A 68,397-nucleotide genomic window follows, 5' to 3' on the forward strand; every position below is an offset into this window, starting at 1 on the left:
AAAGTCAGGCCTCAGCCAAGAGGGCCCCGAGGCAGCTCCCTCTGTCCCCAGAGGCCGGCTCTGGTTTCAGCTATATAAACAGAGGAGGACATGCTGGCTTGGAGACAGCTCCATGTCCTAAGTCCGTTCAGCTGGTACATAGCCTTGGCCAGACAGGCTGGGCTGACCAGGCAGTCCCGTCTCTTCCCGCAGGGCTCCCTGAGGCTGCCAGGAAGAGCCCCTGACCAACCCCAGGATTCTCGCCTGGTGCAGTTGTCCAGGATTTCTGAGAGTCTAAGCAGATCGTGAGGAAATAGCTGGTGAGTCTTAGAGATGGGGAAACTGAGGCATGGGAGCTGGGCTGTTTGGATCTTTCTCCATTGTGACCATCTGTGTTGTGGTTTCTTTGGCCTTGAGAGGAGGGGGAGCAGAGGAGGAAACAAGGGTGGCTGACCTTCCCGAGGAGTGAGAGTAAAGCTTGACCTGAGTTGGGTGTGTGGGAGTCACACTTGGGAGTCACAGGCTGTGATCAAGTGCTGGGCGACGTGGGAAGAGACAGGTGCTGCCATCTTTCTTCTTCCTCAGAGATTTCCATCATGCTCTCGGTCCTCCTTTCCTGTCGACCTGGCCTCAATGAGGCACTGGTCTGCTTGGGCTGGGGAGGGACACTGGAGTGAGCTGGGTGGCCAACCGGGGACTCCTGCACTGGTCCCCGAATAGGGTCCCTGAGCCTCCCAGCTGATGGGGACCAGGGACTTGGCTTTCCTAAGCCCTCAGCCCCTGCCCTGCTCTTCTTGCCTGGCTCCCCAGCCGGTCTTGGTGCCTGCAAAGCAAGGCTGGAGCGAGGTCTGGCAAGTCCACCAACCATCTTGCCACAAACACAATCCCCGGGCCCTGGGCCAGGGGCTGCAGCCCGGCACGAAGTAAGTGGCAGCTCCTTATGTGGGAGGCTCTTGTGCTCTCCTTCTTGGTTCTCAAAAAAAATTTTTTTTCCCCTTTCTGAACGTGAGTCTCTAAATGAATCCAGAGCCTGTGACTAAAAATACTTTAACAATAGGAAAATGCATCAGTCTTTCCGGCTGGGGCTCGTTATCAGAGGGTTTTTATTTTGGAATTTGAAATTTTGCCCAAGGAGGCTGGGTGGAGACCTTGGGCAGGGGCAGGAGAATTTGGTGGGTGGTGATGTTCTGCAAGGTAGTGGGAGGCCCTCCAAGGGTGGAGGAGAGGAGCTGGCCAGGAGCTGAGCAGACTGGGGGGCACGGAAGGAGGTTTGAGGAGGGTGCAAACAAGGCAGAGGCTGACCTTTCCCAGAGGCACTCCATGATCTTGTCTGCGTTTTTCCAGCGCCGTCTGGCTCTTCTTCCCTGAAGTCTGATCTTACTGTTTTGTGCTGTATGTTAATTCCCCCTAGCCGGAGAGGGAAGTGAGGGTCAAGAAATCCCTGGACTAAAGACAGCCTCTGTGGAGAGAGGCCTGGCCTCCTTAACTTGCAAGCTTTCTCCAGAGTATTAATTGAGCACTTGCTGCATACAGAGTATGGAATTTTCCCAGTGCTGGGTCTGGGCACACTCTCATTTCCTTCCTCAGCCGTGGAGGGGGAAGAGGTGTGGATGGGGTTACTATTCTCCATTCTTGAAGAAGGGAGTGCTGGCTCCCTAGTCTAGCTAAAGACCCAGGTATCTCCTTTCCATGCCTGCCCTCCCTGCTCCGGGATCCTGCTGCAGGTCCATAGAGTTCAGCCTCCCAGGCAGAGCTCTGTTTCACTGGTAAGCCACCCCCTTCCCTGAACTGATGGAATTCTCACAGCCCCCAGGAATGTGATGTTGTCTATATTGGGCAAATGGGGAACGGTCTTGGAGAGGGCAGGGGACTGGCCCCAGGTCACACATCAGGCTTGCGGGCTTCTGGCTAGTGATGGCTCTGTGAGCCCCTCCCTCTTTTGTCCCTGCTGGGCCTTGGGTGAGTGGTGGGGGTCAGTGGCTTCCCTGCCCACGTCCTTGGCAGTCTTTTGTCAGGGAGGTGACAACCTGTGTGGTCATGCCAGGGCCTGGGCAAGGGCCAGGAGATCAGCGCCAGAGACCTGGGCCTGACCCTACGTCCCTAATTGCCAGACCTGTCCATGGCAAGCCCCTGGGGTTGTAGGCACTGCTTCCTTGCCCATAGCACAAATCCCCCTACCCACTGCTGAGGCAGGAAGAGGAAGTGGCCAGGTCAGGGCTGGTGCTAAGTCCTGGGGCTGAGGAGGGGAAGCTCCCGTGGCCACTTCTCAGCGGGAGGAGGCAAAGCTCACTTCTTCTGCCCACCACGAGGGAAGGGTGTGGAGGCCTGTGGGTGGGGATGGTCTTGGTGAAAGTAGGGCAGGTTCCTGCCCTCTGCTGGGGGATGTAGGGGGGTGGGTGGCAGCCCGAGTGGGGGGGCAGTGTGGGAAAGGGGTTGTGCCTTTCCACTTCCTCCATCCCCCATTTACCCAAATCCACACCCACCCTCTTGGCTGGTGAACAACGGTGGACATTGGCTGCCCATTTGGGGCCTGCCCTAGGCTAGTTACTATTGAAGATGCATGAAGGCCCCCCCTGCTGAGATCGGGGAGACAGGGCCTTGCCCTCGTGTTCACACACAGCTGGAGGAGGGATGAGTCAGCACTAAGTCCCCAGGCCCCATGAGAGGGCCCCATGAGATCTGCCTTGGAGGGACAAGGGCCTAGTGAGTGCTTCAGAAAACACCCAGTGTTGACAGAGAACATCCTGTGTGAAGACCCCTGTCTAATGGGAGATCAGCTCCTAGCTGTAGCTGTGCTCTGTGTGTGTTGGGAGAACAAGTCCCTAATGGGAAACAGGCACCATTCTCTGATTTCAGCAACACACACTTGAATGAATCTGTGCTCGATGATTTCCAGCAGCATCTGTGTCCCTGTGAATAAATAAGTCTCTCCCGTTGAGGCATGGCTATTTTTCAAAATAAACTTTTGTTTTTGAGAAAATACCCATAAGGAAAAGTGTACAAATCATAGGTATTAAATCTTAAGCATATAGTGTGATGGCTTTTCCAGGGTGAACACACCTGGCTGATCGCTGTCCAGGTTGGAAACTGGAATGCTTCCAGTCCCACCAGAGAGCCCTTCATGGGCACTGCTGTTTTCAGTTTACAGGCTGCATGTGCGTGTGTGTGTGTGTGCGTGTGCGTGCGTTCACCTATGCACACCTGGTTCTAAGGTACACTTAGAAGAAGCCAGGCACAGCGGGCTAGAAGCCACAGTCTGCAGCCCACAGAGAGGGCCATGGCTCCAGCACAAACCTGGGAGTTAGAGGACCTAGCCCTGAGCCTCCATCTCCTCATTTTAAAATTTGGGTCAGTTCTAAATCTGGAAGGTTGAGGGGAGAGTTTAGTGGAAGAATGCATGTGAAGTACTGTGGACTGAGGTCTGACCCTTGGTGGTTATTCCCCATACCTCCCCTCACGGGTGAGAAGGGGCTTGTTACTAAGAGTTAAGCTGAGGGAGGGTATGGCCCCAAGTCTTGGAGGATGGGCAGGATTAGAGCAGAAGGAAGATGGGTCACTCTGCCCAATGAGTGGTGGGAAGTTTTGCCCAAGGTCCTTTTATGGGAGCAGCCATTGGCTCCAGGGTGATGAGGGCAGATTGATGCACTGGGCCAGGCTGTGCTGTGGGAGCCTGGTGAAGACTGTCGTCTCATCTCCAGCACGACATCTTCTCTCCCTGTGCTTCTTGTGTTATGGCCCTGCCTTACCTTCTGGTCCTCGCCTCTAGTTTTGGATATCTCTCCCATTATTACCTCCTTCATCATTACCTATCCCCTGCCACCCCACACCTCCCCCCACAAGGGGCTGTTCACTCTGACCTTGCTCTTGAGAGCTAGACTTGGAGATCTCTTGGGAGCCTGGGACCAGCTTATGCTCCAGGCTTCCCAGGGTCTGCATTAATGGTGCCTTTCCCCAGAGTTCCACCTTAGCCAGATTCCACTCGCCTCAGAGCCCCAGGACACCCTGGAGGGCCTCTGGCCAGCAGGGATGAGACCAAGGATCCCAAAGCCCTCATCTCTCTCTCCCCTCTGCCTTAAGGTAGGTGCCCCATGTGGGTGCCTGAAAGGGTGGCCCTGGTTGTGCTCCCACAGACAGACTCTGCCTTTTTCTCCTTATTTACTTCTTTTCAAACCCTGCAGCATCCCTGCCTCCACAGACATGGCCAAGTGGCAGCTGTGGTTGTCTTCCCCTCCCTCTGCCTTTGGGGCAGTGAGAAGGTAGCCTCCAAAGCTGCAGTATCCTGGCAATGAAGGGGAGGCTGGGGGGCGGGTCGCTGGGCTGCAGGCTCACATCTGGAGGCTAATGCTGAGATTTGCAGATTTAGACTAGGGCCTTGGGCAGCTGCTCACCACACATAGTTCCCTGGGGCTCCTGGGCGGGCTGGCCCTGTGGGAAGGTAGGGAAGGTCTGTGTTGCTTTTTACAAATGGAAAGTGGTAGGGAAAATGGTGGGCACCAGGGTCCAAGGCTGACTCAGCTCGCAAAGAACTGGTAAAGCTGGGCTTGAGCACAGATTGATCAAACTACATGTTTTGCTGACATTAAATTAATTGATTAATTAATTATTTTTTGGAGGAAGGCCCTGCTGGGGTGGAGGAAGGTCTAGCTTCACCAGCCCAAACTTGCTGTGTACTTCTGAGCAACGTGCAGGTGCTCTGGGAACCCTTGGGTCCTAATCTGCAAAATGGGAGGATGTGAATGATCTTAGCAGGTTTATCTTTTTTATTATTTTACTTTTCTTTAAATGTTTATCTTTTTAAAGATTTTATTTATATATTTGACAGACAGAGATCACAAGTAGGCAGAGAAAGGCAGAGAGAGCGGAGGAAACAGGCTCCCTGCTGAGCAGAGAGCCCGATGCGGGGCTCGATCCCAGGACCCTGAGATCATGACCTGAGCCGAAGGCAGAGGCTTTAACTCACTGAGCCACCCAGTAAATAAATGCTTATTTTTTTAAAAAAGAATTATTTATTTTAGAGAGAGGGAGAGAGGGAACACAAGTGGGGGGAGGGGCAGTGGAGAGGGGGAGAAAGAGAAGCAGACTCCCCACTGAGTGAGGAGCCTGCCACAGGGCTTGATCTCATGACCCTGAGATCATGACCTGAGCTGAAATCAGGAGTCAGATGCTTAACCGACTGAGCCACACAGGAGCCCCGTATTAGCAATTTTAAAGTCTTTTTGTTGTTGTTGTTGTTGTTGGTGTGTGTGTGTGTGTGTGTGTGTGTGTGTGTGTGTGTGTGTGTGTGTCTGTGTGTGGCATCTCTTTTCCAAGCAGAATCTACGCAAAAGCCCAACGCAAAGAAAAACAAAACTGGTGTGAAGTGGAGTGGGGATCTCGGATGAGTCGCCTTGCATTATTCTGCCCATATTTCTTCACCTTCACCTGGGTGGACTTGAAGGGTCTTTGGAAGATGGTTTGGGGAAAAACGGAGCTGTCTGAAGATTGGTCCACATTGAGATCGTATGCCGAAGTGGGGGAGCTATGGCGGGTTCTGACCAGGTTCAGAGGTGGGTTCTGAATGAGACTGGTGTTGCATGAAGACTACTCCACTGGCAGGCAGGGGGATTCGGAAAGAGGAGACAAGCTGGTAAAGGGGCAGTGGCCTAACCGGGTGTGGGCAAGGAGAAGTGGAGGTCACCGGCCTCAACTCAGCTGGTCGGCTGTCTTGATGCACCAGTGAGGCGTGGGCTGTGGTTGGCAGTAGGAAGGGGATCCAAGAGATGTTCCAAAATAGAATTGTAAGAGGAAAATGAGAAGTTGCTGGTGGGGTATCAGGAGCAGAGATGGGGTGGTGGGCAGAGAGTACAGCGATGACAAGCTCTGTCAGCAATGGGTGAAGTTTGAGTTGCTGGCAGGACCTTTGAGTAGGCAGAAGTGGGGGCTGGAGACAGGGGTGTGGGAGACCTGAGATGGGAGGTTAAGAGTGGAAGTGAGGAACAGGAAGTGCCTTGGGTAGGGGGAAGTGCTGTCGGGTGACCAAATGAGGTGAGAGTGGGGCCACCAGCGCAGGGGCAGTGGAAGCAGAAATACTTCAAGCTGAGTTACTGGGGAAAAGGGGGCTGGGTGGGATCCCAGGGTCCCAGGGGGTGGGGGGGGTTTTCTTCTCCTTGTAAAAGTTAGCTTCACTTCCCTTCTCTCTTACTTAGCAAGTGCGGGCTCCCCAGGTTTGGGGTAGAATGGGGGTGGAGGGGTGACAGCCAGATCAGGGAAGGCTCTAGGTGGTCTGCAGCTGCTCTCCCCACAGGTGCTGGAGGTGACGTAGGAGTCATGGGCAGGGGAGGGCGTGAGAAGATCCCCTACAGATGCAGCCAGAGGTCCCAGGTTCCAGCCCAGTGTGCCACCACCACACTGTGTGACCTTGAGCAAGTGCCATTATTTCTGAGCTTGTTTATTTATAAAATGGGGAAGAGTCGGCACAAATTTGACAAGATTTCTCAGACTCCACCCGGTTCTGAAATTCGGTAATTTCCCAACTATAGTGCACCCACCCTCTAAGGGCCTGGGAAGAAATCAAGTTCAGCGTGTGGAACAGAGCTCATTGGCTCATCTTGGGCCTGGCAAACCCCTGTCCTGGGAAGGTACTTCGCACTGGGAGAGTAGGGGACGGAAACATGCCAGGGTGGGGGGTGGGTGAGGAGACACGACTCTGACGTTCCTGGGCCAGTTTCTCAGCCAGTGACCCCGCTGGAGAAGACGGGTCAAGTGCACTAGCTACGCCCCAGGCTGAAGTGGGGGTGCACGTTGTCCGGGCTCTGTCCCTGAGTTGCCCACCCCGGCCCGAGGCCTGCCCTGGCAGCCCAGCGGCGGCAAAGGGCGAGCCCCCAGGGCTGCAGGAAGGAGAGGGAGGGTGCAAAGGCGGAGCCGGGAGCCGAGGGAGCCCGAGGGAGCGGGAGGGAGCGGGCGCGGTCGTGGCTCCCCGAAGCAGCCGGAGGCTGAAGAGAGATCCAAGTCCGGGGAAGCCCCGCGGCCGCGGCTCTAGAGCGTCCCCTTCGTAGACTCTGGCCCTCCAGGCCGGTTATTTCGGACCCGGGGGCCCCGTGCCGGGTCCTGGGTCCCGCGGGGGGAGCCTCGGGAGTCCGCGAGCTGCTATTTTTAGCCGGTGCGGCGAGCGCGAGGGGACTATTTATAGATCAAACAATCCGCGCTCCCTGCGTCAATGGAACCCCGCGTGCGTCACGCGCGCAGACATTCCAGGCCCCCTCTCGCCCCGCCCCCTCGGGCTCCCCGTCCCGCGCCTCCCCCTGGCCGCCTCCCGCCGGAACCGCGCCGCCCCCCGCGCCCTTGTATGGCCAAAGCTCGCCGGGCCGCGTGCGTCAGTGGCGCCCCCGCCCCTCCCCGTGCGTCACGGAGCGCTTAAGAGGAGGGTCGGGCTGGGCTGGGGAGCCCCAGTGGCAGAGGCTGCGGAACTTGGGGGAGTGTGCAGTATCCGGGGGAGCGCACGAGGGACCAGACTGCGACTCGGGGTGCCGGTCCCGGGCAGGGGGAGCAGGAGTCGGCCAGGTAGGCGCCCCCGGGGGGGGGCGGGGAGGAGGAGCGTGCATCTCAGCGGCGCGCTCTGCTCTGGTTTTCAGGGGTGTTGCATGAAGGAGATGGGCGTACGCGCGGGCAGAAAGGATGTTGTAGGGTCAGCGTGCACGAGAGCGGGTGTATGGTGCAGTCTTGGCGTCGGAGGAGAGCGATTGGAGCGGGATGTGGACCCGGATTGGACTTCAGTCTACCGGGCGCGGTGGTGGGGTGGGGGGAGTGTCAGTGCAAGGTGGAAGCCTCAGGGGGTTAGAGTTGGCACCAGGAGTGGGGACTTGTTCAGTTAGAGACTGGTTGTAGTTCTGTTTCTGAGGGTACCCGAATGGCACAGGGCGCCCCGGACTGAGGTGCCGATGGGGGCTCAGTACAGTGAGGGGAAGATACACAGAACTTTAACTGCTGGGATCCATCGGACTCCTGCCAGGATTGGATTTCCAAAAGGGTCTTCTTCCTCGCCGCAGGTCTGCCTCTTCCCCCATTCCCTTAATTGTTTTCTTAACGCTTTAGAGCCTGTGGTTAGTTTGCAGGGATCCCCGAAGTTGCTGCCCGAACTCTATCAGGAGACTTCTGAATTGCTAAAGGAAATGGCCAGCATTGATAGCTGGACTGTGGAGGGGTCCTGCTTGTGTTCCGCCAAATGAGTCTTCTTAGGGGCGGGGTCTCTGGAAGCGCAGGGAACGTTGTTTTAGTTGTTGCTTGGATCCTGTGTGTGTGTGTGTGTGTGTGTGTGGAAGAGAGAGGTGTGGAAATCTTGATCCTTGGGGATCCGAGGTGGGAGTTGCTAATGTTGGAGTCTCCGTGTGGTACCTGAAGGATACCCCCCCGCCCCCCCCCTCCCGCCCCGTTCCAACCCCACATGCTGATCACATCTGTGCCCCCCTCCCCCAGTCCCTGTTGGCTCATACAGGTAGGGTGCAGCTTGAAGCTTGTTGGGCATAACAGGTGCAAACCACATTGTTGCCAGGACCTGCCTGAAGCCGGATTCTCCCTGCTCCCTCCTTCAACCCCGCCTCCTCTTCCTCCTCCCTGTAGGATTGCTTCTCCCCCACCCCCCTTAACGCTAGATGTAGGTCCGTATCTGGTGTAGTTAAGTACCTGGGCAAAGGGGGGGGGTAGGCTGGTGGGGGTTGATCCGGATGTGGGACGTCCAAGTGGAGAAACAGGATTTGAATAAGGCTGGAACACCCAGCCTTATTCTAGGTGGCTGCCATCTCTTCTCCACCCCAAACCCATCCCCGCCTAGGCTGTCTTAGGGCAGGGAGACGTGGCCGGTCTTATCTCTCGCAGGTGTGCTCTCTACCTGTGGACAGGCACTCCTGGGTGGGCGGTGCCAGCGCTTCAAGGGGCTCCATCGCCTGGGTTGGTTGTGGGAGTGTCAGGCCAGGGGTGGAGCTGCCCTGTCCAGGGCCCATGGAGGTGGGAGAAAGGCTAGAACCAGAGGACTCCCCGGGCTTTTGGCCAGGAGGTGGTGCCAGCCTTTGCCCCCTCTCTCTGTTCCCTGGATTATGGCACTCTCTGTTCCAGCTTGCTTTCTTACCCAGCCTCCCTCCCCGACTGGAAGGGCCGGAGCCATACCGACCGACCCCAGGTGTGGATGTGGGATGGGGAAGTGTCTCAGAGCCTCCTCTGTGTTAGTTTTTGACAAGTCTGCAAACTTAAGGATTGCCCTCCAATGGTGCTGTCTCTGCTCCTTGAGGCTTCTCATGATTGAGGGTGTAACCAGCCCTCCTTGCCTGAGCTCCTGGGCTCTTCAGGACATAGATACCCCTTAGTGGAGGAACCCAGGCAAGGACACCTTCTCCTCCCCATGTAGGCACCTCAAGTCTGCTGGGCTCTGAGAGTTCTCTTGTACAAATAGCAAGGAGCAGTGCTTTGGGGGTAGCAGAGAAATTCTTCTTAGGGACTGTCCATTCTCCTGGACATCCGGGGGGCTGTTCTCTCCTTCTTCCGGCCCCTGTTCAGCCTCCCTCCAGCATTCAGCCTTTAAAGGTCTGGAGCCCAGTTACTTGATCCCCTGGGGAGCTGGGAACTGCTGAAGAGGCCCGGGCTCCCTTCCTTTTTGCTTTTGGGAGCAAGTCAGGCAGCGCCGAGTGGGTGCCCGTCCCCAGATGGCAGGACTGGGGTGCGCGTGGGAGCTGCAGCCTTTGTTCAGTGTGTAGGGTGGGGGCAGGGAGGGGGGGGCAGGCTCATGGCTGCTTAGGCTTCTGATTTAGGCAGCTGGGCCCTTCGCTCTGGCTCCTCTTGCATTGTCCCAGGCACTGGGGAGGGGGAGGAGGAGAGGGGGTTTTGCAAAGGCTGGGCCATGCCTGGGAATATTCCCAGAAGGGCCAGGTTGGAGAAACAACGTATCTGCACCCAGAGAGTGGGCTGAGTAGGACTTTGCCAGGTTGCATCTCCCACCCACCCTTCTTCCAGCCCCCACCCACGCCTTACCCAGTGTGGGGGAACACAGCTTCCCCCTGTTCCAGAAGAGAAATGCTGGCTGGATGCCTTCCCTAGGGTTCCCAAGCTGACTGGGGTGTGGCTGGCCTTCCAACTGAGCCCACTCTTGCTGGGCCACTGCCCAGGGGCTTTGTGACATGGGGGTGGAGATGGTGTTCCGGCTGGGGACCGAGCTTTCTGGGTTCTGTGGTGGGCCATGGTGCTCAGGCCTCAGTGGCCTGTGTCTGGCTGGGATTCTTGCCACCTGGCTGCTCAGGGACCTAGACTTCAAGGCCAGGCTTCAGGCTTCTTTCACCTTGACTCTCACTCCCCCAATCTTGGTCTCCTCCCTCTTCAGAGATGCCCTGTATCCAAGCCCAATATGGGACACCAGCACCGAGCCCAGGACCCCGCGACCACCTGGCAAGCGACCCCCTGACCCCCGAGCTCAGTAAGCCCACCATGGACCTGGCCAGCCCTGAGGCAGCCCCCACGGCCCCCACCGCCCTGCCCAGCTTCAGCACCTTCATGGATGGCTACACAGGGGAGTTTGACACCTTCCTCTACCAGCTGCCAGGAACAGCCCAGCCATGCTCCTCGGCCTCCTCTTCGGCCTCCTCCACATCCTCATCCTCGGCCACCTCCCCCTCCTCTGCCTCCTTCAAGTTTGAGGACTTCCAGGTGTACGGATGCTACCCTGGCCCCCTGAGCGCCCCCCTGGATGAGACCCTGTCCTCCAGCGGCTCCGATTACTACGGCAGCCCCTGCTCAGCGCCATCACCGTCCACGCCCAGCTTCCAGCCATCCCAGCTCTCTCCCTGGGATGGCTCATTCGGCCCCTTCTCACCCAGCCAGACGTACGAAGGCCTGCGGGCATGGACAGAGCAACTGCCCAAGGCTTCCGGGCATACCCAGCCGCCAGCCTTCTTTTCCTTCAGCCCCCCTACTGGCCCCAGCCCCAGCCTTGCCCAAAGCCCCTTGAAGCTGTTCCCTTCACAGGCCACCTGCCAGCTGGGGGAGAGGGAGAGTTATTCCATATCAACGGCTTTCCCAGGCCTGGCGCCCACTTCTCCACACCTGGACGGCCCAGGGATGCTGGACACACCCGTGCCGTCAGCCAAGGCCCGGAGTGGGGCTCCAGGTGGAAGCGAGGGCCGCTGTGCTGTGTGTGGGGACAACGCCTCATGCCAGCATTATGGAGTCCGCACCTGCGAGGGCTGTAAGGGCTTCTTCAAGGTATTGGGCTGCCCTGGTTTCAGCTCTTTATGGGAAGTGGGCAAGTCTGGTCTCTGTGGTAGCCTCCCTGGGGTTCTCTTCCCACCTTGTCCTGCCCTTCTGGGAGGGGTCACAACTGCAGGTGGGCCGCCCTTCTGGGGACCCATAGATGGCAGGGGGCTGCCCACAGAGTGATAGTGAGGTACAGGCAAGGGTGGGGACCGCAGGCATGTCCCCCAGAGGGCACATGCTAATGGCCAGCCTCTGGTTTTCTTCTGCCTGTCCTCCCCCAGTTCAAGGTCCTGGTGGGAAGGGGGCCCCAGGCACTCATGTTCCTGGCATGAGATAAAAGGATCTGAGAAGAGGGCTTGGTGCTCGAGGGCTGGGGGCGGACTGGGGAACAGGCTGTATGTTTGTCCCAGCTCTGGGTGCCTGCTCAGCTTCCCGTCTCCACCCCCCAGCCCTCCTCTGCCCTCCCTTGCCAGCCCCAGAGAAGGCACATTGAGAAGTCCAGGTGTCTGGGCTGCTATGGAGCCCCGAACCCCTGGGCCCTAATCTTGTGTCCTGGGGGGGTCTCCCTTCTTGGGCGTAAACCTCCCCCAGTGTCCCCAAGACTTTCTTCTTCCTCCCCCCACCCCACCCCCTCGCCATCTCTCCCTCCCCTGCCATCCAAATGTTAGAAAAATAGCTGTGAACAGAGAGTGCTTTTGTCTATGATGGCAGCAGGATCTGGACGGTCCCCTCCCCTGCCCCCCCCCGCCCGACTCTGACAGCCTGTTCCGTGTGGCCCCCCCATCCAGCGTACAGTGCAGAAAAACGCCAAGTACATCTGCCTGGCTAACAAGGACTGCCCTGTGGACAAGAGGCGGCGAAACCGCTGCCAGTTCTGCCGCTTCCAGAAGTGCCTGGCCGTCGGCATGGTGAAGGAAGGTGGGCGGCCAGGATGGGCTGGCGGGACAGAGGCAGGCCTGAGTGGGGTGGGGCAGACAGAGGCCCCCCAGACCTCTGTCCTGGTGGGCCACAGTGGCTGGCACGAGCAGGCCTTATGGGCACTCGCACTCTGGTCCTCCTATCTGGCGCATGGGCCGGCGGGGGGTGGGGTGTGCTCTCTGTAGGGTCTCGGGCTCTAGGTCCTTAGACTCCGAGGTCCTTCCCAGCATTGATGTACACAGCTTGGGCTGAGAGTCCCTTCCCTGGACCCCTGCCTCCCTTCCTTAGCCCTGCCTGTTTCTCTGCAGTTGTCCGGACAGACAGCCTGAAGGGCCGGCGGGGGCGGCTCCCTTCAAAGCCCAAGCAGCCCCCGGATGCCTCCCCTGCCAACCTCCTCACCTCCCTGGTCAGGGCGCACCTGGACTCTGGGCCCAGCACCGCCAAACTGGACTACTCCAAGGTGAGGCCCCGCCTGCCCCACACTCAGTGCCTTTGGGCATCTTAGAGAAGGCCCCTTGCGGGCACAACACACTGGAGAAAAGAGCCCCCTTTGGGGTGACCAGGTGGACAGTGTACCCCCCTGGGTGGGTGGCCAATTAGAAAAATGTGCTCCTCCCGGCGTCCTCGGCCCTGGGTTAATGCTTGAGAATTGGTAAGCAAGAGCATGGGCGGACTCTCAGGCTCTCTCTCTCGCCCCTGGGACCCGGGGGTCCTCCGACTGTGTCACATGGCCTCAGGTGATGGCCATGGTATGGGGCCCCTAGCAGGCTGCTGACCTCCAACCCCCTGCCCGCCCTCAGTTCCAGGAGCTGGTGCTGCCCCACTTCGGGAAGGAGGATGCTGGGGACGTGCAGCAGTTCTACGACCTGCTCTCGGGTTCCCTAGAGGTGATCCGCAAGTGGGCCGAGAAGATCCCAGGCTTCGCGGAGCTGTCCCCCAGCGACCAGGACCTGCTGCTGGAGTCGGCCTTCCTGGAGCTCTTCATCCTTCGCCTGGCGTACCGGTGAGTCGCTGCCGTCCGCTTGCTCAGGGCTCCTCCCCTGTGCCCTATTCTCAAGCTCCCCACCCTGACCGGCCTCTGCGTCCCTCTGTGCCAGGTCGAAGCCTGCCGAAGGGAAGCTCGTCTTCTGCTCCGGCCTGGTCCTGCACCGGCTGCAGTGCGCCCGTGGCTTCGGTGATTGGATTGACGGCATCCTGGCCTTCTCTCGGTCCCTGCATGGCTTGGTCGTCGACGTCCCTGCCTTCGCCTGCCTCTCTGCGCTTGTCCTCATCACGGGTGAGTGGCTGCCAGGGAGTTGGGGAGGGCTTGAGGGCCTGGCCCTCGGCCCCCACATGGTGAAGCGAGGGCGTCCCGAGGCAGAGAGGGGCCAGCCTGTGCTCCGAGTGACACAGCTGGTAGACAACAGAGCTGGGGTCTGGGTCCTGGCCCAGGCGTATCTGATCGCAAAGCCCGAGGCAGTTGGAATTATCCCATACTATCCAGGAGGCACACCATGTGGTTTTTGCGTGTGGCCTGGGATTTGGGGTTGTTTTTAAAAACCTACTTGAATTACGTGGCGTGCAGGAAAGTGTACAAATGAGAAAATTTCCCACCTGGATCAGGAAACAGAACCCTGCCTCCTGTCCTCTTACAGCCCTCAGTTCCCCCAAGGGCAACTGTGGCCCCAACCTTCAACACTAGGCTTTTTAACACACACCTGGTGTGTCCTTTACGTAGGTATAATTATTCAGGGTGGATTTTTCTGTGTTAAATGCAGAGGTTTTCAGATCTCTTTTATTTAAAAAATTTCAAGCACCAGAATCTGCCCCTGTTTCCCCTTTCACTTAAATTTCACAGGGGACCCAGCCATAGAGGACAAAATCCAAGGCATTTTGGGCCAAGGGAAACGGTGGGTTTTGGAATCCCTAAAACCACGGCTCCTCTCCAGGGTTTCTCAGGAAGTGCCTGGGAGAAAACCTTGGGCCTTAGGCAGAAAATCTGGTTAGGAATAGGGTTTTTTTGTGACTTTGGGCAACTCCTTTAACCTCTCTGGGCCTCGGTTTCTCATTTGGAAGATGAGGACAATGAGTGTGACTGCCACAGCCACTGGACTTCAGTGGGGGTTTGTGTGTGAACTTTTGCCAAGTGCCCGGGGACTGGGGGAGGACGGCCAGTGGGGGGCAGTTCTCCAGCAGGGAGTGAGGCGGGCGAGGAGGTGGGGACTGGGGGTGAGGTGGAGGGCTGCTCCTCAGCCAGGTGGCTGACCTCACACGTTCCTCGCAACCCTCCAGACCGGCATGGGCTGCAGGAGCCTCGGCGGGTGGAGGAGCTACAGAATCGCATCGCCAGCTGCCTGAAGGAGCACGTCTCGACCACAGCAGGAGAGCCCCAGCCGGCCAGCTGCCTGTCGCGCCTGCTGGGCAAGCTGCCCGAGCTGCGGACCCTGGGCACCCAGGGCCTGCAGCGCATCTTCTACCTCAAGCTGGAGGACCTGGTGCCCCCTCCGCCCATCGTCGACAAGATCTTTATGGACACGCTGCCCTTCTGACCCCTGCCCAGGAACACGTGTGCAACGCGTGTGCACGCTCAGACGCCACCCCACGTGCCTTTAACCCACGGCCCATGGCCCCTCGGAGCACCCCCGCCCCCAAAGCCCGGCCTGGGCTCGAGCTGCAGACTGGCCAGCCTCCCCACTTGGGCTGGGTGGTTTGGCAGGGAGCTCACACCCCGGGGGAGGGGGATGCACTCACAGGGGGACCCCTACTATTTGTCTTAACCGCCCCCATGCCCGGCCCTGGCCTTCATGTTTTTGTAAGATAAACCGTTTTTAACACACACCGCTGTGCTGTAAATAAGCCAAATGCCGCTGTAAATACAGGAAGGAAGAGGCCGAGATGGGAGTGGGGGCTGGGAGGGAGGGACAGCCCCCACCAGCCGGGCAAGCCTTCCCCCCCTCCTTGCACCTGCTCTCTCTTCCCGCCCTCTTTCCACATGTACATAACCTTACTCTAGGAGGAAGACAAATGACAGATTCTGACATTTATATTTGTGTATTTTCCTGGATTTGTAGTATGTGACTTTTCTGATTAATATATTTAATATATTGAATAAAAAATAGGCCTGTAGCTGAAACCAGGAGCCTGTCTCTTATGCCCTCCTCCTCCCCACACACATCCCCCACCCCCATCACCATCATTACTGAAGCGACAGAAGCAACTCTGGCTGAATCATTCAGGTTACCGACCTGAGCTCATAGGCCTCAGTTTATACTTTTCTAAAAGGTGTAGATAATCATGACCCCTGCTTCTTGGGGTGGTTACGCAAAGCACTCAGACTAATTTTGGATACGTGGAAAGGCTCTGATAAGCCCATGCCTCATGGACAGAGGCTCGTGGTGGAGGCCAGTGAGCTGAGGGGCGAGAGGGTCACTCCAGCTGTCACTGTTCCTTTGGGGCCATGGTCTCTGATTGGACTTCCACATCTGTAAGACAGGGTGAGGGGCAGAGCCAACCTCGCGTTGCCTGTGGGAGTCCGGGAACGTCGGTGGAGGTGCCTGGGGCTGGGTACAGGGCAGCCTGGGATGGCGTTAGCTTTAGTACAAGTTTTTTTCCACCTGCATTTTCTACAATCCCCACCTGCCTAGTGCCCCAGCAATAACATCCAGGTTGCTGGTGGCCCTTGTCCTCTCGGGAAGAAGATCGTTCTGGGGTTCCTATCTGTATTCAGATGCCCCTACGTAGGTCCTCCAACTCCCCAGCTCATCAGTTGCTTAGCTGGCTTGAAAGGCAGATTCCTAGGATCTGATGTCAGAAACTCCGATTTGCTGAGGGGGAGGGCCCAGGAGTCCACGCTTTTACCAAACACTTTTGCCAAGTGCTTGTGATGCCAGTGTGTGTCTCAGGGCCACTTTTTTGAGAAACAGGAACCTAGATGGACCCTAGCCTGAGGTCCAGATAGCTGCCAGCCTAGCAGGGTCCATCCCCCTTCACTGAGCTCAGTGTCTGGCTGGCTGGGTGGAGTCCTTCCCAAGGAACTTGTAGGAGGCCCGAAAGCACTGCCCCTTACACCTGTTCCTCGCAACTCTTGGCCCGGGACTCTGAGGCTCCACCTTCGTGGCCCCTGACTGGATGGAAGCCGTACAATATAGGGCTTTGCTCCCGAGGATGGAATCAAGGGTCTTTCCCAGTGCTCCAGCCACAGCCCACAGGTTCCCCAAGGAGCTATCAACCACATGCCCTTGCTGGGGTTCGAGGAAGACAGTCCAGCCCCAGGCCTTCTGCAGGGTCCACATGTGGTTGGGGTAGGGAGCCCTGGGCCACGCTCATGGTGACTACAACCTCCAGCATGTGTCCCTGGTACCCCCCGCCCAAGCACCTGAATGAGCCTTTGTCAAAGCACACACTCGGCAAGGTGCGGGGCAGACCGGAGGTGGGGGGGGGCGGGAGTGGGGAGCAGTTCAGAGATTTGCTTCTATTCTCAGCCCTGCCTCCCAACTCCATGCTGCTCTCTGAGAAGCTCCTCTTCCTCCCTGAGCCTCAGTTTCCCCATCCACTCAGTGAAGAGGTGGGTCCGGGAGTGGTACTCTGGTTAGGAACAGAGAGCTTGCTGGGAAATCTCCCACCAGTTGTGGGATTGGATTGAGGCCTCTCCCTTTGGGTCACTCTCTTCCATACCCCCGACTCTAGCATGGATACAGATGTGGAGTACAGGGCAGTCCCTTGGGGAAGGCAAAAGGGCCACTTAGGGGCTTGAGTTAGAGGCAGGGGTTGGGTATGGGGGGAGCCCTGGAGACTCTTAGTCTGTGTAGATATCTAAGCCCCGTAGCGATGATAAGAGCTACCATGTACAAGGTTCCATCACCCACCAAGTCCTCTTCATGTGATATTTGTCCTTTCTAACCCTCACTACCACCCCACGAAGAAAATGTGGTTATCCCCACCTCACGGGCCGGGAGCCCAGCAGAGCAGTAGAGAGCCAGGACCCTGGAAACCCGCTGCCTGGCTTTAAATCTTGGCTCCAGCTGTTTGTAGCTGGAGAATTTCCACTAAGATACTTCCGTGCCTTAGCGTCTTCATCTGTGAATAGGGAAATAATTGTATCTATTTCATAAAGTGACTACAATGATTACATGAATGCATGTATACAAAGTATTTCAAACAGTGCCTGGTGTGCAACAAACAATAAATCATAGCTATAGCTTTTACAAAGGCAGAGAAAGGAAATGACTTTCCCAAGGTCACTAGGCTTCTAAGTGGCAGAGCAGGGTGTGTCTAGATACCTAACCCCTAGGTCTCCCTGCCCAGGGGCTTTGTAAATGAAAGAAGCTCCATCGGGGACGGTGGCCCCTTTCCAGTACTCTGGTGATTGGGGTACTGGGTGGGAGGCCGAGTTCTCCAGCCCCGCCCCGCCCCGCCCTGACCCGCCCAAGGGCTGGAGCCTGCAGGCAGGCTCTTTCTTTTCCACTGAGCAACTGGAAGAACTGGCCTCCCAGTCTTGCTAGGGGCTGGGAGGGCGAACAAGGGGGCATTGAGCCTGGTGGGGCCTCACAATGGCTGCTCTGTCCCGGCTAGCCGGGGGCAGGGCCCGTTTCCGACGGGGACAATAGTCAAAAGGCAGTGACGCCGGCAGGGCCTGGAATCCCAGGCGGGATTTTCCAAGGCCTCAAAGCCTGCTGTTTGTCCTCACATGGAGACCCAGGAAGCCTGCCTCCCTGTCTCCCCTCTACCCCACCCACGCTGGGCCCTGTGCCCAGGGGCCCTGGCCCCCTCCCCAGCCCTGAGGTGCCATTGTGACTGGGGTTGGGGTGGCTCTGTATACCCCAGAGTTTGTGCTTGATAACCCTCCTCAGGGACCTGGAATGGAGGAAACTGCCTCTTACCTGGGCTCTGGCCACTGGCACTTGGTTATGGAGGGAGGTGGCAAAGGCTGGCCTCAAGGAGGCTGAGGAGCTTCTGAAGGTCACGGGCAGCCACCCTGTACTTGAGCTGTATTGTGCCACATGATCGGCTCTGGGTGTCCAGGGTGCTGGGCTATGTGTAGCCTGCTGTAGGGCTGCGGAGGGAAGCCAGTGAGAGGCTGTCAGAGGTGGGAGGCCGCTTGTAGTGGCTGGACAGTTAGCAGGTGGTTAGGGATGTCCTTCCGAAGCCCTGAGGCAGCTGTGTCAGGCATGTCTCGGCTGAGGGGAGTGCTGGGTCCCCTTTATGGGACAGCCAGGTCTAGGGAGTCCCAGGGAGTTTTAGCTTAAATCTGAACTAGCCTCAGCCCCCACCAAAGGCCCTGACTGCATCGGAGACCCGAGAACCACCTGGCCTCCTCAGAATATGAGGTTGAGGAGGTGAGCTTCTGGCCATCCACTGTCCAGCCCTACCAGGCCTGGCCTTGCAGCTGCCAACTGCTGTGTCCTTCTTGGAGCAGCCAGAGCCCAGCGCCAAACCTCCGCCTTCAGCCCTGCTCCAGGCTCAGGCTGCTGCCCCGCCCTGCCTTGGCCCCAGGTTGGGGGCTGCTGGGGTAAGGTTTAGGCCGGCTAGTGGGACTTGGAAACCTCTAGCCTCTAGCTGTGAGGGCAGGAAGGAGTTAGCGCAAGGCTGAGCCAAAGCACCCTCCACTCCCCCAGTATCTCCTTCCCTACATAGCCAGGGACATTCTGAGGGCAGGAGACCCATTCCAGGGCCCCCAGCTAGACTCCGAGCTGGCCTGAGGACCATAGGCCCTGGAGGCTTTGGCCTTGGCTTCTGCCCCTTTTCCCGCACCCCTAGGCCCGTGCCCGGTTATTCTCCCTACCACCTGGTTCCTTCCGCCTCCTGCTGGGCCCTGACCCTGCCAGGCTTGGGAGGGGGCCCTTGAGGTCTCCTCAAGATCTGACCCAGGCACCAGGCATTGTCCAGCCCCTACTCAGGCACCGCCATGGGGGCTGGGGGTGGCAGCTGGGCTGGGAGGGGAGTGCCCAGGCGGGGGTGTGGTACGTGCTGTGTTAGCAGGGAGCAGTGCCCAGTGCAAGCCAGCCGGGCAGGGTGCCGACTGTCCCTGCCCTCCTAGTCTGGCCCATCAGAGGGATGAGGCCCTAACCCACCCCAGCCCTTGGAGATCTGAACCCCAACCTGGATAACTGGGGTACTGTGAGGATAGACAGATGTCTCTGGCCTGACAAGACACCAGAGTCACAAGAGAAACCAGAGTTAGGGCGGTAAATACCCTCTCCTTTTGCAAAGACAGTCACACAGACTCCTCTGGGCCAGAGGACAGAGACACACATGCCTCCCAAAGGAACAGATGTGTAGACCTTGCAGGACAGAGAGATGACAGAGCCCTTACCCCTGAGGATAGACACAGTAATTAAGCCCCATCCCCACCCCAACTTGGCCAGAGAGACAAACACATTGACCTTCCCGGAGAAAGATACCCACCCCTGCTCCCCAATAGCGAAGCACAGATTCCCACGTCCCCCCGGACAGGCAGCAGACATGCTACCTCCCAGCCCAGGCCAGGTCTAGAGTCCGCCTGATGAGGTCGGGGCTGGGAGGTGCCTCTTTCTCACGCTCTCTGCCACACTGTCGGAAGCCCAGCCATTTCCTCTGCCTCGGAGGAGGGGGTGTGGGGGTGGGCGATGGAGGAGTCCCTGCCCCAGATCCCAGGGGGACAGATGTTATAAGGGAACAGCTGATCCTTGGTGGCCTTGCAGCCTGACCAGGGTGAGAGGGTCAGGAGACAGGGTGCTGGCCACCCGGCCAGGCTAGACACCGTCAGGAGCCCCCGGCCTGACGTCAGTCCCACTCATTGTTGTTGATGGGGCTTGAGTCACTCCCCGTGACGCCACTGGGGTCAGCTCCGGAGCGACTAGGGGGGTGGCCTGCAGGCCCAGCTTCAGGGCTCAGCTCTCCCCAGGGCACACACTAGGATGGGGTGGGGCCATCCAAGGCCACAGTCACCATGCAAAGCCAGCTGCCTATTCCCAAGGTCTTGGGTTGGTCTTCAAGGTCCCTCCATGGGCCTCAGCTGCCGGCCTGGCTCAGAGGGCCTCAGCTAGCCGCCGGGCTGCCTGGCTGGCTGTGGCGTCGGGCTCTGACTGAGAAGTCTGCTCTCTCCGTCTTTGTCTCTCCCACGCCACAAGCCTCAGTTTCCACCCTCGGCTCTCGAGGAGACCTCTCCCCCAAGCCTTTTTCTTTCCCCTTCTCCAGGAACCCCCTCCCCGAATAATTCCCGGTAACTCCACTTCTTTCTGGAACCACTCACCTCTTCTGGCCCATCCGTCACCTCGCTGTCCTGTGCTTTCTGCAGCTGTCCCACTTTTCTCCCAGTGTCCCCTCACTGCCCACCTTCAATGTATCACTTCCTCTCCCACAGGCCCCAGTCAAGACTGACAGCAGTAGCCTCCATCCCCAGCCCTGGAAAGCCTGCTGCCTTTTCTTTCATACCAGCTCTTACGTTCTCCAGTCCAGGAGGAGCCCCTGGTCCATTTCCTTTGCAAGACTTTTGAGCTTCCAGAGGGCCACACTGTCCCCCTTGATATGACATGGGCGTGGCGTGTGGACAGTTACATATGCCTGGCATGAATGAATGAATAAGTAGATGAATAAATGATTGAAGGGGTGCCTGGCTAGCTCAGTTTGTAGAGCGTGAGACTCTTGAACTCAGGATCATGAGTTCAAGCCCCGTGTTGGGTGTAGAGCTCACTTAAAAATAAAATCTCTAAAAACAACAAAAAAGATTACATCTTGATCATCAAGAGAGGGTCATAGGGTGGGGTAATTCATTCCACACAGTCTCACTTTTTTTAAAAAAAGATTTTATTTATTTATTTGACACAGAGAGAGAGAGATCCTAAGTAGACAGAGAGGCAGGCAGGGGTGGGGGGAAGCAGGCTCCCCGCTGAGCAGAGAGCCTGATGTAGGGCTCCATCCCAGGACCCTGAGATCATGACCTGAGCCGAAGGCAGAGGCTTTAACCCACTGAGCCCCCCACACGCCCCCACACAGTCTTGCTTTTTGAACCTTCCCTCCCTGACAGGACCACCCATGTGGCCATAGGACCCAAGGTCTGAGGTGCAGTGGGAACAGCCCTGTAAGGATTTGGGGAGGTAAGAGGAGGCAAGGATTGGCCAGCATCTGGCCAGAGATAAATAAGGTGAGGGGGCTCAGCTTCAGCCTCAGGCGGGAAGGGCTCCAGGGACAAGGTGAGTTTTGGAGGAGGGACAACAGTGGGTGGAATGAGGACAGAGGAGCGAGTGGCCTTGGCAAGTGTATTAGTCAGGGTTCTCCAGGGAAACGGAACTAATAGGATGTGTATCTATAGAAAGAAATTTGTTATGAGGAATTGGCTTATGTGGTTATGGAGGTCTGATAAGTCCCAAGATCTGTAGTCAGCAAGTGGGAGACTCAGAAAAGCTGGGGTATAGTTCCAAATGCCAGCGAGCGGGAGACCCAGGAAGAGTAGGTGTTTCAGTTCAAGTCTGAAAGCAGGAAAAGAATCCAATGTTCCAGCTTGAAAGCAGTCAGGAGTTCTCCTTTTTCACGGCAGGGTCAGAGCTTTTATTCTATTTGGGTCTTCAACTGATTGGACGGGGCCCACCCTCATTAGGGGAGAAAGTAGTCCCCTTTACTCAAGTCTACCCAATTCAAATGTTAATCTCCTTCAGAAAAACACTCTCCCAGACACACCCAGAATAATGTTTGATCAAATGTCTGGGTACTCTGAGGCACAGGCAAGTTGACACATAAAATTAGCTATCAAAGTAATTACTACATATCACTGAGCCTCAGTTTCATTATCTGTAAATTGGGGGGGGGATTGCATTTACCTTCAAAGGTAGTTGGAGAAATCAACACAATAGTGCATTCGAAGTGCTGGCATTGTGCCTAATAAGGTTCAGTGATGGGTAGTAGTGATGATGATGTCAGTCTTGTGGCCTCGAAGGTCCCTGAGATGAAGGGTGTCAGGGGTAGAAGAGAGATCAGCCACTCCCTTCCCTGACTGGCAGTCTCTGGAAGTTAGGCTCTGATCCCCCACCCATCCAGGGCTGGTTCTACTTCCTTCGGTCTCCCTCTTCTGGCTCCTCAGACACTCTCTCAATATTTTATGCTGATTCCTCCTGGTTAAGTCCAGGCTCCAGAAGATGTTGGTCTATAAGGCAGGTGGCTTTCTCCTTCCTGAGGCCCTGGGGGTACTCTGATGCTGCCAGGGGACAGGCGGCTGCACCTGGGACAAAGACAAACCAGAGGGACCAAGGCTGCACCAGGGCCCAGCTATGGAGAGGAGGGTGAGGGAATAAGGAACTGATGAGGAGGGGGAATGTCAGCCAGAAAAGGAGTTGTGTCGGGGTTGAGAAAAACTGGTGGGACGGCGCCTGGGTGGCTCAGTTAGTTAAAGCATCCAGACTCTTGATTTTGGCTCAGGTGGGGATCACAGCATCATGTGACTGAGCCCCATGCTCAGTGCCAAGTTGGCTTGAGATTCCCTCTTCTTCTCCCCTATCCCTCCCCCACCCTCCTTTCACAGTCTCTCTCCCACCCATTTCTCTAAAATTTTTAATAAATAAATGAATTTATTTTGTTTATTAATCAATCAATCACAAATTAATAAATAACTCATTAGGAAATAACTAAACAAATAAAATCTTAAAAAAAAAAAAACAAGAAAGAAAGAAAAGCTTGTGGGAGAGGGCAGTCCTAAAGGGTGTGCTGGAGCCTGCTGGTACCAGTGCTGGTGAGCCCATTGTACTACTGATGATCAAAATGTAATCCTTCATTCATTTTGGACTCTGCATTCAGGGATGTCCCATAGCTTCAAATCAGCCATTGTAGAAAACTAGCAGACGCTACTCATCAGAGCATCTTCCCACTAGAGAGGCGGCTTTGAGTGGGGTGTATTGGAGAATGGTAGTGCATGCAGAAACCAGAAAGAGAACTTCTGTAGAGGTATGGAATCCTGCATTTGAACCCCAGGCTTGCTACTTACTGGGTGACCTTGGGCAAGTTACTTAACCTCTCCCAGCCACAGTGTCTTTATCTGCCTTCTAGTATTGATCATGATGAAGCTTAAATTAACATACATAAAGCACTTAGAATCATGCTCTCTACATTTCACTCAATAAATATTATTATTTTGGGAGAGTGTGTTAGGAAAATGAGCATCTTAATCCTCAAGTAAACAACTCAGGCCAGTGAGTCTCAGTTGGTGCATCCCAGGCTCTGTGGGAATGAACAAAAAACGGACAGACCTCTGCCTATTCTAGACTCATGATCTACACGGAAAACCAAACATTCTCCTGGAAGTTACAGAGCACTAAAAATGCACTCATTCGTATAATACTTTACATTCCACAAAGATCTTTCATATGAACTATCTCTTGTGATCCTCACAACAGCACCCCATTTATAGAGGAGAAAATCAGAAAGAAGGAGTGACGTCAAGAGGCTCACACAGGGGGCAAGGGCAGAATTATGAGCTTTACAAGAGCTGTCACCAGATCGGTCATGGTCAAGCACCAAGTAGCGCTCCTGTATGAAGATAATACGGTAAGGTTAAGCTCCTTTCTCCAGCATCGTGGGGCCAGGGATTCTACTACGCACGCTGGACAAGCTAATTCAGCCATCCATCCAGTATCACGCAGCGCACCAGCCCGGGTTCATCTCCAGGCCACGTCTCCGGATGGCGTTCCCTTCATCTTGGGGGAATCGGTGTCCCGTCCAGGTCTCTGCGCCCGGAGTTGGGGAGCGGACCTGCGTCCCAGAGGCTGAGTCATCGCCGTTGACTCCTCTCCGTCTAAGGAGGCAGCACAGAGCCCATTGGCCTCTCCTTCCATCCCATCTCTATGGCGGAAGTGCGTGATTCCAGCCGAAACACAACAACACTCTCGGTGGTGGGCGGAATGGACTCGTCCAAACGAGGGAGATACTTTTTACTATCGAATCAAAAATATCCGAGAGGTGATCAAAACAAAAAGAAGCACGTTTTCACGGAGCAGTGTGTGGCCCTCTGTGACCGCTGGCGTGGCTGTAAGGTGCGGGGGGCGGCTGCGCTGATGTCGGGCCCGGCCGGGCGTGTTCGCACCCCCGCCGGAGACCCATGGAGCCGGTGGAACCTGCCCGGCTGGCGGGGGGCGGAGGCCCGGACTTCCGCCGCCGGCACCGCCTCCTGCCTCGGTGGTCAGGCGGCCCCGGGAGCGCGGTTTCCTTGTCCGTCGGGTCTGGGACGCAGGCTTGGGTTGGTGGGGGACCGTTTCGACTAACCGTCTGTCCCCTTCCTCTGTGTAAGCGCGGGCATTCCCCGGGCCGGCGGGAGGGACGGCGCGCCTAAACTCCCGAGTGCGGCCAGGCTGGGCGCGGGGAGGGTCCGCCCCCGCCCCCCGCGCACCTCCCGGGACCTCAGGAGGCAGATCCTTCCCTGGACTCCGGACTTCGGCGGGTTGCGGGTGGTGGCGGTGGGAGACACGGGACCCGGGTGGAAGGTCCTTCCTGGGGCCAGCCAGAGTGTCTTGACGCTGAGCTTTCTGTTTTGGCTTTTAGTCTCTTTGGGGCTCAGTCGCCGGCGCGGACGTCGAGGCGCATTTGCGCGCGAGGAGGAGCAAGGGCATGGTCCGAACCTGAAGGACCTGCGCTCAAACCTGTACGCGTAAGTGGGCATGGGGATGCCCTGGGCTCCAAGCTGGCGCTGTGCTCTGCAGACCTGGGCCTTGGGGCGTTGGGGGGGTGGGAATCAGAGATTTCATGAGATTTCAGAGAAAATTTCAGAGAAAATCAGAGATTTCATGATTTCAGAGAAATCATGAGATTTCCCAGGCTCTGCTCGAGAAGACTCCCCGCCCACAGGAGGCAGGGATGAGGGGAAGGGGACAGAAAGGTTCATCACAGACCAGATGTGGCTTGCTCTGGGAAGGAGGCTGGGGTTGGTCAGTACCGACTTCCTGAAGGAGTGCTACCAAGAACAGCTTTTTCCTAGGAAGAGCCTGGGCATGGGGCCAAAGAAAGAAGTGGCCTGGGTGAACGTTTGTGGGGGACCCCTGTGGGGGAAGTGGTGGAAGAAGGGGGAGTTGGGCCAGAGCTGGGAGCCTCTAGATGGGAAGCTGTTGAAGGGAATTATACTATAGAGAGCAGAAATGAGCGGCAGAGCTTGACTCCTCCTGATGTAGGAGAAACTGATCCAGCAACCTGTGGAAGGACCTGGAGGCTTCTGATCAGGGTGATTTGAGCAGTTACTTTGTACTAGGTTCCAGGCATGGAGTTTCCAGTAGGATCTAGTCCCTGCCGTCAAGGAACTGTCAGTCTGGGGGAGAGCCAAGACAGGATAATACCTGTGAAGGGATGACTGCTAGGTCAGGTAGACCCTCGCTGGTAGCCGAGTGAGAGGCAGAGCCAGCTTGATCTCTGAGCTGTCCACAGACTGCCCTGTGTTCACTGCTGAGCACTGCTGTTTAATGGGGAATGAGACAGACTGAAATACGCTTAGAGGAGAGCCGCCAGAGAAGATGTGATGTCCAGAAGATGTGACGTGTATGGGGACTGGGGACCTTTAACCTGTGGTAGGGGTGAGGGGTGATGGAAGAGTTGTCTCCAGATATCAGAAAGGCACATAAGTGGAAAAGGGAGACTTATTCTGTGTGGCTTCTGATATCCAAACTGTGACCAAGGGTTTGAAGCGCTAAGGGGCGGATTCCTTCTGGAGAAGGAATACCTGAGTAGAGCTGTCCAAAGACAGAATGGTTTGCTGTGAGATGTGGTAAGTTCTCCGTCAGGGCAGGTTTGTAAGCTGAATGCTCAGCAGGAAATGGGACTGTTCTTCTCCTTTGGGGCTCATATTCAGTTACTTACAAGGTCTGGTCCTCAGGTATGTTCTTTCTTTCGCACTCGGTCCACCAGTGCTGTATCATAGCCTGTGTCCTCTCTCAGCAACAGTGATACCCTTGTGAATGATAGTGGCTGGTCCTTACTGTTTACTACTCGCCAGATACTGCTTTAAGTGCTTTACAGATGCTAACTCATCCACTCCCTGGGATAGTCCTTTCAGGGTAGCTTTTATAGATCCCCTTTATATAGATTCAGGAAACTGAGGCACATAGGAGTTAAGTAGCTTGGCCAGGGTCACCCAGTGAGCAAGTGGTAGAGCTGGGGTTGCAGACCAGGCTGTCTGGCTTTAGAGTCACTGGTTTTATCCACTCTTCTACTGTAGAAGATTTTTATTTTATTTGATCATTTTATTTGATTTTTTTAATTAAAAATTTTTTTGATTTATTTGATTTTTTAATTTTTTATTTGATTTTTAAATTTATTTTATTTGATCATTTTATTTGATCTTCACAAGAATCCAAATTTACAGATAAAACACACTCAGAGAGGTTAAGTGATTTGCTTGCAATCACAGAACAAGATGTAGGAGAGCTGGGATTCGACCCAGGACTGTTGGATGTGAAAATCCCTACACTTTGCACTTTACTCCTCCATATTCCATTGTGCTGCCTCTGTAACTGTCCCTGTTGTTGTGGCCTCTAACTGGACTTCTTGTCCAGCCTTTTTGCTTTAAATCTGAAAGGTTTTACCCCAGAGTTTGTTGATGGCCCTGGTATGAGGGGAGATATGAGGTGTGTGTGTCTGTTAGTCAGGTGTCAGAGCTCAGTCTTCATTTTTTTCAAAAAAGATTTATTTATTTATTTGAGAGAACGGCAGTGCACAAGTGGTGGGGACGAACAGAGGGAGAGGGAGAATCAGGCTCCCCCCTGAGCAGAGAGCCTGATGTAGGACTCGATCCCAGGACTCTGAGATCATGACCTGAGCCGAAGGTGGAGGTCTAACCCACTGAGCCCCTCAGGCACCCTCCAGCCTTCATAGTTTTTATTGATTTCTCAGAGCAGTTTTTGGCCACAAGGTAGTTAAGGGCCATCCTTCACCTTTCATCTGGTTCACTTTCTGTTGCACAGATCTGATCTTGGCACCGTGACGTATTGGCTCTTCCCTGCCCTCAGCACAGGGTCCAAGTGCCTTAACCTGGCCATTCAAGGTCCTAGGCAGTCAGACTCCTACCTTCCTTTGCTTTTTACTCCCACCTCGTATCCTGGCCAGTCAGATAGCCTTCACCTGCGTCTCTCTCCTCCAGTCCTGTGGCCTCTCGGGGGCAGGGGCCGTGCGCGCCTTCAGTGGCTGGTGGTGGACAGGGGCGGTGAGCCTTTGTGGGACATGGCGCTCGACGCCGTCCTCAGGTCAAGTCCTGGCCGGTATTTGGACTGGTAACTTGGAAGCTCTCTCCCTTTCTGATCCTGAGAGCCTTCCTTGGCAGTATGTGCCGTCAGAATGCCAAGAAGGGCCATGGAGGCAGAGGCTGGTGGGGCCAGGAAGGCAGCAGACGGGTCACGTGTCTGTGCTCTGACCTGGCTGCTCTTGCAGGGTGGCCCCTGGCTGGGGTGAAGCCCCCCCGGCTCCTGTTTTCGTTCTTGTCCTGCCCGCGGGTGCGGGCTCCTGGCTGCAGGATGAACTGTCGCTCAGAGGTGCTGGAGGTGTCGGTGGAGGGGCGGCAGGTGGAGGAGGCCATGCTGGCCGTGCTGCACACGGTGCTCCTGCATCGAAGCACCGGCAAGTTCCACTACAAGAAGGAGGGCACCTACTCCATTGGCACCGTGGGCACCCAGGATGTGGACTGTGATTTCATCGACTTCACCTACGTTCGGGTCTCCTCAGAGGAGCTGGACCGTGCCCTGCGCAAGGTTGTCGGGGAATTCAAGGTAGGGGTGTGGCACGGCGGGTGGCAGGCGCACCACGAATGTCTCCCCCCCGCCCCACCCCGGCTTGCTCTTGGACGGGCCTTCCCTTCACGAGTGTTCCTGTTGGGTTCTTCCATGTTCTGAGACACAGATGTGTGTTCAGTGCTCCTTGCGGGGTGGAGGGCTCTGCACAGGGCAGGGGAAGGGGCTGGTGAGAACCCCCTGGGGAGGGAGAGCAGACAGCCCTTGTGTCGTGGACATTGGGTTCCCTCGGGTGCCCATTGCCCACCCCTCCTACCCTAGGCTGGACCTTTCCTCTGACTCTTCAGCTCTCCCTTCCTATGGACTCCTCTCGGCTTCCACCTGCCCTTTCATGAAATTCCTTTCCCTTGGGGAATTCCCCAAGAGGGAGGCTCGCTGGGCTCGGGTGCTCACCATCCAGCGGAACATCCCTTTGGGCAGTGTGGCTGAGGTTTGTACGTGCCTGTGTGGGCCTGGAGGAAGGTGGCAGGGACACACCAGGCTGCTGACATTGGTCACCTCGGGCAGTGGGAATGTGTATTCATTCAGGGCAGTAGTGTTTCACTGTTTCAGTGTGTGGCTATTTTGAATTTTCAAGTAAGGGGGAATTTTTTTTAAGGTGCCATCTCTGAGGTGAGAGGAGGAGGGCCGTCTCTCTGACTTCCATTCCACAAACATTTGGAGAGCCCCTACATGGTGCTGGGCGCCAGGTGCTCATGGCGGGACGTGGACCCTCCCCCAGGCCACAGTGTTCCCCCTCACTGCACTCTCTTGTCCCTCTGAGAGCAGACGGGGTAAGTTCTTTAGAGTTTCCCAGTCCGTCTTCAAGGGAGGCTGTGGTAGTCAGCCGTCCGTCCTAAGTCTGGCTATAGACGCCTGTGAGAAGCACGTAGCATATAATGGTTAAGAGCATGGATTCAGGGGCCAGGCTGTACCACCCAGCAGGTGTGTGACCTTGGGCAGGTGACGCCACTTCCCCGGCCTTCGGCTTCCCTGTATGTAAAACTGGAAGGATAATCGTACTTGCCTCAGAGGCATATGCACTATGAGGATTAAATGAGTCAAATGTGTCAAGTGCCTGAACCAGCCTGGCTTTACTGTGAGCTTTGTAGAGGTGTTAGCCATCATGACCTGTGACCTTGCTCTGTCCATAAAGGAGAGAATTATCCCTTGAAGGACAGTTCAGGACTTGAGGGAAGCACCCTTACTCTCCGAGTTGGTGTTAACTCAGAGGGAAGGGTGCTTCAGGCTCCCAGCTGCTCTAGGAGGACAAGTGTGGGGCCACCACACCCCCTGGAGGTAGGGGCTAGGCAGAATTCTTGGACGAGATGGTCTCATTTGCTTCTCAGAGAAGGGGGAGAAGCCAGCTCTGGTCTGTCCTTCCCCCTTCTATTTCTTGGTTTCCTTTTTCTTTTCTTTCTTTTTTTTTAAAGATTTTATTTATTATTTATTTGACAGAGAGAGATCACAAGTAGACAGAGAGGCAGGCAGAGAGAGAGAGGGAAGCAGGCTCCCCGTCGAGCAGAGAGCCCAATGCGGGACTCGATCCCAGGACCCTGAGATCATGACCCGAGCCGAAGGCAGTGGCCCAACCCACTGAGCCACCCAGGCGCCCTCCTTTTTCTTTTTTTTAAAGATTTTATTTATTTATTAGAGAAGCGGGGGGAGGGGCAGAGGGAGACACTGACTCCCCACTGAGCAGGGACCACCCCCCCCAACCCCCTGGCAAACCCCCTCCCCCTGAACTCAATCCCAAAGGCAGATGCTTACCCTACTGAGCCACCCAGTTGCCCCTCTTGATGTCCTTTTTTCTAGTTAAGGATCATTGGACTTTAGTCCCCTCTTCTGCTTTTCTTTAGAGACAGATCTTGTTGGTTTGCTAGGAACACTTGTGTTTAGGTGGCAGTTTGCTGTGTCACTTCACACGAATCCTTTGCCCCCTCTGCGTCTCATTCCCTACCTTCCCTGAAGGACTAGTAAAGCTAGGAGAGCCTAGTTCCCCGGGGCGTAGGAAGCAGGCACTCGCAGGGTGACTCGGCCTTCTCATCTGTTACCCTTCTTCCTTCCCCAGGACGCGCTGCGCAACTCTGGAGGTGATGGGCTGGGGCAGATGTCCCTAGAGTTCTACCAGAAGAAGAAGTCACGCTGGCCTTTCTCGGATGAGTGCATCCCCTGGGAAGTGTGGACAGTGAAGGTGCATGTGGTCGCCCTGGCCACAGAGCAGGAGCGGCAGATCTGCCGGGAGAAGGTGGGCGAGAAGCTCTGCGAGAAGGTCATCAACATTGTGGAGGTCATGAACCGGCATGAGTACCTGCCCAAGATGCCCACGCAGTCGGAGGTGGACAACGTGTTTGACACGGGCTTGCGGGATGTGCAGCCTTACCTATACAAGATCTCCTTCCAGATCACTGATGCCCTGGGCACCTCGGTCACCACCACCATGCGCAGGCTCATCAAAGACACCCTTGCCCTCTAGGCCTTACTGGAGCCACGGGCTCTCCTGGATGGCTTGCAGACCTTGGCTTCCAGGGATCGTACAGTGGGGCCTTTGGGGTTCTAGAGCCTGCTCAGGCTCCTTGGTGAGACTTGGAATGGCCACCCCTGGCTTCCTTGTTTTGTGGTTGCCAGTCCTTGGTCATCCCCTTTAACCTTTGCTCATGGTCAAGTCTGGCCTTCACTGTCTCTCTGCACCCCTGTGGGGGTCCCCCTTCCTCAAATGTATGGAAGAGCCATCTCTGGGATGGTGAATAAAATTGAGAATGTGTTTGGGTTGAGCCATCTCTCCCTGGGCCTGTGTCCTGCCCTGAAATGTCACCACTCTCTGACCTGTGCAGATGCAGGTGTGCGTTGAGGGCATTATTCCCACACGAAGGGAACGGGCCGGGGGATAGATTAAAACTGACCAGTTGGTACTTTGTTGTGGGTTCACATAAGCAGGTGTTCACCACCCAGTTGTCACTGTGGTCAGTCCTGTGAATGATGACACAGAGGAGGAGCTGTTGCTTTCGGATATGACTGCTGTTCCTTCTCCCTGAGGAAGCTGTGATATCCTGGCTTTTATATTACCTGGACTGGCTTCACGATGATTCTCAAAGAGTATCCTCTGTGTCTTCACAGTGCACATACAGGTCCCCACGTGTACCAGAAAGCTCATTTAGTTGGGGGTTTCCTTCTCTGGAGAGAGACTGGCCAACTTGAGATAGGTGTCTGATGACGCTTCTTCGAGACTGGGCCGCGCCCTGCCGGTTGTTAGGACACTGCTTTGTTAACACACTCATTTCTACAACAGGATGCTCAAACTGTGAACTCCTTGTATACTTCTTACGGACTTATTCCCTCTTTTGTAATACTTCTGGGTTATACGTGGGCAGTTGTACCAGGCTAAATGGAGTGCGGGGTGGTGCGGTCTTGCGCGAGGTCCTGGAGCAGGTAGGTGGCCAGCGTGGCCAGGAAGTGTTGGCACGTTTCTCCCATTCCAGGCACCTTGGCCCTGTGGTAGTGAAGTGTTGCCCTTGATCTCTGGGGCATTGGGAGAACTCAGGAGGTTCTCAAGGCTTGGGAGAAGGGGAAGGCCATTTCCTAGCAGGTCCTTAATGGTGTCTAATCCCTACCTGGCCTGCTGGAGTCTGGGGATCTTTTCTTCCTAGCCGGCCATCAGCTAATCCTTTCTGAGTGGCTGGTTGGCTGACAGAGTTGTTTGCTGGCCGTGACTTAGTTTTTTTTAAAAAGAGAGCTCAAGGTTGCTGTCTTTCGGGAGATCTGAGCAATAGGGTCTTCCCTCCATCCCAGCTTTTTGAGACTTTCTCCTTTACTCAGCCGGTCTCTGCTCCATGCCCAAGCCCAGGTTGGCCATGGGACACCCCGCTGGCACTGAGCTCCCCTTGGGGGGATAGGACAGTAACCTTTCCATTCTTTTCTGGCATTATAATTTCCCAGAGGTAGGGGACTGATGTACTCAGGGGTCAGAAGAGGAGCCCTGGTGACTCAACTTCGCTTGCTCATCAGTAGGTAACTTGACCTCTGGGGCCTGAGCAAAGGAATGAGGGTAGGACTTGAGGTTCTACCCTGCAGCACTCTCCTTGCTATGGGCCCAAGGAGGCACTGGCCTGCTTGTCCAACTCCAAGAGGTTCCCAGAAGGGATGATGGAGGAGTAAGCATCTGTGCCCCTCAGGTCTTGGAGGCGCTCATTTGCCTCCTGTTCTAATGGGCACCTGGGCCACCTGCAGTATTGAACTTTGGCTCAGGGACAGCCCAGGAACGCTTGCTAGTCTTGTACCCTGTTTAGTGGGGCAGCACCCCACCATCAGCACCTGGGGTGGGGTCTGGAAGATTTTTTCAGTTCGAAGGGAGGTGCTGTCTCTTGAGTTCCTTTGCCATGGGAGAAGGAAAGCCTTGGGGACCCGACTCTGGATTTGACTGGATGGGTGTATGGGCTGTGAGACAGGAAGAAATACCCCGGGGCCGGAGGAGCTCTGCGCGCAGGGTGGGAGCGAACGGAGCTTGGGATCCGCCTCTCGGGCACCTCCCCCATGCAGCCCAGGCCCGCCCGCCTGTTCTCCCGCTCGTGCTCCCGCACCTCTGGGCAGCTGGCGGCGCCACAGCATGAACAGCTCCCAAGCGGGCGCTTCGCCCCCCGCCACCTGGCTGAGCTCTTGCTGCAACGAGTCTGGGGAGCCGCTGGAGCCCCCCCGAGGGGCCGCGCGTCGTGCAGGCGGCGGTGCTGGGAGTGCTGTCGCTGCTTGTGCTCTGCGGGGTCCTGTTCCTGGGCGGTGGCCTCCTCCTCCGCGCCCAGGGCCTGATGGCGATGCTGGTCCGCGAGCGGCGCGCGTCCCGCGAGGCCGAGCCCAGCAGTGCCAGCGGAGGCGAGGACGACTCCTAGGCGCCCGTGCGCTCCAGGGTCGCGGGCCTCCAGGCGGCCCAGGACTGGGCACCCGACGGCGGCTGCGGAGCGGGGGGCACCACGTCCTTCCCTCGAGGCTGGCGCCCGCTCAGGTGAGAGCGGTGGGGGACAGCTCTTCAGCGACTCGGGTTGGGCTCTGCATGTCCACCGGGTGGGCCCTGTGGCTACCCTGGGTGTGCCGGGACCTGAGGGAAGAGGCTGCCACCCTCTGTGTCTCTCCCGCAGCAGTGTCCCATCCGTGTCCTTTTTTTTTTTTTTTAGAACGATGGTCACCAAGTGTGAGGATCACCAGGTGTGAGGGGGAGGCAGGGCGGATGGGAGAACGGCTCTGGAGGGGCCGCAGTGTGCTTTGGAGCCCCTCCCTGCATGTATCCAGCCTCCGCTTTGCCCCAGCACTACTTGGAGCTAAGGCCCAGCTCCAGCCCCCGCCACTGGGGGGCTAAAGGAGACACACTGCCCCAGAAACAGTGACGATCCAGACCTTTGGCTCCTGCTTCCGCCTCCTCTCCTTCCTGAAGTCTTGTCACTAGACGGGGATCTAAGATTCCTCTCTGTGGCCTCCCTTTGGAGGCAGAGATGGGAGTCTGGGTCCTGTTTTATGGCAGAACCAGGGGCCTGGATGACTCTAGGGGATGGGGAGGTGAGGTGGGGTCTCCCCTCCCCCAGACCCTGTTCTGGTGTGTGTGTGGGGGGCCAGGTGTGGCCCAGAGCTTTGCCTCGTGAGTGGGGAAGGTGGTGAGGTTCCTGACAGCCGGGGGCCTCATGAGCGCACTGCTGGAGGAAGCTGGGGCTGAGGATTCCCAGCTGTGGGGGCTCTGGCTCTCCTGTCTCTGGCTCTCCAAGGACAAGAACCATCTGGAGGGAAGGGCCTGGGTGGCCTCAAGACAAGGTAACTCCAGGCCAAGGCCATCTTGGGTGGAGCCATGGGCGGGGAAGCCTTCCCTGTCTCTCTCCTCTGCTTGGTGATACACCTCTGGGCTCCTGGGAGGTTTCTGTGGGGCTCTTCTTTGGGGGTTCCTCTGACCTGTTGCTTGCCAAGTGCAGAGGCAGAGTCCTAGCTTCTGCCTGAGAAGGAAGTTGGGGCACATCAAGGGAGGCTGGTGAGGGGAGGGTGATGGTGTGGGCGGGCCGCGGCTGAGCATTTGAGAAGCTGACAACGTGTGATCACTGCATGGAGCAGCCCAGGATTTAGCGCTAATCCTGGGTAGTTGTGCCACACTGGCCTTGCTGAGCTGTGGACTCCTCACTTCAGGGACACCGCTGCCACCCCTGGGAGAGAGGGCTGGCCAGGGCAGTGAGGGCTGTGTGCGTGTGACTGGCCCTGGCATCAGGGCAGCGGGCTGGAGCTGGGGGACCCGGGCCACCTCCCTTTGCAGCATGCCAGATGAGGGGTGAGAATGCTTTTTGTTGTATCCAGGTCCCTTTGCCCCCTTGCCTGATAACATTCTGCTGTTTTTCGACCCTTCCTCACCCTGTGCTCTTCTGCAACCCGGGATAGAGGAATTTCCATATCCACTCCGAACACTTCATTTTGCAAATGGGGACACTCAGAGACAAGAAAGTGACAGGGTCCAGTGAATGACAGAGCGGGAACTGAAGCCTGAGGCTCCTGATTCTGAGCTCAGGGTGGGGGCGTCCCTGTGCGAGGAGGTTCCTCCTCCAGTTATTCCTCTTGCTCTGTCCCTGATTTCCCACCATTCTTGGAGATGCTGATGCAAAACATGACCTCTCTCTGAAAGAATGAACCTTCACACACACTCCCTTATTTGGCCTATGGTATCTGGGACCAGAACTCCAAACCCCCAGGTTACTGCCTCCCTCCTGACCCTTCTTCCCCAGCGGCCTTGTTAGATAGCCTTCTGTTGCTGGGCACAGCCTTCCAGCTGCTGGCAGCTGTCTCCCAGCCAGCTGGGCTCAGCTTTCTGGCCTGAGCCTGAGGGTGGGCGTGAGCTCAGAGGGTCAGCAGGAGTGTGCCTCTGCAGAAGACACTCCAAGGGGAGGGGGCAGATGGAGCAGAGGTGAGGGTGATGACTTCTGGACTGGCATTTGGATTCAAGTCTGGTTGGTGGAGGGGTATAGAGAGATCTGGCAGAGGGAAGGGCGGCGCCCCTAGCGTCCTGTGTCTGCTGGAGTGGGGGGACCGAGGGGGTAGGCAAAGGCTTTCTTTATTCAACTTCCTGCCTTTGCTGTCCCTTCAGCTCAGTGCTTGGAGAGTGGCCTGTGCCAGGGACCTCGATGTTCTTGGGGGAAGATACTGGGATCTTTACTATGGAACTCTGACCCTGGCCAAGGCTGTCAGATTGAGTGGGGAGGAAGAAGATTTAGAAAGTTGGGGAATGAGTGCTGCTGTCTTCCCAACTCTCAGACTGTGGCTTGGAGCGACAGGTGGGGCAGTGGGTGTGGTCTGAGTGGCAGGAGTAAGGCTAGGGCGTCTGGACCCCCAGCAGACTGGCTCCATTATCTCGCACTATCGCTGAGGGAGAGGCTGGGGCCTCAAATGGGTGATTTTGCCTTAACTTTCCTGTGGCTCGTGAGTTTCACCGTGAGCTGGAAAGGGCTGTGGGGGGCTGATCCAGTTCATTCCTCAGCAAAGATGGGGGGGTGTGTCTCTGTTACAGGTTCTTGAGCCTCATGTGGTGTATCTCCCAGAGCTCTGCCGCCCTCCTACAGCACCGGGGGACCTGCTGCCTTTGATCCTTGAGCGGTGCAGACAAGACCAGGAGAAAGCTGGCTTGTGGTGAGGCATCTACCCGCGATCCTTGCGCTCAGCCCCGCCTCTCCTTTGCTCCGTTCACCTCCTGCCGCACCGGCACCCGTGGACATGGGGCTGGGGGGTCAGCACTCTAGGGATGAGTGAGCGCCCTGAGCCGCCACTGCGTGTCCGGGGCGCTGGAGTGGACAAACGCCCTTGGATGCTCAGTGCAGCTGATGCTGGCTACGCCCCTGACTGGCCGGCCTCCGACAATACGTGTGCCGCCCCTTTCCCATATCTGATACCGGGCTGCTGTGGTCCAACAGGCCAGTGACCTGTCCCTGCTGAGGGCCGTGGGTCAGTGTCGTCCATTTGGAGATCTTGGCGCCCCAGCAATGCCCTATCACTTTGCGTGGCTTGTTATTAAATACGCTGGTAATGCAAGTGTCCTATTTACAGTCTATGTTTCAGCTCTAGACTCTTGCCATTGGTGGTATCCTGCTCCCACCCTCCCTCCAGTTTGAACTGTTTCTAGCTGATCCTGAAAGAGCATCACCGGCCATGGCCCCTCTGCCCTAGCCTCTCTTCAGTGGTGGCTACTCCCCTTCGACACCCAGAGCCAAATCCTTCCTAAGGAGGGTAGGGAAGTGGGGGCCCACAGTAACGCTCATGTCGGCACTTGGCTGCCCCCCCCAGTGGCCAATGTGGGCCAGAGCACCACTTCCTTCAACTGGTGTTCTGGGGTCTAATCCTAGCCTAGCCTTAACCAGAGGTGCTTTGAAATGAGAGCGGATTTTGTGAGTGTGTGCCCTGAATTCTAGATGGTAAACCATCCCGAGCCTCCGTCTCTTCATCTATAAAATGGGGGCAGCAGTGTCCTTATGAGGATCAAACAGGTCATATGCTTGTCCATAGATAAAAAGATTTTCTACACTGTAATTGCCATGTGATGCTATTTTTCTCCCCCTGAACCCGACCATCCCGAGGAGAGGTTAGAACCACCCACCCTGTTCCTGGGAACCCTTCACTTATTCATCTTCTCCATGGGTATTGACCAAGTGACTGCTCTGTGCCAGGCAGGTGCTGGGGCCTGGTGGGGAGGAGGTGAACGCCACAGAGCCCTTGCCCTCGAGGAGCTCACAGTCCAGGAAAGAGCGCTGCTCACAGAACTGAGGTTAACATAGACCATCAGTCATGCCCAGCATCAGCAGAGCTAAGAGCAGAGAGTGTCGTAGAGAAGGTGGTGTACTGAAAGGGCACTCACAGGGCTGGCGGTGGGGGTGGGAAGGACATTCTGGACAAAGGTGCGGGGGGTGTGAGGCTGGGGGTGCCTACAAGCAGGGTATGGAGGGAGATGAGACCAGAGGGGTGGCGGTTGGAGAGGAGTGGCATTTACCCTGGGGTAGGGAGGTATCTAGAAGGTTTCAAGCTATAAAGTGACATGGTAAGATCTAGATCTTAGGGGACTGGGAGGGAAGTTGGTAGGTGGGAGCAGGCTGGACAGCAGGGAGGCTGTGATCAAAACCCGGCAAAGTCAGGGCACCTGAGTGGCTCAGTAGGTTAAGGGTCGGCCTTCAGCTTGGGTCATGATCCTAGGGTCCTGAGAGCAAGCCCTGTGTCAGGCTCCCTGCTCACGGGGTGTCTCCTTCTTCCTCTTCCTCTGCTGCTTCCCCTGCTTGTACTCTTTGTCAATAAAGAAATGAAATCCAAAAAACAAAAAAACCCCAGAACCCCCAAGCCAGCAAAGTCACAGTGGCCTGGACGAGGGTGGAAAGTTAGGGGACAGATCCAAGTGATATTCAGGGTTCAGACTTTGATCACGAGTTGGATGTGAGGGATAAGGGAGAAGGAGGAGGGGAGGATCTAGCTCCTGCTCCTGCTCTGGATTACTGAGGGGGTGGAGATGCCTGCCACCTACTGAGGGGATGTATCAGTTAGGACTTTTTGGGTCAGAATTTACCGGAAACCCAAAGGATATTTGACTTGGGCAGAAGGAATTGATTGGCCCATGTAACTGGAAAGCCTAGGGGTAGCTCTGGCCTCAGGCCTGCTGTGACTCTGGTCTCAGACGATAAGAGCAGCGGCCTTAGTGACTCTTTCCTCTGGGGCTTGGTCTGCTCACTGCTGTCAGCCTCTGGCCGGGGGTCCAATAGTCAGAGCAGGGACTTGGTTGGATATGTACTCCGGCCCCACATTCGCTAGCAGTGTGAGCTCTGTAACATGCTTCATCCCTCAGTGGCTTGAGTCCCTCCTCTTTAGAGTGGCGAAGGCAGGGCCTAGCTTTGCCTTGTTTTGTTAGAATGGCTGAGATTCACACATGAGGGGGCCCGGCACAGAGCAAATGCGCAGTAAGTGTGCTCATTATTAGTCTCAGCCTCCGTGTGAGGCCAGATGCTGGCCTCATGGCCTCTCAGGTTCAAATCTGTCAGGAAAGAGAGGGGTCATCCTCAGGTCAGTTAGCCCAAACCCCTGCAGCAGCTGAAAGACTTGGCCTCTTTGACTCTGTAGTCACCCTGGAGTACTATGCTCTCGAGGATAGAATGTTCTAGGCCTCAGTCACATGCTTGACTCACAGTGTGTGTGTTGAGGGGGGGATTGTCAAGACATCCCAAACTACAGGATCCAAAGAAAGGGGATGTCTCTTCACCAAATCTAGGCCTGGTTCAGTCCTGGGCCAAACAGAGCCGGGGTGGCCATAAACCAGCTCAAGGCTGCTTCAGGTAGGGGCCACAGGCAGCGAGGACGGCCAGCGAGTCCAGGTCTGGTGTGTGGAATTTGAAGGGGCACTGTCGGGTGGACAATTAGTGTATGAGGCTGGGGGTCTGCAGAGAGCATTCTGGATCCTGATGTTGCTAGAACCAGAACACAGAGCTGTGGGAAATGGTTAGGTTCGGTGGGGTGGTCGGGGCAAGATGGGAGGAGCCTGAGCTTGCCACCTGCAGGACACCACTTAAAGGCAAGGCAGAAGAGGGGCTGGCGAGGAAACAGAAGGACAAGAATCCAGGGGGGTGGGTGGGGAGCTGGGGAATGGGCTATCTTGGCAGCCAGAGAAGAAAAAATTTGGGAACCGAGTGGCCAGGATTGCCCGTGCCCCAGCAGTCGTGGTGTGCTGGGAGGAGCTCTTGCCAGGAACAAGTGGGGAAGGCTTCTCCCTAGGCCACACAGCCAACTTGAGCTACCCCGCCACTACCCTCTGCCTCAGAAGAAAGGAGCCCCCATTCAGAAGAAAGTGGGAACATGGTTCCCTCTGGGCCAGGGAACCCACTGTCGGGAGGGGATTGGTTTATTTTATTTTTTTATAGCACCCTTCCTTGTACTATGCGAATGCTTGCGCCACCCGGATGTCCTGCCTAGGCAAAATAAAACAATACCAAACAAACATGTGCAAAGGAACGTCCTCTGCCTCCATGGCCACCGGGCTTCCCTTCCAAGGCGCAGCGGACACACTAATGTGAGTCTCACACCTGCCAGGAGAGCTGAGGCTTCAGCCTCACGCCCCGCACCTGTGAGTCCTCTGTCTGCCCGGACTTCAGAACCTCTGTCTCTGAGACCCGGACTTCAGGTGCTCTTGTGCTTTGTGTCTTCAACCTGCACATTCAGATGTCGTCAAGATGGTCCCTGACCTTGCCCTCTCGACTTTCTCCTTCTTCTTCAGTCCCACCTGCCCCCCACTGCCTGCCCCTCCAGTTTCCAGTCCTTGAGCATCATCTCAATCCCACTCTTGCCCATTTCCTGACTTCATTCTGCGCACGGGGCCCTCCTGGTAGAACCGCAGCCCTGGAGTGATGCCACTCTCTGTTCTCTGAGCTCACACCTGACCGCAGAGTGCCTCCAAGGAACGCCACAGCCCCGGGCAGACTGATGGTGCCAAGAATGGCCATGTGGTGGACCCTGCCATGCCTGGCCCTCGCTCCAGCCAGCTCTGTCTCCCCCTGAGTTATGGCAAAACTTCCCCTCTCTCAGCCCCTGCCCTCTCTCCTCCCCCACACTCTGCTCGGATGTCCTTGCCTCCTGCTTCTCACAGAACAGAGGTGCCAGCAGACGCGGCCTCTGCTTCTGTCCCCAGATCTGCAGCACACCTGCCAGGGGCTTTCTGGGGCCCGAGCCCGCGCTGAGGGTGCCCCTGCGCCCCTCCCTCCACGCCGCCAGGTGCTGCCGATAGTCCTCCTCGGCTGCTTTCTTTCTTTTTTTTTTTAAAGATTTTATTTATTTGACAGAGAGAGAGAGAGAGAGATCACAAGTAGGCAGAGAGGCAGGCAGAGAGAGAGAGAGAGAGGGAAGCAGGCTCCCCGCTGAGCAGAGAGCCCGATGTGGGGCTCGATCCCAGGACCCTGAGATCATGACCCGAGCCGAAGGCAGAGGCTTTAACCCACTGAGCCACCCAGGCGCCCCTCGGCTGCTTTCTTTAATGCCCCTTCCATGGCCCCTTCTGTGCTGGCTCTGGCTCCGAGACACACTCAGGTTTCCTCCAGCTTAAAATAGCCCTCCTCCGCACCCACTGCTCCTTCAGTTACTACCCCGCGTCTTACTTCGTCTTTGTAGCCAAACTTCTCCAAAGAGGTTGCCCACACTTGCACCCATGTCCTGGCCTCCTGTGCGCCCCCCACGCTTCTCCAGCCTGGGCTCGGTCCAGGCTGGTGGCCCCGGAGATTACCAACCCCTGGGTTCTTACCTCAATGCCCTCCTGGCCACTCTTGAGGCTGCCACCCCCTCCCCCGCCCCCACCTCTCATCCCAGTTTCAGCTAGAAGCATCGGAGACAGGAGGCTGTAACTGTGAGCTCCCCCTGGGTCCGCCACTTACTCGGTAATGGAAATCCTCTGTCTCATGAGTAAAATTGGATAATGCTAATACCCACTTGGGGAAGCTCTGAGATTATGTGGCCCAGCATGTGGGAGCACTGGCCTGGATTGAGTCCAGGCCCCCCAACTCTCAGCTGCCTGCCCCTGGGAGAGTGCTGCTTTGCCCCTGTCCTATCTCAAGAGTCTGTGAGTCCTGTGCCAGCCCCTTCTCTTTCCCCTCCCAGCCATGCCTGCTGGGTTCCTCAGGACTCTGTCCTTGGCCTTCCTCTTACCCTGCCCTCTTGCCTGGGGTGCTTCCCCCACCTTCTGGAGCTTAAATTGCCACCTCTTTGCCATGACTCTGAAATGTCAGCTGGCTTTGTTGCCATAGGGCGTGGTGTTCTCCTGCGCATCCCCCGTTCCAAATGTCCTTCTTCTTATAAAGACACCGGTCATGTTGGATCAGGGGCCCACCCTATTCCAGTATGACCTCATTTTAATTTAACTAACTACATCTGCAATGACCCTGTTTCCTAATAAGTTCACATTCTGGCACTGGGGGGTTAGGACAGCAATATTTTTTCAAATGTCTATGTATATATTTTAAAGATTTTATTTATTTCTTGGAGAGAGAGTGCTGGCAGGGGGAGGAGCAGGGGGAGGGGGCAGGGGGAGGGAGAAGCAGACTCCATGCTGAGCTTGCAGCCCAGTACAAGGTACTATCCCAGGACCTTGAGATATGACCTGAGCTGAAGTCAAGACTCAGACGCTCAACCAGTCGAGCCACCCAGGTGCCTCAACCTATCTTTTTTGATAGGGGAACCCAATTCAACCCATACCTGCTGGTACTGAGTGCTACGGAGAGAAAAAAAATAGGGGGAGTACAGGCACAGCATGGGGGGAAGGTTGAAATTTTAAGTTGTGGTCATCAGGGGACATATCACCTAGAAGGTGACTTTTGACCAAAGACCTGAGGGAGAGAATCGGTAGAGATAGTGCTGCCCCCCACCCCCCTGGAAAGGAGCACACCTGTGTGGTTAACACAGGGCACAGAGGCCCAGGGAGCTGGGGTGCATGAAGACTGTGGAGGCCCCCAAACTCCCTACCCTGCACAGGGAGAAGGAGTGAGAGCCAGTGTGGCTCTCTTCCACAGAGAGCCAGAAAAATGCATCTCGCTTGTATGTTTTCTTAGGAAGCACTGAAGAATGTGCCGTACCCAAACTAAAGATTAAGCCGGGACTGTTGGCCCCCCGGCCATGCCACAGTCTGGGAGACTGGGAAGCCCGTGCCATCTCCCGAGCTCTCAGGCCCAGGAACCTGCGCTCTCCTCAGCCAACGGCCACCCTATGGCCAGCGAGTGGGACAGCTTCCTCCTGAATCCTGTCCCTGTCGCTGGCTGCCACTCTCCCCTGACCTAGAACACACTGAACTTGTCTAAAGGCCCCAGATGGATTTTTGTGAAGAATCAGGTGGGGATTCCAAAACTGTGCCAGGGACTCAACGTAACTCCCTCACTCACTGCACTCTCGGCGGGTGTGTGTGTGTGTGTCCCCGGGGGTGTCCTCAGCCTGAGCCTCTGCTGTTTCCACGGGGGAGCCTGCAACCCCAGCTCTGTTTCTCAGCTGGGCTCTTCCTCCTCCTGGGCAACCTGGACTCCTCTGCCCTGGTGAGAGCAGCCCTTCACCAGCCGTGGAGAGTCTCTGTGAACCTTCCTACCTTCCTATTTTCACAACTTCGAACACCTTCCTTGCAAAACAACAACCTGGCTAAAGGCAAAGATTTGCCTCCTTCTCAGACAGCTTTTCATGATAAGAGCCACCATATTAGCCGGAAACTTCTCTGCCCCAGCCATCTGCTCAAATGTCAGCTCTGCCAGGAGAGGGATTTTTGCTATCTTATTCACTACACGTAGAGGGCCATTAGGAAACTTACTTTTGAATAAGTGGCATCGTCTCTTAAATTCCTTCTTTAATCACAGGGTGGGGAGGAGGGAGAAACCTTAAATACAGCAAAGCCCCTTAGTTTTCTCAAGCAAAAAACGTGTTAAGCCCCAGAAATACGCTAGAACCTAAGTGAGGGGCCCGGGAAGTGATCAGATGATAGGCTGCTGGTATGAATGGAAGTTTTGGAGAAAGGACAGCAAAATTTAAGGGGGACAGTTGGTAGATTTCCAGATATCATCATGTTCACCTTTTGGATTTAGCCATAGTAAACCAGTGAACAATAATAGTCTTTTTAAAAGATTTTATTTATTCATTTAAGAGAGAGAGAGAGAGAACATGCCACGAGTGGGGGGAGGGCCAGAGGGAGAGAGAGGCAGACTCCCTGCTGAGCTGGGGGCCCGACAGGGGTCTCCATCCCAGGACCCAAGTCGAAGGCAAATGCCTAATGGACTGAGCCACCCAGGCGCCCCGAACAATGAAGTTTTGGGAGGAAATCTAACTCCAAAATGCTTTCAACACTGTCAGCTGCAAAGCTCTTCATGGGTTTGCAAAAAAGATCAGCACCTTTTCCCCAGCGTGCAAACAGGGTGGAGAGGGGCAGAGCTGGGTGACTGGATGAAGATTGGAGCAGCACGCTTTGGTATGCGGTGGGGGTGTGTATGGGGGGCAGGCAAGGGGGGGCATTCCAGAAGTTACAGAAACAGTGGGAGCAGAACCAGTGGCTTCAGACGCATAGGCGGCTGCTGAATGGGACCGTTTGCTGCCTGTTGGTTCCCAATTTTGAATGTATCTTCTAGTTTAAAATTTCTTTATCAGATACCAAATGTTACAGGAATTGTAGGCGAAATGAATTAATTGATGAATATTTCAAAACCATTTGGCAGAATGCGGGGGTGATATGCCGCCCCCCTCCTGCCATGGTTAAGGCAGTGTTTCTTTCTTTCTTTCTTTCTTTTTTTTTAAGATTTTATTTATTTATTTGAGAGAGAGAGAGAGAGCATGAGAAGGGGGAGGGTCAGAGGGAGAAGCAGACTCCCTGGTGAAGGCAGTCGCTTAACCAACTGAGCCACCTAGGTGCCCCAAAGGCAGTGTTTCTTAAAGTGGGTTCCGTGCCTATTCCAGCCTCTAGGACCTTAAATGGGTGGCACTTGAAAAAAAGAGTTCCGTGGTCTCATCAATTTGGGGATTATTGTGTTAAGCAAAGTTAAATAAGGTTCTTTATTGCGCTTCTTTTACTATGCCAATGTGATGGTGGATCTGAGAGAGGCTCGGAGGATTTCCAAGTAGATGGGACCAAATAATTCTTTTTTCCCCCTTTGTCCTCCTCTTTTTTTTTTTTCTTTCCTTTTCTTTTAAAGGAGTATCTCATGGGACACCACCATTCCAACAATATAGTTTGGGAAACGTCATTTAAAATCTTCCTTTTAGAAAAGAAGAAAAATTCTGGAAAAAATTAGATCCCGCTACTTCAGATAGTGCATTTCCTTTACTTTGTCAGAACAACAGTATAAAATTAATTTTCCTTCCAAGGACTGTAATGCCACATTACTAAATTTAAATTCACTTTTTCCCCAAAGAGTGTTTTAAAAAACACATTTCGGAACTACTCCTTATGTGAAACAAACCTCTACAGGGAGCAATGGCCAAATATGTTCAAGAATTTTATACAGGATGTAAATGTAATCCCAGAACTTCAATTTCGCCTCAACTCTTTTACCCAAAATTGACTGTGCCTTGTGGTTCCGGTAACGCAATAGATCTTGGCTGGTTTTCCTACAGTGTGCTTGTCTCCAAGAAAGTCCGTTCCTCGAAGAGCTATTTTGTTTGCTTCTTTGACCAAACTCTAGCCACCACGTTGCCTAAAGTGGCCTGACCCGGACCATGGGGTCAGTGACCTGGACTGTTGGCTGAGGTGTGGGGACCCAGGGTTGGCGGGGAGCTCTGGGGAAAGCCCGAAGGTCTGACATACTTTGTGTGGAGAAGTTGGCTGCATTGGCTGAGAGGTCAGGAATGTTTTACTAGAGGAATCTAAGCTTACCTTGCTGTGTCTTACCATATTATCCATTCTGAACTTTAATTTCTGAGTCCTAACTCTGGCTGACGAGGTCATGGCTGGAGGTTGTCATGTTGGTTCTGTTGCTGTGCCAAAAAAATGGAAGTTAACAGGTTCTTTACGGAACCCTTTTGTTATTAAAAAGTAAGTAATTTGAGGGCTCTCTGCTCAGCAGGGAGTCTGCTTCCCCCTCTCTCTCTGCCTGCCTCTCTGCCTACTTGTGAGATAAATAACTTGTCAAGATAAAAAACTTGTCAAATAAATAAATGAAATCTTAAAAAAAAAAAGTAAGTAATTTGGGGGAAGAATTCAGGTTGAAAATTTCTCACGAAACATTTACTCTGTTGAGTTTGGTTTCACTCAGAGAGTGTCCTCTGAACCAGCACAACCTGGTAACTTGTGCCTCGCCCTCTCTGAGTACTTACTGATCATACCCTGCCATGTCCCCACTCTCCTTTCCCTGCCTTGTCTTGTCCAGCCCCGGTTCATACCTACTGTTTCAGTTTTCTATGGCTGCGCCACACACTACCCCCAACTGTAGTGGCCTGAAACGACGACCACCATTGGTTTGTTATCTGCTCACGATTCTACAGTTTTCTTCAGGGCTCTGAAGGGGGTGGTGGGCAGCTGCACTGCTTTCCCTCCCATGACTGGTGCCCCAGTTGCGGGGGAGGGGGCTGGAATAGGAGAACACTTTTCTCTCCTCTTGATCTGTCCTTCTGTCATCTGGCCCTAGCTTCTTGACGTGGTGCTGGGTCCCAGGAAGTTACTTGGTATCACGTCTGCTGCATTTCGTCAAAGCAAGTCACCAAGTCAGCCCAGATTCCAGGGGAGGACATAGATGGCACTTTTTGATGACCCAAGTGGGGCAAATTGCATTGTAAAGGGGCTGTAGGCTGGAGGTGAACTGTTGTCATGAGTCTCTTTTTTTTTTTTTAAAAGATTTTATTTATTTATTTGACAGAGGGAGAGAGATCACAAGTAGGCAGAGCAGCAGGCAGAGAGAGAGGGGGAAGCAGGCTCCCTGCTGAGCAGAGAGCCCGATGTGGGGCTCGATCCCTGGACCCTGAGATCATGACCTGGGCTGAAGGCAGAAGCTTAACCCACTGAGCCACCCAGGCGCCCCTATTTTGAAACAATCTACCACAATTGCCAATTATTCTATCAGGGGTTGTCAAATATTGTGTGCCCAGGGGGCTAGGTGAGAAAGGTAGGGTGTCTTTTTGAGGGAGGGGCCGCTAGGCAGCTGGAGATGACAGTTTCAGGAGGGAATTCAGGCCAGATGGTATCAGATCTTCTGGTTTTTCTTTTCTTTCTTTCTTTTTTTTTTTTTTTTTTTAAGATTTTACTTATTTATTTGACAGAGAGAGAGAGACAGCGAGAGAGGGAACACAAGCAGGGTGTGTGGGAGAGGGAGAAGCAGGCTCCCCACTGAGCAGGGAGCCCGATGTGGGGCTCAATCTGAGGACCCCAGGATCACGACCTGAGCCGAAGGCAGACACTTAACGACTGAGCCACCTGGGGGCGCCACTTCTGGTGTTTCAAGAACAGATTGTCATATAAATTTTACTGATTTTAAAATGTAGTTTCCGGGACGCCTGGGTGGCTCAGTTGGTTGAGCAGCTGCCTTCGGCTCAGGTCATGATCCCAGCGTCCTGGGATCGAGTCCCACATCGGGCTCCTTGCTCAGCAGGGAGCCTGCTTCTCCCTCTGCCTCTGCCTGCCATTCTGTCTGCCTGTGCTTGCTCTCTCTCCCTTTCTCTCTCTCTGACAAATAAATAAATAAAATCTTTAAAAAAAAATAAATAAAATGTAGTTTCCATTAGAAAAACAAAGTGAGTTTGTGAACCCTAGTGATCAACAAATCTATCTCCAGCTTTGACCCTCTCCTGAGCCCCAGAGCGGCATACAGCACTCCACCAGACGCCTCGGCCTGGATGTCCCAAAGCATGTCAATTTCCCCATGTCTGAAATGGAGCTCATCATCTCCATGCCTGTTTGTGCCAGGTTCCTGTTCTTAGTGATGACACAGCAAGCATCCGGCCACCCAGGTCACCCTGGGAGCCCCCGAGGCTCTCCCTCCCCCCTCCCCACACTTAGCTCATTGGGTGACTTTCTTCCTGGTTCTAGTTATTAATCTCTAGCATGCACACTGTCCTCCCCATTTCCTTGCCGCTGTCTTCCCACCCTTATCCTCTCTTACCCGGGCCACTTCCACAGGTGGCCCTCCCTCCAAATCTGCTCCCTTCCAGTCCTTCCTCTAGAGTGGTGCTGTCCAATATTGTAGCCACTAGCCATCTGTGGCTATTTATGTATAAATCACTTAAAATTAAATAAAATGGGGGTGCCTGGGTGACTCAGTCAGTTAAGCATCCAACTCCTGTTTTTGGCTCAGGCTCAGGTGATGATCTCAGGTCACCAGATGGAGCCCCGCCTTGGGCTCCAAGCTCAGCTCGAAATCTGCTTGAGAGTCTTTGCCCCTCCCCTCCCTTCCCCTCCACTCCTCTCCCCTCACCCTGCTCGTGCTCTCTCTCTCTCTCTGTCTCAAATAAATAAATGAATGAATAAAATAGTTAACAAAATTTAATTAAATTAAATGTAAAATTCAGTCCCTCAGTTTTAGTAGCCACATCTCAAATACTCGACAGCCACATATGGCTACTGGCTTTCGTGGTGGACAGGGTGGATTCAGAACATTTCCATCACAGCAGAAAATTTGATGGGACAGTGTTGCTCTGTGATCATGTTACTGCCTCAAACCTCCCTGGTCGTCCATTTCCCTCTGTCTTTTTCACTAGTTTACACCTTACCCTCACCCAGGGGCACCCACCCAGCCGCACCTCCCATCTTGTTCCCATATGGAACCCCCCCCCCCCCCCTGCAGCCCCCTGCCTATGTTGACTCTCTCCTGCCTTCATGCCTGGGCACCCTTGCTCTTTGATGACTGGAGCCCCTTGTTTACCTGGAAAACCCCAGGCTCACTTCAAACACTACTCTTGCTTGGATTCTGGAAGCGCCCCACCCCAGGCCCACACATGTGCAAGATTGGGTCACATATAACACCACTGCTGGGACCAGCTTTAGTATAGTGCTCAGTTCTCGGTTGATAATTTGGCTACCTCTCTCTCTCTGTGAGGTCTAGCTGTGTTTCCTTCCTATCTGCACTCCCTAGGCCTAACCCAGTAGGTTCTGGGGGAGGGGGAGTAGATTAGGGAGTGGGGGTCAGGTGGGGTAGGGGAGTGGGTGGGTAGGAGAGACTGGGGAACACAATTTTGAGAAGCAAACTAGAGTTAGCAGGAAGCTTTCATTTACAAGGACCCACCTCCTTCACGCCGCGCTGAGCAGTAAAAAAGGTTTAGGAGCTCAACCAGCTGGCTAGTGCAGAGTAAGATGGATCTCAGGGCTGGTTTGACTCAGGCGGGGCCAGTCAAGACCTCTGTTGTCCTCTGTGGCTCAGATGGGCCAAGCCTCTCTACAGGCAGGTGCGGCGCCGCAGCCGCTTGAGGTTGGTGCCCCCGTGTGGCCGAAAGGGGTACGGCAGCTCCCCCGGTCTTGGGTGCCCACCTTGGAACCCATGGATGGGGTGTTAGTTCCCGCAAAGCACCATGGGTTGCTTGGGAAGTGCGTACAGCTGAAATAAAACTAGGGACATTTCCAAAAAAGGGGGAATGGTTTCTGGAGAGGCATCTGAGGGCCACTGCAGCCCACCAGACTCTCCCCTTGGTGGTTAGCCAGAGGGTAGCAGCAGCTTCCCATGCAGGAGTGGGTGAAAATTGGGTAGGCACCCCATTCTTTCCCTCCCCCAGCCTCAGGGAGGGACAGCCTTAGTCCACAGTTACTTAATGGAGAAGTCTGGAGAGGTCGTGTCTTGGGAGCCTGTTTTAGAGGCTCCCTGCCCACCATCCCAGCACCAGCCACACCGGCCACCGTCTCTTACTTCCTTTGAGCCACCAGCCCTTGCCAGCCTCTAGGCCTTCTCAGAGGCTGTACTTCTGCCAAGAACACTCTCCTAACCAAACCCCACTTCCCCACCCCCTTACTTATGCAGTGGGTGGCAGTGAAGGAGGGGAGGGCTGCTGTCTCAGCTTCAACTCCCTTGTATAAGCTCCCAAGACACCCGGAAAGTGTGCGAGGGGGCTGGAAAGACCCTTCATTTCTTCGTAGGGAAATTCTGGGTTAAAAAAGTCACCCAGGCCAGAGTCCTTTCCTGACGCCAGTCGGCCCTGGGGGCACCAGGAAGCACTGAAGGATCCTGGGCAGAATAATGGGGACCCAGTGATTTCTGGAGCAGAACAGGTGCCTTGCAAATGTGGAAATGCTCTTCCTGCAGTCACATTTGTCTGCACTTCTTGTCCCTGGGAGTTGCTCCAATGCTCATCTAGCCTGGAGCCACCTGAGAAGGAATTGGGGTGTCTCTGGTTCCCTTAGTGGGAACCCTGAGAAGGAAACTCACAGGAAGGTTCCCGTCCTTGTCCCCTGGGGACTGCATGCCACCTCCTCCAAGCTGGTCCTCAGCCTTGGGACCCATTTAGGGCGGCAGGAGCTAGACCTGAGGCCTGTCCTGAAGGCAGGGGAGGGGCTGATCCTGAGGAAAGGGGCAGATGCCCGACCTAGAAGGAAGAGGGGGGCGAGGCAGGAGAGCAGCCAGGGGTGGGGAACTCTGTGCGGGGAGTCCCTTCCTTAGAAAGGCCCTTGTTTTTAACTACATTCCTTAGTGAAACACAAGGGAAAATCCAGGTCACTTGGGGCTTTAACGGTTTCTCTCAGAAGAGGTAATTCCCTTTTCTGCAAGTAAGTCAGTAAAGAAATTTGCATATGGAGTAAATGTGCCTTTGCAGGAGATTCAAAGGACCCGCCCTGTCGCCTGTCTCCTTCCACTGTCCAGTAGGGAGGATGTCAGTCTCTTGAGGCCAAGAGGTCCATGGGTGATTGGTGGCTCTAAAGGTGGCAAAGCAATGGCAGCATGAATAAACCAGAAGACGTGTACCGGGCAGATGAGACCCAACTTTGCGATGGTCCCCTGCCCAGAGAACAGAGAGTTCTGCCGCCCCCACCTCTGGGAGAATGGTCCAGAGCACTCCTGCCTTCTTGTCTGGGCTCAGCATCCATTCCCTCATCCTTCTGTGTGCCCTTCTGTATTGCGGGGGCCAGGAAGTCAGACCCAGACCCCACACTCCTCAGGTTCCCTTGCCGTGAGAGGGCACACCATACCTCCAAATAGACGCACTTGGGCAGGGTTGGTAAGTTGGAGGTGTGGTGACGGGGAGGGGCATCTTCTGCCAACCAGCAAGGTTTGGCCATGGCTGCTGTGGTGTCTGATCTCCATGTCCCAGTGTCTGGTCACAATTGCCTTGGGCATCCGATGGTAGGTGGCAGTATCAACCATGGTGGTTCTTGGTCTGTGGGTGGCAACATGGTGGTATGTCAGTGTGTCGGTGTGACCTTGAACTCAGCAACTGCGTTGGGAACTTCCTGACACCTGCCTGTCCAGCTGCCCCCTGCTGCCTCCACACGTGACTTCACCAGCACCTAACTCCCTTGAATTGAATTGCCCCCCACCTTTTTTTCTTTTTACCTAGAATGGTTTGTTTCCTGCACTGCTGGTGCAGTAGGCGTGCAGATGAGGTTGGTTTGAATGGATGAAAATAGAATGTTGAATCTGCTCTTAAAACACGTCTTTGGGGACTTGGCTCTAAAAGAGAGACAGCCCCACCGGATTGAGGCCCACCGGATTGAGGGAGGTGGAGGGACCCCTCAGAGGTACAGGGCTGGGTGGGAGTCCTGATTCAGAGGCCAGCGGGATGGGAGCAGGAAAAGTGTAGGTGGGGATGAAGAAGAGGCTCGTGGGAGGACCAGACTGGCGGATCGGCAACATTGGCCAAGGTCACCTTCAGGACCTGAAACATCCCCTCTTCTTTCTTCCCCTTTCTCTTCCTGGGCACCTCAGTCAGGAAGGATGCTTGGGAAAGCAGACCGGCCCAGGAGCTCCTCCTCCAGTGTTAGCCACAGCTGCTCTCTGCAAAGAGATGTGCATGAAGGAGCAGGAGTGAAGGAAGGTTCCAGCCCCAGTTGTCTGAGTTACTTTTACCCAGTTGAGCCCTCCCCGCTGAGGCTCCGGGCTCGGTCCCCAACACACACCCTGTCCCAAAGCCCTGACCCACGGCCTCTGTGAGCATAATAAAACAGGCGCTGCTCATGCCACTAGGTTGGAGGGGGTCTGATACCTTGTAGTCACTAACTGCAGCCACTACTGCTCGTGCAGGGCCCTCCCAGGTGGTTGGTCCCTGCCTGGTGCCACACTCAGTGGGCGGTTGTGGGAACGTCTCCTCAGGGTCACAAAGCCCAGGTGCACTCTGGGAGGTCTGCCGACTGGCCCACTGGCAAGGTTGTGGCGAGAGCAGAACCCAGGTGTCCCCTCCACCCCCCCCCTCCGATGGCAGCTGGGTTCTCAACCCTGGCACAGGGCCAGTGCCTCCCCGTATTTCCACAAGCAAGCCGGCTCCTTCCAGTGTTTTGTGGCTTATGGAGGACCCTGCTGAAATGTAGTGGGTGGTAGGCAGCACCCTGTCATGGGTCTTGGTGGTCTGCCCAGCCCCCCACCCCAAGCTTGTCTTCCCTTCCCCCTGCAGCCTCCTCCTGGCTCCTGGGTTTTCTGTCTGATGAAGGGGAGCTTGCCTCTGCCTGTTGGGGTCTGAGCTTAGCCTCCACGAAGGCTTACCAAGGCCTCCGCCACAGACACCCTCTCTAGGCTACGAAAACAACCACGCTGCATTCGGCTGAGCGGGTGGACAATTGTCAAGTCTGTCAGGGAGAGCAAAGACTCAGGAGCAGGCGCACTTGGATTTGAGGCTGGCTCCACCAATGATTATTGCCTCCGAGCTCTCAGAGTTTTGGTCATATCTCTGAGCCTCAGTTTCCCCATCTGCAAAGCAGAAACAGGAAGTCTCTTGCAGGGTTGCTGTGGTGGGTGCAGTGATGGCCCTGGTGCAGCCCTGGGTGCAGTGATGGCCCCGGGGGACCGGCCAGCCTTTTACCTGGAATGGTTGAGGGTGGAATAGCTGAGTGGGGAGACCACACGGTTGACCCCCAGAGTGCCCAGGGACAAAAGAAAAGCAGTGGCTTTTCATGGTAGTTTCCCCGGTTCCCGGAGATACTAGGTGGAGGGCATCAGATACTCAAAGTAGCAGTGGCTTCAACAAGACAAGCTCGGTTTTCCCTCCATTACCGGTCCTGGCGGGAACCTTCCAGGACTGGGGCAGCGGCTCCTCTGTCTTGTTGCTTCCCAGGCTGACAGGCAGGTTTGATCTAAGCAGATGGTCACCAGCACCTCTGGGGTGGGGAGTGGATGGGGCGGGGAGACGGCGTGGCCCACCCCCCGCAACGTGGGGTTGGCCTCACGACCTCCCCTCACAGGCTGTTGGCTCTAGATGGTCACAGGGCTACACCCAGATGCCTGGGGTGCCCAATTCCCAACTATCCACTAGAAGCTTCTCAACTTCTACAGAAGGGACTATAAGGACATGGGGCCAGGGAAGTGGCTGACACACTAGGCGAGACAGGGGCCTCAGCCCGCCATCTGCCCGCCTTTCCAACCAGCTGGGCTGTTGAGGGCCCTGAGCCAGAAGGGTGTCACGGGAAGGACAGACCCCTGCCCTCAGGGAACAAGCAGTTCCTGACAAACCACAGCCAGTGTGGGTGTTGGGCCGTGAAGGGCTGTGCTGTCTAGCCAGGCCGGGGCTCCGAGTTCCGGTCCTGACCCGACTGTCCCGCCCTGGGAGAGTCTGTCCTTGGACCATGTGGGTCTCTCTCCTGGAGGGCTGCCCCTCCCCGAGGGTCACTGGGTGCAATGCCCTCCATGTTGGCCAGCGGTCCCAGGAAATAACACTTTCCTTTTGCAGCAGAAATGGTTTTCTGGGACACAGGCCGCCCACTGCCTCATGGAGCACCTTCTCTATAAGGCCCACATAAGCAATCTCCATCATTATTTCTTTTTTCTTTCTTTTTTTTTTTTTAAGATTTTATTTATTTATATGCTAGAGACACACAGTGAGAGAGGGAACACAAGCAGGCGGAGTAGGAGAGGGAGAAGCAGGCTTCCCACTGAGCAGGGTGCCCGATGCGGGGCTCGATCCCAGGATCCTGGGATCATGACCTGAGCCGAAGGCAGATGCTTAATGACTGAGCACCCGGGCGCCTCAGAATTTCTTATAAGGGGAAGACTTTGTCACCATGGAGAAGAGTCTACTTCCTGCAGATGGAAACAGATCAGACTTCTTCGGCCCTGGCTGCCTTGAGGCTTAATCGCAGCGTCTGCTGCGCCCCCAGACAACCTTGATCATCTCTGTTTTCTGTGGGCCCTGCATGCCCGTTCTAGCTGTTGGTCTTACTGTTATGTCTTTGACATGTGTTGCTGCCTGCATCGTGTCTAGAAAGAAGCAGGTGATCATTAATGATAATGTAGCAAACTAGGGCTCCTTCCCTGGGAAGAAAATAAAACCGGGGACCGGGACGGGTAGAACCATCGCTGTCCTCGAGGGTCGGTGTTGACCGGAGTTTCCCAGGAGCTGGGGCAGAAAGGGTGGTTACAAGGCTCAGAAAGAAGGAAGCAGAGCAATGTTGCAAGAGAAGCAAAGCAGCAAGCCCTTAGCTTGCCGCTGGGAAGGGCCCCTGCAATGTTTCCGGAGGAGGCAGGAGCCCCAGCATGGCACGGACCCCAGCTCCACTGCTCACAAGCTGTGTGACCCTGGGTGAGCCGCTTACCCTCTCTGTGCATCAGGATAGTAATGATAATAACTGGCTTGGGGCTGCATCACTCCAGGCTCTGCTTGGGTCTTTGCATTGCCTTCTCCTCTATGTGTCCGTGTCTCCTCTCCCGTATCTTACAAGGACACTTGTCATTGGATTCAGGTCCCATCCCAGATAATTCTGGATGATCTCACTCTGAGATGGTGACCTTAATTATATCTGCAAAGACAATTTGCCAAACAAGGTCACATTCACAGATTCTGGGATGTGGGCTTCTCTTTTGGGGGCCACCATTCAACCCATTACGAGGATCTAAGCAAAGCATCTCTTGTGGTGAGACCAGTCCTTAGTGGGCGGATAAGTGGGAGGATTTTTTTTTTTTTTTGGAGGAGAGGGTACTCTAAAAGCTCCACCTTATAGATGCCAGCTGTCCCATAGCGCCCCCTCTGGCTTGTCCAGAAAATGTCTGAGGTGCTCGGAGGACCGGATGTGGCATGAGGCTGAGGGAGCGAGAAGGTGTTGAGAGAGCAGGACTGAGAAGGGGGCATGGATGGAGAAGGCGGGAAAGGAATAGGTGTGCTTAACTTTGGGCTGGTTAACTTCTACCTCCTCTGGTGGTGGGAGAGTCAGCCAACTGACTCTTCACCCCGGACAGACTCACTGACAGAGCCAGACCTAGGGTGGGACTCCTTTCATCCCCCGTTCTCCCCTCCCAGCACAGGCCCACACTGCTGGCTCGCTGGTCAGCTCCAGTGGCCTCCCTGCCTCGAGTTGCTCCCTGCTCTGACCGCCAGGACACCACTGCGACACCGATGGGCACTCTCCTGCTCAAACACCTCCCATGGCTCCCCACGCCTGAGGGGAGTCACATCTAAACTCCTTCCAGGCCTGCTGCCTGGGGGCCCAGACTCCTTCTCTGGCCTGAGAATCCAGGATTCCTTTTCTGAGATCTATTTTCTGCTTGCTGTTCCCCAAACTGACCCCTGACTCCTTACTCTCTGGCATTTCCTGGCTCCATCCTCTCCTTCTGGAACAAATATCTTCCCTCCAGCAAATCCTCGAAAGACTCAGCTCTATGCCTCTTCCTCCAAGGAGCTAATTCCGGGTGAAAGTGCATATTTAGTCCCTGGTGTCCCTCTTAGGACACCTCCCATCCTATATCTTGTCCCGTTGTTGTTTCTGGTCAGGACCCACTTCCAATACAGAGCTGCCTGTTGGACGGAGGCCCATCCAGCTCGCTTTTGGATTCCCAGCCTCCACACGGTGCTGAGCATGAAGCGAGTGCTTACTCTTTTTCAAACGAGTAAAATACCCATTGTAGTTCATGCCCATTAAACTTCCAGGACTCAAGGGGCAGCGTTCTCAGGACAGAGCTGCATGCAGGGTCCTGACCTTAGAGCTTCCTTTCTTCTCTGGGTGGCTGACATTTCCCTGAGAGGGTGGGCTTCTCCCCCAGGGCCGTTTGTGGTTCATCATCAACAACTGGGTGACACAGAGTTGGCCTCAAACGTTGGGAAGTTTGTCTTTTTTTTTTTTTTTAAAGATTTTATTGATTTATTTTGACAGACAGAGATCACAAATAGGCAGAGAAGCAGAGAGAGAGAGAGAGAGAGGAGGAAGCAGGCTCTCCGCCGAGCAGAGAGCCCGACGCGGGGCTCGATCCCAGGACCCTGGAACCACGACCCGAGCCGAAGGCAGAGGCTTCAACCCACTGACCCACCCAGGTGCCCCGGAAGTTTGTCTTAAAGACTTAATACATTTTAAGTAAAATATTTCATATCTACAAAAATATATGAAAAACTTAGCAGATCATAAAATGCGCATCCATATACCCACCACCCAGCCTGAGGAAGAGAACGTTGCCCATGTTGTGGGTGATGCCCCTTCCCTTACAGCCCCCAGTAAGGGCATGGTCTCAAGTCTACTGGACTCCAGAAACAGGGACAGTTGAACAGTGCTCTGGGACTGTATGGAGCCCTCTGTCAGATACTCAGCTTTCAACATTTTTTTTTCTTTTTAAGATTTTATGTATTTATTTGGGAGAGAGAGAAGGAGAGAGCACAAGCAGGGGGAGCAGCAGAGGCAGTGGGAGAAGCAGGCTCCCTGCTAAGCAGGGAGCCCAATGCGAGCCTTGATCCCAGGACTCTGGGATCATGACCTGAGCCCAAGGCAGCCGCTTAACAACTAAGCCACCCAGGTGCCCCCTGCTCTTAAAATATTTGTTTCATTTTTAATTTTCTTCTTTTTCTTTTCTTTCTTTCTTTATTTATGAGAGACAGAGAGAGAGAGGCAGAGGGAGAAGCAGACCCCTGCGGAGCAGGGAGTTGGACACCGACCTGAGTGGGAGGCGGATGCTTAACTGACTGAGCCACCCAGGAGCCCAGCTTTCAGAGCTCTTAAAGTCACCTGTGTTCATACTCAAAAGAACTTGGGACCCCCGAAGAAACCATGACGTTTTAGTGACAGTTCTACAGGGAGTGGTCTCCTGATTGGGAGCTGTATGAAGCAGATCAGGTGTGCAGTAATCACAGCTCTGAACGGCACACACATGGTAGGGGAGGGCGTCGGCCCCTGGCCTTACAAGACCTTTGTCTGCAATTGTCTTCATGGGTCCTTATGCGCTGGGCCCCCTCTCTACTGCCCTCACACGGCTGCAATGAACATTTCTGCCTCTAGATGGGCCCACTGGGCTGCGCCCCTTCTCACCGCACAGGCCGTTCTGGGGAGTACAGGCAAATTCTGTCCTTCAGAACTGATGAAGAGAAGAACCCTTTAAAGCGAGAAGTGGAACTCTGGCCAACACTTATTACAGAGGTAGTTGCTAATTTCAGCTGCCTGCTCCTTTGACTCAAATCCTGGCCCAGCTTCTTGTCTGCAGGACTTGGGGCCAACTGCATAGGTGAAGATAATAAGAGGGCTTTTAGGATAATTAAATGACTTCACATAAAGTGCTTGGAACAGGGTCTGTCTGGTACATAGCACGTGCTCAAATAAAATTTGCTCTGGTTCTTTTCCTTCTCTGTGCGTAGTGCAGGGACACCTGTCACAGCCTCTGAGGGCAAGGGCCACAGCAGGCTGCTCGCGTCTGCACCCCAAGTGCCTGGCAAGTCGCAGGTGTTTCTCTCCCCAGCTGCTCCCATCTCACGGAGGAGCAAGCTTCTGTGTTCCATGTGGCTTCAGAGCAGAATTCCAGGTGGGGACTTACAGAGAGGCGGGTGAGGGGCTGGTGGACCGTCTGAGCTGTCCACATATGGTATGGGCTTCCTGGAAAGAGAGTGAGCTCCCGGGCACTGGAGGTGTGTAGGCAGAGGGCACCTGCTCTGGGCAGCCTTGTCCGGTGGCTGTATTTCTTGTCTAGTCTTGTCTTTTCTTTTTTAAGATCTTATTTACTCATTTGAGAGCCAGTGAGCACATGAGCTGGTGGTGGGGGTGCGTAGGAGCAGAGGGAGAAGCTCAGAAAGAATCTCAAGTAGATTCCCTGCTGAGTGCGGAGCCCAGTTCGGAGCTTGATCTCATAACCCTGAAATCATGAGCTGAGCAGAAACCCAGAGTCAGATGCTCCACCAACTGAGCCCCCCAGGCGCTGCTGTTGGTGGTATTTCTAAGTGGGATGTTGATTAACTATTGCTGGGCCAACACCCTCTTGAGACAGTGACTGAGGCAGGAGGGGCTGGGAAGGCCAGAGGGGAATAGGAGGGGCAGGTTCCCTCATCACGGGTGGAGGGGCGTAGGAAGAGGGGGAAAGAAAGGGAGAGGCAGCTCCAGGCCTTTACCCTCCCTGTCAATACCCAGGAATGGATGAGCTCGAGTGCGTGTGGGGGTGTGTGTGGGTGAACCCTTGACCCTGGCTGGGACTGGAAGTAACTGGGGGGACTTTCAAAGGACAGCAAGAGGCCCTGCAACACACAGGTGGGGCCCAGGAACCCTCTGATTTGGGCAGTGATGTGGAAGTGGTCACTTTTCCGCACAGGCTGGGGAGGCCACCTCAGTACAGAGCCTTAGTATGTGCTCAGTAAATGGGAGACAACATTATCTGTGTCCCCAGTGTGTTCTCAGGAGGGCTGTGCAGGGGACTGAGGCCTGGGGAATGGCAAGTACAGGGTAGGAAGGGCCCTTAGAGGCTGCTTCTCCACACCAAGCCCATTTTGAGAACAGACTTGACCAAGGTTTGGGTCAGAAGCCAGAGAGGGGAACAGTGCTGGAACGGAATCCCTCCTTCCCTGCCACGTCCACAGACACTCCAGAGCTTCCGTCCACCTCCTGCTGGTTTTTGCTGGATGTTGCTCTGCTCCCTCAAGGCCAACGGGTTCAAGACAAGCCCTTCGGCTGTCCCCGCTCCCACCTGTTCTCACCTGTGGCTCCAGTCTGGGTCTCACTATCCACCCGGTCCCAGGAACCTGGGAGTCATATTTGACTCTTCCTTCTCCAGCCTGGCTTAATCCGTCACCAAGTCCAAGGCTGAAAACCATGCTCCAGACTCCCCCATCGGCCTCTGGCCTGCTGTTCCTCTCCAGAATGTCTGTGCTTATGTGGTTCCCAGGCCAACTCTTTACCTTCCTCTGCTCCTGGACCACCTCCTCTGATTTGGCCTTGGGTGCCCTAGAAGGTCAAGAAATGGCGTTTGGGCAGGGGTCCTGGGGCACAAGGGACTCCTTTCCAGCCTGGGGCCAAATCGGGTCCCCGTCTCCTGCATGTCCCACACTGGTCAGCTGGGGGCGCTCCTGCCCCATGGAATCCCTGCATCCCAGCGCCAAGTGGGTGCGGGGAGTGTCTGGAGTCTCTCTCTCTCTCACTCTCTCTCTCTCTTCTCTCTCTCTCTCTCTCTGTCTGAGCCGGCCCAGCTGGTCTGGCTAGTCTGGGTGTTGACAGGAGCGGAGGCCAGGAGTGGGGGCAGGGGTGAGGGGGTGTGGGAGTGTGAGTGCTGGGTTTGTGCATGCAGCTGGGAATGTGTGTGTGTGTGTGTGTGTGTGTGTGTTGGGGGAGCTTGGAACGGGGCATCAGTTGCCTAGTCGGTTGCAGCGGAGGAGCCTTGGGGTCCTGGCTGTACCTGGGGGGCCTGGGGACCCCATGGTAGGGTTATAAGGACTTAGGTGAAAGTGTGGCCTTGGTTCTGTCACCCCTCCTGTCCCTTTCCCAGGGTATGCCATCTCCACGTCTGCTTGGGGCAGGACCTCAGTTCTTTAGAGGGTGGGCTTTGAGGGCTAATTGAGGCTGGGCCCGGAGGCTGAATCAGCAGGGCCCCCTGGAGAGCCTCAGGGGCCCTGTGTGGCTGGGGCAGGGCGTGGTTGGAGAGCAGCGGGGGGTCAGGTTGCTGGGGGAGGGGGTTGACATGTCATGGGGGTCCTTGGCTGCTGGTGATGAGTCCTGCTGTGAATTCCATAAGCGGCGGATCTCAAGAAGTGTCTGGGGTGGGGGGCTGTGGCACTGTGACAGCACTGAGCTTCGGGAAGACCGGGCAGCCTGGGCCCCGGGAGCAGGGAGGGCTAGATTCCCCTGCTCAGCTCCGGGGCTGGAGTGGGGAGGGGCAGGGTCAGAGCCAGGGACCCTAGCTGGGGGTGGGGCAGAGGGGTCACCAGGCCAGAGGCTCCTGGGCCTGGATTCAGCTGGAGCGTTGATGGGTGGAAAGGAAGGAGAGCTCCTTCTCCCTCTGGATTTCGAGGAACTGGGTTAGATGACTGGAAGGACTTCCTGGCCCCCAGTCTGGGCCCGGCCCTGTATTACCCTGAGTCCCCAGCCTCTCCCCAGCTCCCACTGCCTCCAGATGCCCCACTGGCTTATCCAGGCTTCTGGCGTGGGCCCTGGACTGGCTGAGGCCTGAGGTGGGGCAAGGGAGTCCAGGCCCTAACTCTACTGAGTTATATGGGATTGGTTGTGACCTCTCTGGGTCACCCTTATACCGTGTGGGGGCACGTGGTGCTGCAGTTCCTGACTCTCGCACTCCATGGGCCGGCCTTTCTAGGGGGCAGCTGGCAGGCTAAGGAAAGGACCTACTCCATTCACCCTACTGCTGTGGGTCCAGGGCTGGGGGCAGGGGTGAGAGGAGGCAGGCCTGATGGTCTGGGGGTGCTTGTGCCTGGCCGACGGGGGTCACAGGGAGTCCTGCAGCAGCAACAGGAGCTGAGGGAGAGGTCTCAGCAGGCTGGAGCGGCCCAGTGGAGGCTGGGACGACAGGAGGCTGGGAGGACAGGCGGAGGAGGGCACCGAGCTTGCTTGTTTATCCTGAGTGGCAGGTTCCGGCTTGCCAGGAATGTAGCCTGGGCCGGGGGGGAGGGGGGTGCTGACACCACCCAGCCCTGCTCCCCCTTCCCCAGATGGCACAGGGAGGGCCTTGAAGGAAGCCTGCTGGGCCTCCAGACCAGAGGCAGGGAGTGGGGGTGCTGGGAGAGGGGCCGGGTCCCCCCACTGGTAGATGTGGGCACAAGTTCCAGGGGCCTGGGTTTGACTCCCCCACCCTGGAGGTGCTGGTACCCTACCCCAGGGGGCCAGGGGCTGTGCTGCAGTGCCTTCCTGACCTGGGTAGGCGCTGGACTGCTCTGAGTTGCCCCCCAACCCTCCACTGCCAGGAGGAGAGACAGGCCCGGGCAGGCCCAGAGCCTGAATGATCCCCACACAAGTCTTTGCAGGGGCCGGCCAGCTGCAGGGGCTGGTGGTGCTGGCAGAGGGCCAGATGCTCGATCCTGGTGGCGGGGTGGGGGGGGGCATCCTGACTCCAGCCCCTGCCCTTCCACCTCAGCTGGCCGTCTGGCCAGGTGGGATCTGAGCCACTGCTCTGGCACGCAGGCCTGATCCCACAGAAGTCCCTGGTCATCGGGTGGGGGACATGGGCTGGTGGCACTGTGGACAGCTGGGGTAGAAGCGGGTTGGTGGTGAGCTTAGGGGAGGCGAGAGGCACGTGTAGGGTGCTACTGGGATGTGGACTGGGAGTTCGGATGAGGGGGGCCTGTGAAAGCAGGGTTTGGAGGAATGTTATGGGTTTAGGGCTGGGGCAGGGCTGAGGCCCAGCTGGGGCAGAAAAGTCTGGTCTGAAAGGTGGGTGCGGGTCACATTGGTGGTTTGGGATGGAGAGGCCTTGGCCGTGGGAAAGCACCCAGATTGGGATTTAGGGTAGAGTTGGGGTATGGTTTGGATCTGGGAGTCTGGTTTGGGTTAGTGAAATGTCAGGTCTGGAGATGGGTTCAGGGGTGAGGCTGGGCAGGCACACGGTCATGGGAGGCACAGTTCGGGGTTAGGCCAAAGGGGGGTCAGCGTCGGGCTGCCACGTTAGGGTTAGGCTTGGCTAGAACCTCTTGAGGGTCTTGGGGAGCTGGCTGTCCGCCCTGTGGTGCCACTGCTGGGTCTGTCTTCTCCCTCCTCAGTGGGCCACTCTCAGCCATGACCAGGTCCTCTGGCCCCCATAGTGGCAGGTCCCCCTGTAGCCTCTGAGCCAGGCCAGGGCCTGGGGGAGCAGCATTCTGCCACTGAGCCCCAAACTCTCTAAAGCCTGGCAGCTGCTGAAGCAGGGGCCCCATTTCACACTGAAGCAGGCCTGGTTTTGGGGCGACGTGCTGCCAGCCTGTTCTGCTGGCTGCCTGCCTTCCTGCTTCCTCTTTCTCCCAGAATGCTCGTCAGGGGACCGTGGCGTCTTTGAGTCCTGGCTGGCTGCAGGTCTTCACAGTGCTAGCTCCTCTCCCGACCACCCTCCCTTCCAGGTCCAGAGGTGAGGTGAGAGCTCTACCTGCTCCTCCCTTGGCCTTAACCACAGTGCTACCCGGGGCCCGGGCTGTCTCACCTTGTCATGGTTCCCACACATGTCCACGCCAGACTTGGGAGCCCAGGGTTAGGGCTATGTCCACAGTATGCCCCCAACCCAGACTGCCCAGGTCCCGTGGCCTCTCCCCTGACCTCTGTGGCCCTCCCTGAGCCTAGCCAGCCTCCTGAGCCTTAGGCCTGTGGCGCCTTGGGGGCTGTACTCTGCCACCTGGACTGAGTGGGAGGCTGGGGGCCTAGTGGTGGGCTGGTGGTCCCAGTCTGGGCCAGAGAGCCCTGGGCTTCCCTAGGCTTGGCTCCTGAGAATCAGTCGCCTGGACCAGGTCCATGGACCTGGTGGTCGGGGTGAGGCTTCTGCCTCACCACCGTGGGTCCCTGGGGGTGGGTCTGGTTGGAGAGGTGTGGTGGCACCTGGCTGGGTGGCTGGGTGGTTGGGTGTGTCCGTGTGTGACTCAGGCTGGATGCCGGGGACTTGAGCTGGTGGCTTTGTTCTCCTCCTGGCCTGGGAGGGTATGCGCAAGGCAGCTGTGAGTCACTGGGGTGTGGCCCGGCTGGCTTGGAGGTTCCCCAGAGAGAGAGTGAGAAAGAGAGAGAGACACACACACATACACATGCACAGCCAGTGCAGGGGCCCTGTCCCCCGGGCCTTTCCCTCAGTGGTGCTATGGGCACTTCCCAAGGGGTTCCATGCTGACGAAGGGCCCTGTGCCTCTGGAGGAGCTGGAATGGGATCTGGCCCCAATAGCCACAGCCCAAGACCCCGAGGGGCACACTGCCCCTTCCCCAGCTGACCGATCAAGAACATTTGCGGGCCACTATGTGCTACTATACAGACTGTCAACCCAGGGGACCTGGAAAACAACTCTGGGTGGAGGAAATGATTATTCCCACTACAGATGAAGGAGCTGGGGCTGTGGGAGGCTAAGGAGGCTAGTCAGTGGCCAGCCTGTCCCAAGCCTCCTCACCAGGTGTACACGGTGGCCTGCCCTGTGCCAGGTGTGGGTGCATCTGTGATGATGGCCTGCCTCCCCCCTGCTTCAGGGCAGCTCGTCATGAGTACCCCTTCAATACCACCTCTCCATCAGCCTCAGGCAGAACTCCCACTGGGTCGGGGCGAGCAAGTAGCCCCTCCCAGCCTCCGGGCCTAGATTCTAGGCCCTTCTATAGCTTTGAGAGTGGAGACAGACGTGCCCCGCTGGACCCCTGGGCAGTGCCCATCTGCTTTTTCTGGGCAAGGGGCAGAGAGCCCTGGGGCCCAGGTCCCTCTTTGGGGAGCCAGCTTCCCGATTCCCAGGGAAGGACAGGAAGAGTGGTTTCTACGTGACCGCCGGCCTTGTCCACAGGCATGGACACGCCTGTCCTGTGTGGATGGGGCTGGGGAGGACAGCCAGCTGGCTGTAAATCAGGTGTGAGGGGCAAGCAGTGCAGGTTGAGGGACAGCCCCCTCCCCCAGGGGCGAAGCAGAGAACCCGTGGGGCCTGGCCGGGCTGGGTCCTCAGAGACCACCTGTAGGGGAGTGGATATTCTCCAACAGAGACCAGGGGCTGCCTTGGGGGCTGCAGCCCCCAGAGGGTTACTCCGGAGGTGGGGGGTTAGGGGGTTGGGATGTCAATAGGGTGCAGTTCTAAGAGCAGGACCCACCCCCTCCACCCACAGCCCCACCCGGTTCTCTGTCAGGAGCTGTTTGAGGGAGAGGAGAAAGCGCCTTATAAGGTAACAAACGTGGTCCGCCAGGTGGAGAGGACAGGCGCCTCCCTGCCTCCAGGCCTCCCTGCCCCACCCCTGCAGATGGGCTGCTTAGGCTTGGGGTGGGTATCCCAGGTCTGGCCTGGAGCCTGACGCAGTCCTCCTGCCCCACCCCCTCAGCTCAGGGAGCCCCTGCTACCAGCCCGGATTCTGGGGGCAAGGAGTGGGGTGGGGGGGCACCTGGCATGGGGGAGGCCTGGCTCTCCCTGCCTGGGAGCAGGGAGGCAGAAGGGGCAGCCCAGCCTCAGAGAGGCTGCTGTGTGACCTTGGCTAGTGACTGTTCCTTTCTGAGCCTGTTTCCTCTTCTGTGCAATGGGGGAGGGGGCGCTAGGGGCTATGAATCAGCTCCTGGGGACCCTAAGCCCTGTGGAGTGTCCCTTCACTTACAGGCACTTAAGAAGACTGGGTCATACCAGCCATTCTGGGCCACAGTCTCTGCCACCTTCCCCAAGCACAAGACCTTCCTTCCCTGCCACTGTTTGGCTCCCTAGGCAAGGGCCGACCCTCACTGTTCCAAGAAAGCTGAGGCTCCATGATAGTTCTGGTCAGTTCTCCAGGTGGGTTGTCCTCCCTCAGCTTGCCGACCTGCCAGCAGTGGGGCCTGGTGGAGAGAGCCTGAGGATGCAGGCGCTCTCTCCACAGACCTGCCTCCCCGCCTGGAATACCTGTCTCCAGCTCTCCAGCTCTCCGCTAGAGCCTCCCCACCGAAACCCCCACTCACCCCCAGCCATGCCCTCCCCAGCCCTTGGGTGCACTGGGTTTTGCATCGCCCTGTGATGGCCGACCTGTGATGGGCGTCCTGTGAGCGCCAGATGTGCCATCTTGGAATTTTACCCTGGAGAGAAAAGCCCTGACTCGAAATTTCTAGAAGGCGTTACAAGCATGATTTGGATTTGGCTCTAAGCAGCGCTGAGTTTAACAGAGAGGTTTAACAGCATGGCCTGGGCAGATCTGGGCCTGGAGGCAGCCCATGCTTTGGCCCGGACCCCTTGTGGGCACAGTGAAGGAAGGGAGGGTGTCTTCCTTTTGGTCCTAGAAATCTCGGAGCTGGGAATATCCTTGGCTAATATCTAATCAGCCTCTCACTGTGAGCCTTGGGCAACTGAGGCCCGGAGCTGGGACTAGAGCCCAGGGCTCCTGACCACCAGTCCCACCTGTTTCCCAGGGGGAGGCTGTATGCTCTCTCCTTGTCTAGCTGGGCCTGGACCTGAGGGGCACAGGGTTCCACCTGGTGGGTGCACCTACATGGCCCCACTGGGACAGGACAGGGTGGGGGCCAGGGACCAGCCTTGCCCCTGTTCTCTCCTCCGTCTGTCCTGGTGTAGGAGCCTCCCAGCACAGTGATTGCGCTGAGGGTTTCCAGGGAACTGACGAAGCAACTTCTTTGTGAAAAAACCAGGCCAAACACGTGAGAATGGGCTGAGGCGTCCTCTCCCGTTCCCAGCCTTCCTCTGCGTGATGCAGCCCTTGGAGTCCTGCCCCCGGCCCCCAGCCATAGTGCAGAAAGGACCCCTCCTGAAGCCCCCAGGATGGCATCTGTTCTTGAAGGCCATGGGGAATTCAGAAGTTCTAGCGGGAAGTTCTGCCTGTTGTCTGGCTCTAGTCTCTCCTGCTGTGTGTTGAACCCCTTCTCTTCTTGCCATGTCCACTGGAGGTGGCAGATTGCCTGCCCAGCGCTCAGGCCACAGTAATCCGGAGGTCAGGATTGCAAGTATCCTCATTCTCTCTTCCACCTGCAGGGTTAGGGGAAGCCTGAGGCTCCATCCTGAATTCCCATGGGGAATGCCCTTCTCCACACCCCTTCCCCAGCCTGCTAGCCCCGTCCTGGACTTTCACCCCTTGCATACACTCCCCTCTCCAGGAAGTGCTGGCTATGCCCCAGATTTTTTCTTCACTCTGTATTCAACTGGCTTCTAGCATTTTCTCTGTGTCCTGAACTAGCCTGTGTTCCCAGTGCCTTGGGCAATTCCTGGTGCCAGTTGGTGCTTAATAAGTGTAGCGGGCTTATGAAGGGCAGCTTTTCCAGCATATGCTGAAAACCACGATCCATGGACTCTCCCAGACTTTCCAAATGGGAGGCTCCAGGGTAGACCCCGCAGGTTCTTTCTGCAGGGACCTTTGGTTCATAGTGCTCTAATGAGGGCATCTGAACACGAGTGACCTTGGGCTAGCTCTCTCTCCTGGCCTGGAGGCTGGTGCTAGGCCCTTTTGGGGGTTAGATGGAGGAGGAAACTGCCAGGCCTGTTCACAGATCATCACCCCCTCCCCCGCTGACTTCTCTGGGCCTAGATCTGGATCCATCAGGAACTTCTAGAAGCCAGGAAGGCCAGGGCCTGGAAGGCAGAGGGCACAGTTCCTCCCAGTTCCCTGGGCTCAGTGTGGGGCTGAGAGCAGGGTCACAGGCTGCTGTGAGTCACAGAACAACTGTAAGTTCATGGATTTAGTGAGCATTTACTGTATACAAAGCACATGACTGCAGGAGCAAGAGCACGTTGGGAAGTCATCAAGCCTAGGGCCACCCTGATCCCCAGATAGGCAAGGCTGTAGAAATGGCCTCTTCCAAGCGACTCAGGAACCTGGGGCTTAGAGAGAGTCACGCGTGGCCCTGGGCTACCCAGCACCCACAGCAGCTGGAACGAGAGTCCTTGTTCCTTCCCCAGCACCTGTTGCCCAGTGCTGCCTGAGTAGTGGGGACAGTGGGGGGGGGGGCGCTGGCTGAGGAAAGACAGTGTTCTGAAGCACAGGGGCCCTTGGTGTGTGGGGGCGAAGCAGGGCAGGAAATCCACAGCAGCCCACCCAGGACCGTGGACTTGCGACAGGCACGTGTAGTGTGTGTGTGTGTGTGTGTGTGTGTGTGTGTAAGAGAGTGCGGCAGGGGCCATGCAGGCTTGGTTCTGAGCAGACTTGCTAAACATGTGCGTATTTATAAAGCAAGAGAACAGTGTTTGCTATTTCCGCATTTTGCTGTGGGTGCACTGAGGGGTCTTAGTGTGGTCAGGCAAGGACTGGGGGACATTGCGGAGGGGGAAGCCCAGCAGGGTTGTGGGCAGGAGTTGGGGGCAGGAGTATAGGTTATCAAGGGTAGCATGACAGGGGGGCTCTGGAAGGTGCCTGAGCAGTTCAGAGTTGGGGAGAGGAGGCTCCAGGTCTGCCCCCTTCAGAGACAAGGGAGTCCAGAAACTGGAGGCACTTCTGCCGCCTCGCTGTGCGCAGAGGCTGTGGCTAGTGTGGTCTTCGGGGTGTTGGGTGTGCGTGTGGGGGGCTGGTTCAGAGCCTTAGCAAGCCTCTGCAAGGCTCTGGCTTTGTCCTTCTAAAGAACTCTCAGCCCCAGGCACAAGCAGGAATTGCTGGCGATGGTGGGACCATGGAGGGCGTCCCTACCCACGGCTCAAGGCCACCTTCTCCGGGACCTGCAGTAGCCCGCGGCGGCCGGCAGGAGGCGGTGCCCGACAGGCTTTGGAACGCTCCTCCTCCCCCCCTGCCTGCGGCGGGGCGCCCCGGAATGCGGCGGGTCTCAGATGTGGCGGCGCCGCCCGCGTCCCGTCCCGTCGGGTCCGGGCGGCCCTGAGCCGCCTCCCTGCCCCGGCACGCCGGCCCGCGGGCGGGCTGACACCAGGTGTCGGCGCTGCGGGAACAGCGGCTTCCGAGCCCCGCCCCAGGACGTGGCGCCACACCTGGCCCCGCCCCTCGTCCGGGCGCCGTGGGGGTGGGCCCTGGCGCTGGCCTAGCTGCGGGACCCACAGGCACTGAGTTCCAGAGTTTCAGGGTCCGGGGGACCCTCCCGGGCGGCTGCCCGACACACACATCTGGCCTGTTGGTGGATGGCTCCGGGGCCAGGTCCCCAGCACCCCTTCAGTGGCCTCCCACCTGTCCTGCTGGAGGGAGCCGGAACTGTGTGGAAGTCGGTGCTCTGGTGTCATTTTCCCTGCTAAAAGAGGGCAAGGACCCTGTCTTGCAGGACTGTTGTGGGCAATGACCCATAGACGTTTATGGACAGTGCCAAAGGATGGGGGTCCCTACCCGGCTCCCCCAACACACTGGCAGCTTGACTGGGCAACTCCCCTGGATAGGTCCTCACTTTCCCCCCATCCTACCCCATAGCTGGCTGTGGCCCTCATGTTGGGAGTGGATGCGCAGGGTAGCAGAGGAGAAAAGTGCGAGCTTCGGCCTGTTCTGGTTATAGGCTGGGCCTGGTCTTTTCCGTCTGGTGTTTCTGAATGGAAGCAGGGCTCGCTGGACAGTGGCTCAGCCCCTCAACTCCTGATGACCCTGGCCTTGGCCTTCAGGGCTAAGACAGAGGAGTGGGAAGCTCAGACCAGAGGGTCTTAGAAGGAGGGCCTCAGACCAGAGGGGCAGGCTCTGTCAGCATGGGGTACAGTGGGTTGGGGTACACAGAGAGTACAGACCCCATTTCCACTTGACAGACTGGTATACAGAGGCTCTTTTCTCATTCTCTCTCCTCCATACTTTTTGGGATTGTTTTAAAACTGCAAAACCATAGTGGTGGGGAGGGCATGGATCTTAGAATATGTTCAGGTTCCTTCTTCCCAAACTCAGGTATGTCTGTGGTCCCACCAGTGACCTGCTCATTGTGGCCATATTCCAGGCCCTGGACTTTCCAGAAGGGACCCTGTCTGGGAAGTGTGAACCCTGTCATCTCTAAGGCTAGGCCCAGGGGAGAAAGAAGTTTCTCCTTGCAGTCTGCTCCTCCTCCCAACAGAATACTCACTGATTTTGGGGTGTATGTCCCCTCTTTACCTTTCTACCCCACCAGCTGGACAGGCCCAGCGTACGGAGCAAAACTCAAGAGAGATTTGCTGGAACCCTGGCTGTCTCCAAAGGGGTGGGGAGGGGTCAGGAGGCCCAGCTCCTGGCCTAAAGCTCACCTCCACTGTGTGGTTCTAGCAAGGTCCCTCCTCTCTCTGGGCCTCAGTTTCTCCATCTGTAAAATGAGGCAGTAGGGTATATTTATGGTGCTGGGATATCACCCCTGGGATGTCTGTGCTACGCTCTACACTCCCACATCTGGGGTGCCCCGGAACTGTTTTGGAGGGAGGGACCTGGAAGGGGAAGGGCCTACGTGGGTCGCGCAGCCTACGTTTGGGACAGTGTAGTTTCCAGAGGACAAAAGAAAGTGGCTCTCATTGTCTGCTGAACATGACAGGAGTTTCTGCTAGGTGCTCCCTGTCTGCCTGGGGGTGAGAATGGGCAAGGTCAAGGGTCCTAGATCAATCCTTTGGGGCCTGATGGGTTGGAGGGCTTGGTGACTGAATGGCATACTTTTAAGGGCTGGCCTGCCTTGTGGCTGTCCCTGATCCCTTGAGACGTTCTTCAGAATTAGTTTGTCAGCCCAGGTTATTCTCTGCCTGGGACACAAGACAAGGAGCTCCTCTCCTTCGGGGGCCAGGCACTGGGGTGGCCATGGGCAATGGGTTGTCCTGGCCTGGCAGAGTTTTTTAAGGAGATTTGGGTCCTAGGGAGAGGTGGTCATGAAGATATTGACTGGCATCCTTTTTTCAGGAGGCCATGGGGATAGCACGTGTGGGACAGGGCACGGTGGATCTGAGGGCCTCCTACCTTTCACCTGTTTGAGGCATGGTCTCAGAAGCCTCATGCTTGTGGAGCAATGGAGCTGGGGAGAGGGCTGTCAGGCAGGCTGGAGAACCCCCAGGAGGACCTTCAGGTTTTCCCAGTCTCAGGGAAGGCCCCCTGAAGCAGCCCCAACTTGCGGTGGGTGGGGCAAAGCCTCTGATGGCTTGGAGGGTGAGTGGGTCCCCGAGTCCTCCATTTTGTGGTGGTGTCTGTGGCCAAGAGCAAGAGGGAAGGCAGCAGGAATGCAGGAATCCTGGCCAGGCCATGTCCCAACAAGCTGGGGTGGGAGGGCTCTTCAATCCGCCTCGTTGCTAAGCAGCCTGTGCAAACAGCAGAGACACACAGACAGCCTCTGTGTGTGTGCCCGTGCCGGGGGTGCCTCTGGGCTCAGGGGACCCATCGCCACAC

At 56.1% G+C, this 68,397-nt stretch overlaps 2 protein-coding genes across 6 annotated transcripts; both read left to right on the forward strand.

Moving 5' to 3' along the window:
- The first annotated feature begins 242 nt into the window (after positions 1–242).
- On the forward strand, positions 243–15,214 carry LOC111157882 (nuclear receptor subfamily 4 group A member 1). 3 transcript variants are annotated; one of them, XM_022519589.1, is made up of 7 exons: positions 243–299; positions 10,322–11,199; positions 11,979–12,108; positions 12,417–12,568; positions 12,909–13,111; positions 13,206–13,384; positions 14,380–15,214. In XM_022519589.1, exons 2-7 carry the CDS (start codon positions 10,324–10,326, stop codon positions 14,634–14,636), a joined length of 1,797 nt encoding a protein of 598 aa, XP_022375297.1. In that variant the 5' UTR covers positions 243–299; positions 10,322–10,323; the 3' UTR covers positions 14,637–15,214. The 3 variants fall into 3 exon arrangements, with proteins under 3 accessions (XP_022375297.1, XP_022375298.1, XP_022375299.1); XM_022519590.1 differs by lacking the exon at positions 243–299 and adding an exon at positions 7,431–7,518; XM_022519591.1 differs by lacking the exon at positions 243–299 and adding an exon at positions 9,767–9,776.
- Positions 15,215–24,215: 9,001 nt separating this feature from the next.
- Positions 24,216–30,565, forward strand: LOC111158002 (autophagy related 101). Of its 3 annotated transcripts, none has more exons than XM_022519775.1 (4): positions 24,216–24,332; positions 24,589–24,694; positions 27,457–27,791; positions 29,863–30,565. In XM_022519775.1, exons 3-4 carry the CDS (start codon positions 27,540–27,542, stop codon positions 30,265–30,267), a joined length of 657 nt encoding a protein of 218 aa, XP_022375483.1. In that variant the 5' UTR covers positions 24,216–24,332; positions 24,589–24,694; positions 27,457–27,539; the 3' UTR covers positions 30,268–30,565. The 3 variants fall into 3 exon arrangements, with proteins under 3 accessions (XP_022375483.1, XP_022375484.1, XP_022375482.1); XM_022519776.1 differs by having other exon boundaries at positions 24,589–24,688; XM_022519774.1 differs by lacking the exons at positions 24,216–24,332; positions 24,589–24,694 and having other exon boundaries at positions 26,879–27,791.
- The last annotated feature ends 37,832 nt before the right edge of the window (positions 30,566–68,397 follow it).

The sequence above is a fragment of the Enhydra lutris genome, unplaced genomic scaffold (assembly GCF_002288905.1).
Source record: "Enhydra lutris kenyoni isolate GAN:26980312 unplaced genomic scaffold, ASM228890v2 scaffoldscaffold56, whole genome shotgun sequence".
NCBI lineage: Eukaryota > Metazoa > Chordata > Mammalia > Carnivora > Mustelidae > Enhydra > Enhydra lutris.

Coding starts and splice junctions, on each gene's coding strand:
- LOC111158002 (XM_022519774.1), top strand. CDS start 27,351: ATGTGCCGTCAGAATGCCAAGAAGGGCCATGGAGGCAGAGGCTGGTGG. Junction 27,792..29,862: donor AGGTTGTCGGGGAATTCAAG/GTAGGGGTGTGG, acceptor TTCCTTCCCCAG/GACGCGCTGCGCAACTCTGG.
- LOC111157882 (XM_022519589.1), top strand. CDS start 10,324: ATGCCCTGTATCCAAGCCCAATATGGGACACCAGCACCGAGCCCAGGA. Junction 11,200..11,978: donor GCTGTAAGGGCTTCTTCAAG/GTATTGGGCTGC, acceptor CCCCCCATCCAG/CGTACAGTGCAGAAAAACGC. Junction 12,109..12,416: donor CGTCGGCATGGTGAAGGAAG/GTGGGCGGCCAG, acceptor GTTTCTCTGCAG/TTGTCCGGACAGACAGCCTG.